This window comes from Panthera tigris, chromosome F2, assembly GCF_018350195.1.
Source record: "Panthera tigris isolate Pti1 chromosome F2, P.tigris_Pti1_mat1.1, whole genome shotgun sequence".
NCBI classification, from domain to species: domain Eukaryota; kingdom Metazoa; phylum Chordata; class Mammalia; order Carnivora; family Felidae; genus Panthera; species Panthera tigris.
This window is the reverse complement of record NC_056676.1, coordinates 70,929,773-71,001,861: the sequence shown is the minus strand read 5'-3', so window position 1 is coordinate 71,001,861 and position 72,089 is coordinate 70,929,773. Positions and strand designations below refer to the sequence as shown.

General features: G+C 42.2%; 1 long non-coding RNA gene across 3 annotated transcripts; it reads right to left on the bottom strand.

Moving 5' to 3' along the window:
• Positions 1 to 30,181: 30,181 nt before the first annotated feature.
• LOC122235129 lies at positions 30,182 to 55,012 on the bottom strand. Of its 3 annotated transcripts, XR_006213264.1 has the most exons (7): positions 54,992 to 55,012; positions 54,404 to 54,458; positions 40,609 to 40,752; positions 40,387 to 40,441; positions 39,554 to 39,639; positions 38,084 to 38,242; positions 30,182 to 30,469 (listed from the first exon to the last, which is right to left on the bottom strand). It is a non-coding gene; the product is annotated as an uncharacterized LOC122235129 (long non-coding RNA). The 3 variants fall into 3 exon arrangements; XR_006213262.1 differs by lacking the exon at positions 54,992 to 55,012 and having other exon boundaries at positions 54,404 to 54,515; XR_006213263.1 differs by lacking the exons at positions 30,182 to 30,469; positions 54,992 to 55,012 and adding an exon at positions 34,323 to 34,607 and having other exon boundaries at positions 54,404 to 54,515.
• Positions 55,013 to 72,089: the final 17,077 nt, after the last annotated feature.

Below are 72,089 nucleotides of genomic sequence, written 5' to 3'. Positions count from 1 at the left end.
ACATATGAGGAGTAAGTGAAAATGGAAAATAACTCGTCATTTAGAAATGTGAATTCATTGAATTCCTGAATTAAAAAAATTTTATTATGTTCTCAGATTTATAGGAAGTCTGCTATAGGGAAACGTGCTGGGACAATAATAGTTGTATTTATTTGTTACCGTGTTCAGACCTTCTGGGTTAACATACCCATGTGTCTTAGCTCAGACTGCTGTAACAAAACACCACACACGGGGTGGGGTGGGGCCTCCACAATGAATACTTGGTTCTCACAGTTCAGAAGCCTGGGAAGTCCATGATCAAGGTGCTGGCAGAAATGGTACCTATGATTCCCTTTTCTGGGTTGCTAATTGTTGCATTCTTCCTGTTCCCTCGCCTGGTTCAGAGAGAGAGAGAGAGAGAGAGAGAGAGAGGGAGAGAGAGAGAAACCAGTGCCACGTGGGAGATGAGAGTGAGCAGGAGAGAGCACTCGGATGTGTCTTCCTTTTCTTTTGAGGACACTCATCCCATTTTGAGGGCCCCACCCTCATGACCTCATCTAAGCCCAATTCCCTCCCAAGGATCCCACCTCCAAATACCATCACAGTGGGGGGTATGGCTTCAAGGAATGAATTTTGGAAGGGCAGAAACATTCAGTGCATCATTTCATGGAATAGGTGAGGGAACTGAGGACAACTAGGTGAAAGGGCACAAAGGAAGCATCTGTTAGAGACAAACCTGAGCACCTCATTGCCTTACTCCTAGGTAGAGCGAGATGTGTCTCCCAAAATGGTAGACATTGAGAAGACCGTCAAAGAAAGATCCTGTCTTGAAAAGGGGAAATAATGGATTTGGAATGGCAAGGAACCGTACGAAGGGTTTTTCAGGCCTCTAACTGGAGGATGCTTTAAAGCAGGAATGGCCAGTGTGCATCATGGCAAGCTGTCATCTGTCTCACGCCTCTAATACTCACTGCTAAAACACTCGGCTCTCCAGCTCTGTTTTTTTTTTTTATCTCAGAATCGTTTTTTATCTCATCTCTCTAGTTGTTATTAAGTAACAGTCAGAGATGGGAGGTGGAATTTTCTTGCAGCTGGGTCCCAGACTGAGTAACAAAGCAGCCTGTCTCAGGATCAGCCCCACCACGGAATTGGAATTATGTATAAATGCTTTTTGATCCGCGTTCTTCCCTCCTAGCTCCTTGGAGGGCAGCTCTGGTCTTGTGCCCTTTGACCTCACGGCTTCCTGACTTTCTGAACATCACCCACTCTCACTTCCAGCTTTGAGGAAGTAAGATGTTCATTCCCTTTGAATGAGTCACTGCTCTTACACCCCTGTGTGCTGGCATAGCCTCTCTGCCTCTCTCTGACCTTCGCTTTCTAGTGGAATACCAATGAACAGTCGGCATATGCAGTAACATAAGTAGATCCCAAAATCACTATGCTGAGCCAAAGAAGCAGGTTACATAGTGTTGAGTCTGTGTCTGCAAAGTTCGGAGAAGTGTGGACCAAACTATAATGAGGAGGAATCACATCCGTGTGTGCCTGGGGGTTGGGGCAGGGGGCTCAGAGAGTGCAGAGGTGGGTGGGGACAGAGGTTCTGTGAAACAGCACGTGGGAACTTTCCGGGGGTGATGGTCATGGCTCTGATCTTGATTGTGGCGATGCTTTCACAGGTGTACACATTTGTCAAAATGTAACAAATTATTTGATCTTTTTGGGTTTTGCTTTTGAGTTTCGTTGTGCAGCATACAAGACCATTTTATCTAGGGCGGTTTTTCCCCATTACTGAGGCAAAGCTATTCCAAATATTTTACCCAATACTCCATGAAATATGAGATTTTCCACTCCGGCTTTTGGGACAAAGAATTGTTCCTGGCTCCATGTCGGCTCTGGGGAATGATTCCTCTCCTCACACCCATGTGCTGATTAGTAAGTACCCAGCTGAAGATTCGGGGAGCCTGCAGATCACTGGGACTCTCTGTCCATGACTCTCTCTCTCCTCCTGTCCTCTGTTTGCCAGACTCCTGCCCTTTTGGTTTTCCCACATTCTCAGCTCCATTGTCTTGATTCGTGAGACCACCAGGCTCCACGGGGCTTCCACTCCCTGTGCCGTGGCTGGAAACGCCAGGCATTGAGCTTAGGGCACTTGTAGGGCTGCCTCATTAACTTGCATTCTCTCACAGATCACTGTCTTTCATCACCTTATGTTCAGTGGCTCAAAAAATGCTGTTTCATATGTGTGTTGGTTTTTTTAGGTGTTTCAGGTGGGAGGGTAAATCTGGTTCCTATTACTCTACCTTGGCCAGAAACATACATCTACTTTTCCTTTGGATTTATAAAATGGTTTGGATCATTTAATGAGGGATTCCATCTGAATTCTGTTTTTACAAATTGCCTTTAAATGGCAATTTCTGGGATACTTTCTCATTGGGATGATATGATAGTGCTCCTTTCTCCTTTCCTGTCCCCATTGCTTAGAGAAGAGGGTCTGGATATTGCACTAAAAATCTCCCTTCCTCTACAATTGTCAGTATAACACAGTATTGTCAAATTGGAGGCCTATAGACTAAATCTAACCTAACAGGGTGTGTGTGTATGTGTGTGTCATGTGTGTGTGTGTGTGTGTGTGTGTGTGTGTGTTTGTCTGAACAGTCCTTAACAATTTGAATTAGTTTTCAACACTAAAGCACTGGAATATTCCCAAGGATATCTGGATTTCTGTCTTCTCTTGAAAAGTCAGAAGACCTGACATCTTTGGCTCATGTTTCCACATAATACCATTTGTCTAAAGCGTATTAGCAGCTGCCCCTTTTGGAAGGGCTACATACTCTCTACTTTGACCCTGGCCTCCGCAGGCCCCTACCTAGCCTCATTTCTGTGACTTGACTGGCCCAGGAAACACAATGATCTGTGGCTCCTAGTGTGGAAGACAGGAGCACGAAATCTGGAGTTCAGGGGCTCCTGGTTCAAGTCCCTACTCTGGCATTTTGGCGGCTCAACTGCAATGCTTTCTCTCTGTGTATGCTCCTGGTATTACAGATGCACTTCTCGCTTCTCCTGAGCCTCTTATATTTATCTTCTCCTCCCTTATAGATTCCAGCTTTGTGGCCCAATACCTTTTGCTTCCTGTCTAGTCTGTACTTTGGCTTCAGATCTCATGACCAGTTGTTCTTTCTTTGATGCATTTCACATCCAGGCTTCCTTTAGAAAGACTTTCTGATGGGTTCAATAAATCGTCATTATCCCTTTTGGGCAAGTGCTTTGTACCAAGAGAACGTAGAAGCCAGAAGCCTTTATAGACGACTATATGTTCATGCGTTATAGTTCATGGGTCAAATGCCTATTCTTGGGTCAATCAACTGTGTTCACAGTATTGTGGATCATATGATCAGCATAAAAGACTGTTAGCTTTCCAGGTACTTAGGGTAGAATAAATTCTCTCCATGAGCACATCTAAATCACTTTATATACTACCTAGGACATAGAAAGGGTTCAAGTGATAGCTTTACAATAAGGATGATAACAAAAGCAATAATAATTACAATAGTAATAGCTACCCTTTGTCAAGCACTTACTATGTTCCAGATACTTTATACAAATTAACTCATTTTATCCCCATAATAACTCCAATAATTATGAACTTTTTTGTTTTCCATTTTAAGGATGAGAAAGCACTCTCACAGAGTGTTAGTGATTTTCCCAAGCTCAAGTCAGGTCAGGAATGAAATTCAACCCCGGAAAGGTCAGATTCCAAAACTTTTTGCAATGAGGCACAGAGGGAAAACCAAGGACCATCAAGATGGGTGTGTTACTGGAAACAGGCCTATGAGTCGGGCTTACCATCTTCATATTGTGGAGGCCTCTCAGGGAAACTTGGGGGGTGGGCTTTGGAGACAGCAGGAAAGGCATTCGGTGGGACCAGAGTGACTCCCAAGTAAGGCAGCAGTTTTGCATCATGGAAACAGCACAGCTTCTGGTACATGGGACAAGGGTCCCAGGCCATTTCCTTGTTGCACAACCTCATGAGAGTCACTTGATCTCCATGAACCACAGATTTCTTTCCTTAAAATAGAGGGAACAACATCCTGCCACAGTGTTACCATGTTCATTTAAGTGGTCTGTGTAAAAGTTTATCAGATAGGGTGTTCAGTAACAATCCGAGCAGGACTGTTTGGGGGGTTAAGATGGAATCAGACATATCTGTTTTGTGGGACATAGTAGACACTCAGTAAATGACAACTTTTCAAGTTCCATGATCCTGTATCTGCAGTTCCTAACCCGAAACGGCTCTGAAATTTAAAGTTTGGTGCCAAGTGAATTTGGGGGCAATTCTGATATGAGGCAATTTTTGAGTTTTATACCAGTTAGAGTTGGTAAGGGGACCTGTGAAATATGTGTGTGTGTGTGTGTGGTGTGTGTGTGTGTGTGTGTGTATGTGTGTGTGTGTGGTGTGTGTGTGTGTGTGTGTGTGTATCGTTCCAGTATAGTGACACACAAACTCAATACACACACACACACACACACACACACACACACACATGCATATATATATGTAATATACACACAAACACATGCACACATCACATCATGCCTCTAAGGCCTGAGAATTTCTGAATTCTGAAACTCTTTGGCCTCAAGTATTTTGGATAAAGGACGGTGGACTGGCATTAGTAGGAACCCACATGTCTTTCCCTTGTTGTTTGAGGAATCTCTGCAGAAACAGCAGCCTGGCTCCTGTAGTGTGTTCCCTTCGACCCCCACGTAAATGCTTGAGGCATGGTTGGGGAATGGTAAAGCCATATTGATTAAATGAATAAATGAAAGAATGTAAGGTTGGTGATGAAGAAAATAAAAACAGAGTCCCAGAAAACAGGGGGAAGAGTGTGCATTGTTTTTTTCCCCTTCCTTTCTTAGGCCTTTTAAAGGATTCTGAGCTGTTTGAGGGGCCCACATCATTAACCGGTAGAGTGGGAGGAAGGGCTGGAAGCCTCCCCAGAATCCTGAAAAGGCCGTTCAAGGAGCCGTGCTGGCAGCCGTGCCGGGCTTCGTGATTCCATCAAGGAACACAATTGCCTTTTTTGGAGGGCTGGCTCAGCCACAGCTGGTGTTACAAGCTTTGCAACCATAATGCAAGGAAAAGCTGGGAAAATCCCACAAAGTGAAATTGTATCTGCTTGTGGTCAAGTTGGGACTCCAAATTTGGACAGTGGAATTTGGTGGGAAAATGGGAAACGCATCAGGGGTTACATAGTGAACCTAAGATTTATCGCTGCAGCAAGTGGCTATTTCCAGAGAGACCAGCTAGTTGCGGTAATGTTTCTGCAAAGGAGGAGAGGGGGGAGGGACCCCTAGCTCACTGCTGATGTGATCAACCTGTTAAAATCTTTGAACAAATGGAAAAATCAAAGTTGTTTCATGATGCCTTTCAGATCACTGCACACCAGGATGGATATGAACATTTAAAAAGCACGAAACCGATTGATTAGAACATAAAATACTAGAGGCGGTTGAAGCTGTTGGACGATTTGCCAAAATTGTATGTTGCCAAGCTCCTGTTTAAAGCTAGTTAAATGTATCCCAATGAAAGGGTTGGTGGCTGGGAATGGCCAGCTCAACCCAGGGTGGCAAGGCCCTCCGAAACCTGACGTGTGGACCAGCTCAGCTCCCCTCCAGCTCTGTGATGTTGGATTCACCAGGTAACCTCTCTGAGCCTCCATGTTTAATCTGTACCATGGGGCCTCTAACGCCTACTCCAGTTCTTTAAGGGCAGATATGATTGTTCATATGAAAGACCTTTGTCAGATGGCATTCAGATGTTGTACCCAACAGGGATCTGGGGAAGCCACTATCACAGTAATCTGCCCTCATGTGAAAAATGTCCTCAACAGGGGCGCCTGGGTGGCTCCATCAGTTAAGCAACCCACTTTGGCTCAGGTCACGATCTCACAGTCTGTGAGTTCGAGCCCCGCGTCGGGCTCTGTGCTGACAGCTCAGAGCCTGCAGCTTGCTTTGGATTCTGTGTCTCCTTCTCTCTCCCTCTGCCCTTCCTCCACTTGCACTCTGTCTCTCAAAAATAAACCAACATTAAGAAAAAAAAAAAAGAAATGTCCTCATTAAACATGCAGTATTAAGCCAGAGGTTGGCAGCTTAGGTACCGGCTGGTTCACAGCATTTAAGAATCGGGATGTATTATATGAAATTCTAGGATTCTGGTTTCCTGGAAGATTGGAAGCTCTAGAAACGCTGGTCATCGTTCCAGGATAACGACACACAAGCTCAATGTCCAGAAGAAAATGGGGAGAATGGAGCAAGGACTTTGGTGAACCCCAGAGTACAGTGCAATGTGTCCGAAGGATCCCAAGCCAGTTGGTTTCATCCTCACCCACTCACATCATCTGCTTAGCCCATGAGAGCATTTGAGAATTTTTAATTATTTTTTAATGTTTATATTTGAGGGGGGGGCAGAAAGAGAGGGAGGCACAGAATCCGAAGCAGGCTCGAGGCTCCGAGCTGTCAGCACAGAGCCCGACACGGGGCTCAAACCCGCAAGCCATGAGATTGTGACCTGAGCTGAAGTCGGACGCTTAACTGACTGAGCCACCCAGGCGTCCCAGCATTTGAGATTTTGTCACTTGCTTTAAAAGCACTTGAAGACCTCAGTTAAGATTCTTTTTTTTTTTTAATTTCTTTTTTAACGTTTATTTATTTTTGAGACAGAATGAATGAGGGAGGGTCAGAGTGAGGGAGACACAGAATCTGAAACAGACTCCAGGCTCTGAGCTGTCAGCACAGAGCCCGACGCGGGGCTCGAACTCACGGACCGTGAGATCATGACCTGAGCCAAAGTTGGACACTTAACCGACTGAGCCACCCAGGCGCCCCTGGACCTCAGTTAAGATTCCAATGATTGTGGAGGAAGTTAAAACATTAAACAATTATGGAACACAAATATCCTAATTGAAATCTGTGGAATAAAAAGACCCTAGTAATTTAGTTAGACTGGTCACAGACACAAGAGGTAATGGAAAGCCTTGATACCACCTGGGGGATAAAATGGGCTGAAGGTGGAGAATTTTTGCAAATTTCAAATTCTAAGCATCAGCTGCCAATTGCTGAGTGGGCAGTGAATAAGCCCGCATTATCTAGGCTTGGGCTCGACAAGAAAACATTCTGTATTATCTTTATACCAGAATCTTATTAAAAATTTGAGGATGGAGCACCTGGGTGGCTCAGTCAGTTAAGTGTCTGACTTTGGCTCAGCTCATGATCTTGCAGTCCGTGGGTTCAAGCCCCGCGTTGGGCTCTGTGCTGACAGCTCAGAGCCTGGAACCTGCTTCGGATTCTGTGTCTCCCTCTCTCGCTGCCCCTCTTCCACTCACGCTCTGTCTCCCTCTCCAAAATAAATAAACGTTAAAAAAACTAAAGAAAATTTGAGGACAGCGTTAATAATACTAACCCCCAGAAGCCTTTCATTTATTGCTACCTACAGACAGACATACCTCTTTCCTCCTGTTACTCAGCTTTTCTGTGTCTTTTCCCAGCTCTTTTTCCTGTAAAAATGCTCTATACTCCAGATGTTCTAAACTATTTTGTCCCATGGATCTTTTTGCTAGTCAGGTAAAGCCTATGAACCTCTTTTGGCAATAATACTTTTAAATGTTTCAAATAATATCTGTTGTAATAATAAACGTGAAAAAATATGATATAGTATATATGTATTGTATTCAATATGCAGTATAAAATTCAGAATATACCAATTATATTTAAATACAATCATCACAATTAAAACAAAGCATTCGTGGTATAGTAATATGTGGGCTTCTTTATGAGCACATAAAATTATAAGACCTAGAAGAAATTTAATAACTACCATAATTTTGAAGTGGTAATGAATATAAAGTGGCATTTCGCGATACTTGCAACAATTGCACTGTGATACGAAAATACCTGTGATTTCCATCGATGACAGTTGCAGTTACTGTTAATAGTTCTGTGGCTTGTTGCTTACATTCAAACTTGAGAGAAATGCTAAATTTCAGTTTGGATGAATGCAAATGAGGATGTCATTATTTTCCCAGACTCCCTAAATTCTATCTCTAGTCTCCTCCCTTCTTTTTTTTTTTTTTTTTTATTGATTTGAGATCCTTTATTTTTATTTTATTTTATTTTATTTTATTTTATTTTATTTTATTTATTTTATTTTATTTATTTTATTTTATTTTATTTTATTTTATTTTTTCAGTATATGAAATTTATTGTCAGATTGGTTTCCATACAACACCCGGTGCTCGTCCCAAAAGGTGCCCTCCTCAATACCCATCACCCACCCTCCCCTTCCTCCCACCCCCCATCAACCCTCAGTTTGTTCTCAGTTTTTAAGAGTCTCTTATGCTTTGGCTCCTCCCTTCTTTCTAAGAGGTAAGACATGGTCTTTAGGGTCAGTGTTTGTGCCAATATCTTCTATCTCTACTCATGTTAGCCATGTGACTAACTGTGCTTTGGTTTTTCTCACGCCTAACCGGGAACAATACCATTATTGATGCTGTCGTTATGATACAGTTGCTCCTTGATGACACCAAGTCTCAGTGGTGTCTGGGCTGGTGTCTGTCCCTCCCTGTGCCTTTTGCCGGCTTCTCTGCATCTGTTTCAGTATGACTTTGCTCTGGGTTGACGACGTGTAGAGGGTTGACAACCCATGGAACTCACATTTGGACAAGGGGCTGAATCATCTGGCTGAGCGTGTGGTAGGGATCCAGCTTTACTTTAATGCATAACTGCTTGGAGCAGCCTAGCTCTCCAACCTTGATAGTTTTAGTCCTAGTGAGTCGGAAGAAGGGCTCATTTTGTAAGAGGCATCCTTGAGCCTGAACTCAGACTCAGAACTTCTGGGCATGCTGTTTGTGCAGATGGTAGAAAACAATTAGCATGACGTTTGCTTTGTTTTGTTCTTTTTAGCATTTTAGGGTCCTTTTCTTTTCTTTTCTTTTCTTTTCTTTTCTTTTCTTTTCTTTCTCCTTCCTTCCTTCCTTCCTTCCTTCCTTCCTTCCTTCCTTCCTTCCTTCCTTCCTCCTTCTCCTTCTCCTTCTCCTTCTCCTTCTCCTTCTCCTTCTCCTTCTCCTTCTCCTTCTCCTTCTCCTTCTCCTTCTCCTTCTCCTTCTCCTTCTCCTTCTCCTTCTCCTCCTTCTTCTGACTAAAGGAGAAAGATAGTGTGTGTTGGTCAGCTCGGGGTGCTATGACAGTACCATGGACTAGTAGATTACACAGACATTTGTTTCTTGCAGTCTGGAGTCTGGGAAGACTGAGAGCAGGCTGCCAGCAGGGTTGGGTTCTGGCAAGAGCTCTTTTTGATTTACAGATGGCTGCTTCTTGCCTTTGTTGTACCCTAATGTGGCTGAGAGACAGATCATCTTTGTGTCTTTTTACAAGGGCATTAATCCCTCTCCCGAGGACTCTACCGCCCAGATATGATCCCACTGGGGATTAGGGCTTCACTTTATGAATTTTGAGAGGGCGCAAACATCCAGTCCGTGGCAAGCTCCCAGGAGACGCAGAAGGGACTCCTCTCCTAAGGCACCCTGTGAGACAATAAGATACAAGCATCTTTGCTCAATGTCCAGTTTTCTCATTCCTGGAAAAGAAGGTAAAAAAAGGCAAGCATTATCAAGAGAGATCGGGCACCATCTGTGTGCTGAGGACATGTGTTTACCCATTTTTACTTATTCCTACTCTCTGAGCTGGGTAGTTTTCATCTCTACTTTGCAGTTAGGAAAATGAGACATGAAATAACCTCTCTGAAACTCTCAGCTGGTAGAGGTAGAAAATGTGAACGGAGTGGGGTAGAGTCTTTATTTTTTTTTAGCCTCGTGATCAACTCATGTGTGCAGTGCAGCTTTCCTCCGGTGCCTTGACCCCTAGCAGTTCCAGGAGCATTTGGAAGCCGCACCCTTGTCGAGGATGTCACCCCTTTGTCCCAGGCACTGGCAGCGGGTGCGATGGGGAGGTCTCCTTAGTCATTTCCACGCTCAGCAGCCTGGATGAGCCTGGTATCTGCAGAGGGTAAAAGAACACAGAGATGTTGAACACAGGGGGCACAGACAGGCTTGTTCAAGAGCAGTTGGGGGTACCTGCTGGAGTCTCTTAGTCCTAACTGGTGACGTTCTGAATGGAACTAAAGTGTGGTATAAGTGAGGAAGGCAGTAGAGAGAGAGAAGACTTCTTGCTGCTCTTACACTCACATCTGTGCCCGGGGACAGGAGAGGCCTGGTACAATTGGGGCTCCATTAATTTAGAGCCCCTACTATGTGTAAGACCCTGTGTAAAGCACATGAAGTACTTGATTTCAACCTTAGGACAACATTGAAAGGGAGGCACGAATAGCTGTTAATTTACAGACAAGGATATCGTGGCTCAGAAAAATCCACTACATGATCTAAGGTTAAGAATTCACTGAGAGCCAGAGAGTGGAAGAAATGTTTATAGTTCTAGGTGCAGAGGGTGGAAGTAGGGAGACAAGCTCTGGAGTTTCTGCTCAGCAGTGCACATTCAGAGCCCTGGTTTAATGCTGCAGTTCCTGAGTGGGGTGTGCTGACCTTATGTGTGGCTGGGGTGCTCCTGTGTGTGTGTGTGAAGGGTTATGGGTGGCTTTTAAATTTCTCTTTATGTTTGCTCTTGGTTGTATTGTCAACATTACATGATTTGCACAGTACATGGCTTCTCCTGTATGGATTTTGGATTTGTTAAGCCCCCATAATCACGTGAGCCAATTCATTAAAAGTCACTCTCTGTCATCTATCTATCTATCTATCTATCTATCTCTCATCTCCTATCTATTTATCTAATCCATCAACTATCTAGCATATATATCCTATTGGTTGTACTTCTCTAGAGAACTCTAGAGCACATATATATAGATACAAACACACGACACACATAGATACACACGTGTGTGTGGATATGTGTGTTACTAAAATGATATGAAGACAAAGTGGAAGAAGGAGATGGAGAGTGAGTGATACTTTAGATAGGGAGACTAGGAGAGGACTTTCAGATGGAGGGGCATTTGAGCAGAGGTCTGGAGGAAATAAGAATAAGCCCTGTGAAGACGCAGGGGACAGGGTAGCAAGCACAAACCTCCGAGTGGTGTGTGTGCATGGCACGTCCAGGGGACATCAGCACGGCCAGGGTGGCTGGGGCAGCTTGGGCAAGGCACCAGTGATTGGTGATGGGCGATGTGGTCACAGGAGCAGATTGCCGAATGGTTTTGCTTCTGTTCTGAGTAGGTGGGAAACCACGGGAGAGATCTGCACAAAGTGGAGACACGATCTGATCTCTTCTGGCTGCTGTGTGAAGAACAGACATGAGGGAAGAAATATGGAGGCGACACAATGAGATAGGACTAACCCAGCTGAGAGGTGATGGTTGCTTGGACTAGAACAGGTTTTCTCAACAGGAAAATCACCCATAAGCCATCACCTTGAGGTAGTGTTGTCCAGTGAATTAGATACATTATTTATTTCCAATTAATTTGTAATAATTTTTTACTTGAAATTGTAATTTAAATGAGTCTATTTTCAGATGTTTATAACAATATTATCAAAAACATTTGACCTATCTTTCCCAGTTTTCTCCCTCATTATTCATTTCATTTTCCCAGTCTTTCTGTTTTTTTTTTTTTTCCTGTACATTTTCCTTTTCCCTACCCTCATACCCTGTCTCTCCACCCTTGGCCCTCAGTAGCTCCATCCGTGGCCCTCAACAATCCTGCACAACTTCAGTTTGACTGAGAGCAATGAAGAGAAAATATGAATGGGCTTAGGAAATAAGTCTTCCACTTTCATAAAAGGAAAAAAGAAAAAAGTAACACCGCTGCCAGGTCACCCAGAACAAGTTCCAATTCCCAAGAGCCAGGGACGAATTTTCAAAGTAAAAAATCAATGGCTATGAAATTACACATTAGTCCGAGGGAGAGTTCTCTGTCTGTTTTCCCGGGGAACATCCATCTTGCTATAGTAATAGTGGCACAGACAATTTGCTGCAGTGAAGTTTATCTATAAGTGTTTTAATTAAAGTTCTGACAGCCAATTGAAGCCTTTTTTATTTTTTGGATGTATCGTATCAATCTTTTTCTGTCTGTGAAGGACCGTGCCTGGGGAGTTTAATCTATTAGGGAGGTGTAAGTTAATGTCCTGGATGCATTAACCCATCAGAAAGGAAGGGATATCCACGGTTTTCTTTTTCTTTTCAGCTGCAAGCTCCAAAAACACCTCACTTAATAAACGTGTGTTGAAGTTGGTGAATGTGGTAGAGAAGGGGGTGAGATCTGACTTAGTTGTTGGCCTGGATCTGTCTGTTGGCTTTGTCTCTCACAAGCTAGGTGCCCTTGGGCAGGACACGGACACTGGCAAGTTTCACTCTTCCCCTTTTTAAATGGGGACAATCCATACTGAGCTTATAGGGCTGTTTTGCATTTAGCGCCTCTGTCTCTGCCTTCTTTTATTGTCATTTCCAGGTTACACAACTCATGAACTAACTGTTCCTTGGGGCCAGAATACCTCTTCAGCAGCCCTACTAGAACCATCTGAAATAAAGGCCAAAACATATACCTTAATGACATAACCAAGAGTTTGTCAGGAGTTTTTCATGAGCCATAACTTCAATATTATGAGATGCGCTTCTGACTTTGAAATCTCTTGGATAACCTATCTGTCCATTTAGTGTGCTCGGCGTCAACCCTTGGCCTTTTCCTTTTTCCAAGTGGAAACATGAGGCTGAAATGCGTAGTGAATGCTGGTTGAGCTTTCCACTGTTCTCCTCTGCTAAACTTTTGACACCAGTGGTTTTCACCTTTGTCTCCACCAGTGGTTCTCTCCAATCCCTTCTGTGTCTGGCTTCTGTGTCTAGAGCAGTGAAATTTTCACTTTCTACCTTCTGAGAAGGCACAGACCACGTGGCGCTGTTGTCCTCTGAGCAAACAAGCTACTATAAGAACCAACAAGGGGGTGAGAAATGACCCTACCTAGCTAGTGGAAGGGTAGCTTCCTGTCTCCATTGGGTCTTATATGTTTCTCTCTGTACAGTTGCCTTTTCTGTGATCCAAGAAGATGGCATGAAATCATGAATGTGAGTTGGCCCCATTAACTGTGAAGCACTGGGTGCTTCTAAGACTATAAAATTATTATTCACTTGTCTGCTTCATGGTGCCCTTCTTGACAGGTGAAGAAGCGTGGGGCGGTAGCAAAGGTTTAGGCTGGTCTAATGGCAGCAGGGAGAGTTGAAATCAAGATAAATAAATTAGATACTTAAGGCAAGGATGGAGTTCTTATTATAGAACAGATTTTATGTTAGGATATGGAGAAAAACTGATCTTAGTACCTGTCCTTGAGGTGATCCACGTTTAGAAGGGGAGACTGACACAGCACACTTAATGAAAATACAATATGAAAAGGACTGTCCAAAGTGAGTAACAGTGCCCAGGAGATCCGAGGGCAGAGAAATGGACTTTGCTCTAATGAGAGGCAGTACATCCTAAGGCTTCCCAGAGGCGATACCAGAACACAAAGATCCGTGGAGTGGGACCGGTCTCTTTGGCCCACCACAGTGTTCCTTGCACTGGAAATAGTGCTTGACACATAGTAAGCACTCAAAATTTTTTTTGTGGAATGACTTATTTTGAATTGGGAATTGGAAAAAGAATACAGAGATAACTAACTTGGGGTGAGGGGAGTAAATTAGGACAGGCATTTCTGTGTAGTGCCTCAGACTTTTCTAGTACCTTCTAAGTGGGGGCTCTTCCTCCCCAGAGCAATTGCTTCCCTGGGCAGGTCTATCCTTACTTCAAGGGGTGGGGTTCTATCCAAGGATGAGGCCAACTCTGCTGTTCTCAATCAGTTTCAAATACTTGATCTCATTACTTAGCTTTTTGGAATTGAATTCTGACAAGGATTCAAGGAAATAGGATGAGTTAACTAACTACCTTTCCAGTGTCACCAAGGACATTACCCTGGCAGCAGCAAAAAAGCCCACATTCCTTGTGGTTATTATAATTCAAACTCTTGCAAGCAAATGATTATACAACCAAAGATAGAGAGCTAAGCTGATGGTCAGGGCCCCAAATACAGATTTTGATTGAGCACTGGCTATATTTTTGGCTGTTGATATTAAAAGCAGAATTCAATTCAACCCTTAATAAATATTTGTTGAATAAATGAATATTGCTAATCTGTTGCCCTACAGTTTCAGGTATTTTTAAAAATGAGAATGGAATGGTGAATGACAGTGTATTATCACTGGACTCTGAAGTGTGTGCCAAGGAGCAGTGACTGTGGAGAAAACAGCACAAGATTGGTACCTAAAGAGTTGACTTGAAGTCCAAAATCTCCCATGTATGACTTTGGGTTGAACACTTCTGCTTGAGGAACCTAGATTATCTCTGTCTGCATAGGAATTCCTTTAGGCTCTGAGATTCCATGATTCCATCATCATCAGTGTCAAAGGCAATGAAATTTTTTGTTCTTAAGGGATGGAGGCATTCACATTTGTGAATCCTTCATGGTGTTAGAAGCAAAGAAACACAAATAATTAGATCTGGTCTGAGGATTTCATTTTTATGCAGAGGAAAGTTCAGACATAGGACTTGACTTGCCCAGAGTCATGGAGTAGTTTTGGATGCAGGCCTAGAACTCAGGGTTTCTGATTCCCATTCCAAGATTATCTTAGGTTTTCACCATAACAATAATCAATAATAGTGGCGTTGTGTTGGAGAAGGTCAGACTGAGGTACATGGAGGTCAATGGCTTGTCTAAATGATGTATTGGTCTCTGTGACCTTGAATAAATTGGTTGTGGGTTGTGGAGATCTATTGGCTTGGTTTTCCCATAGTAATTTTACTGCTCGTTCTGAGATCAGCTCACCTTGCATGTTGGACGTGTGCCTATGGTGTCCAGAGGACAGGAAATAAGCAAACCACAGACTGAACTGGGTCGCCAGCAACATGTGTGTGGTAGCCAATGTGTATACCATTGCCAGATCTGATGCTGGCCACTCCTACCCCCAAATCCCCTAATGGTGACCTTAGGAAAATCTGTGACATATAATGTGTAAAAGAAAGAAATAGCAAAGTAAGTCAAACAATATTTTCCTCCTGGGGTTTAGATATAGTTGACCTGAGATAGTTTGCTTGTCTTATGATTGAGATAACTGAGCACATCTTGAGGTCTATCTGAGAGCATCCCACTTAGAAGGGTTTAGAGAACTCACTCAAGGTCATCTTTGGTTTTGTTGATGCCTATTGTGGGATATGGGGGGGTTCTTGAACATTTTCAAAACCGATTGTGTTTGTGTGTTGCCTGTGAACCATATAGAGTTTAGATCACTTAATATAGTGAGTATAGATGGGAACAAGGAAGTGGTTTTATGAGATAAAGATCTTCAAAAATATTATTCAGTGCGTCTGCATATACATCAGTTGAGAGAGAGCCAGAGGACCTGGGTTTTCAATCAAAGATTGGGCTTGACTTTATTCCACTTAATTCAACAAGCGAGGGACTCAGTTAACATACAGTGGGGATAAGGAGGAATATGGAGTGAGAAATTAAGTCTAATGACCAATGACACTTTGGAAAAACTTCTTGGAAAAGGTAAATTAAACTAAGCTTTTCCTCCTCCTGTTTTATTGAGATTTAATCGACACACAGCACTCTATAAATTTATTGTGTACAGCATAATGACGTGACTTACATATATTGTGAATTGATTACCATAGTGAGTTTAGTTAATATCCACCCTCCATAGATTAAGCAGAAAAGTAAGAGAAAATAATGTTTCTTTCCTTTGTGATGGAAACTCTTAGGATTTACTCAATTAACTTTCACAGATACCACAGAGCAGTGTTCAGTACTCACCATGTTGTACATTACATTCCTAGTACTTATTTATTTTCTAACTTAGAGTTTGTACCTTTGACCACCTTCATCTGATTCCCCTCCCCTACCTCTGGTAACCACCTATGTGATCTTTTTTCTATGAGTTTGAGGTTTTTTTGTTTTGTTTTGTTTTCAAGATTCTGCTTATAAGTGAGATCATACAGTATTTGCCTTACTCTGTCTGATTTATTTCACTTGATACAATGGCCTCAGGTTCCATGTGTGTTTTAGCAAATGGCAGGATTTCCTTCTGTTTTGTGGCTGAATGATACTCTGGGGTGTGTGTGTGTGTGTGTGTGTGTGTGTGTGTGTGTGTACACAACTTCTTTATCTGTTCATTCATTATTGGACACTTAGGTCATTTCCATGTACCGGCTATTGTAAATAATGCTGTTATGAACACGGAGGTGCAGATATCTCTTTGACATAGTAATTTTGCTTCCCTCGCATATATTCCCAAAAGTGGAATTGTTGGATCATATTGTAGTTCTATTTTTAATTTTTTGAGGGACTTCTATACTGTTTTCCATAGTAGCTTCACCAGTTTACAGTCGTATCAACAGTGCACAATAGACTAGTTTCTAGTAATGGTTAAGTATATAGGCTAGGAGTTAAAGGCTTGGATTGACCTTGAAAACATTACTGACCTCAGTTTTCTTGTCCATAAAGTGGGAATCATGGTGGTATCTACGCTTAGGACAGTAATGCTTAATTAACTATTCTGTTATGTGCATAGCCCAGCGCTTTATGTAGACCAAGTACGCAATAACTGTTAGCCCTCATCAGTTCTGTCATTTTGTCTGGCACAGTGGCTTTCAGAATGGCAGCCTCACATGACAGACTATGTTCGGGTTGGTAAGTATATGCTGAATTTTAAGCTACGTCTCTCAGCTCCAAATCCACAATTCCATATTCTGCTTTGTGATGCTAGGGCTTATAGTTGGCAAACTGCATTTCTCCCACGTTGCCAGCTGCCTGTTAGTTTCTCCAGAGGCCCTTGAGAAACCAGAAGGCCGGAGAAGGGACTAGGGACTTGTTCTTTCTGTTGCTGCTGTTCCCATCAGTGCAGTTAGACCATAGCCTCTCACCCCCTTCTTCCTATATTTTTGCAGTTTCACTGTGCTCCTCAGAGGAAGCCTGGAAGCCTCCTTCCTTTTAGGACTGAAATTCAGTTCTGTAGGGCCATTTCTACAAGCTCCCAAAGGGCCAGAGAAGCAGCCAGGCAGTACCCCCGCCCCAGAGGGTCTGGGTCCCCACTCCTTGCACCCACTTCTGTGAGCTTCTGGCTTCTGAGAGCCCCACCTTCTTTCTGCAGTCAGCCTAATGCAGCTGCCTGTGCCATATGTTCATCGTGTGATCATTCCCATTTTTTGATTTGTCGGTCCTCCTGTGACTTTTTAATCAATTCTCCATATTCATTTTCCCTGTGAACATGACAGTGTGGTTCTGTTTTCCCAACTGGACCTGACTGATTCTGGTTAGCTGTGTACACCCAGAAGTGCCTTTAAATTCTCCCATGTCACAGGCTATGGTGTCCTGCTGTTTTCTCGTCCTGGTCCACGAGCTCAGGCTCTGCTGTCCTTCCTTCCTTTCTTCCTTTTTTTTATTTTTCCCGCTGCTGAGCCTTTTTCAAAGTTGATGATATAAGGCTATTTTAACCCCTTCAGATGGTTGTGAAGGGTATTTCTTAATGCCGGATCAGACTGTCAGCTTGGTCAGAGATAGATAAAGTCCCAGTTCCTTGGGTGTGTCGTTCCCCATGATGGCCACTGCTCTGCACACGTCCTTGTGTCTAGGGCAAGCAGCCCTAGTGCTGGACACAGGAAACAAGCCCCTGAGGTGACTCACTTGTCTGACTTTCTTTTCCTTTCTTTCCTCCTCCTGGAAAACAGTATGGTGAACAGGCTAATAGCCTGCGACACTGGGCAACTCACTTAGTCTCTTTATAGATCTGGATAATAGTACCTTTCTTCATCTGCCTTTCTCTCTTCATCTACCCTTCTTCATCAGATCCTACAATAAGATCTTTCCCAAGAGGATAAAGTAACATTTGTAAGTGTCCAAACAGTGCCACATGCTAAGTGATTAATAGTTATTAATAGGGTGCTATTCTTACCCTACTGCAGAAACCCGGCCCGGAGGACAGAAACAGAACCCCAGGTGGGCCAGACTGACTTTATGGATGCTTTACCAGATCCATCCTCTCTCCTCCTTGGCATCCTCTAGACTTTCTCCTATTGGTCTTGTTTCCTCTTGGGAACAAGAGAATTCTTTTTTTTTTTTTTTTAATATGAAATTTGTTGCCAAATTAGTTTCCATACAACACCCAGTGCTCATCCCAACAGGTGCCCTCCTCAGTGAGGGAGGGGAAAGTGGGTGATGGGCACTGAGAAGAGCATTCTGGTTAAGAGTATGAGTTTGGAAGTCTGGCATCCTCAGGAATAAATCCTGGCGTTACGAGAAATAATCAAAATCTGAATAACTGTTATGGATGCTGGCCCTAACCATGGGCAGCATCCTGGAGACACCACTGATGTGCCAGGTTAACTGTTCAATTTCCATGGCGTACCTGGCCTGGAGGGCCAGGCATCCGCATTCTGACTTAGCAAGCTACATGTGTGTGAATCTTTTGGGCTTAACATGGACGAAACGCTCAGGGGCTTGGAGCAGTTGCTGTTTGTATTCTAGCCACCAGCACAGAGGTACCCCAGTATTCTAACCACGAGCATGGAGGTACCCCAGTATTCTAACCACGAGCATGGAGGTACCCCAGTATTCTAACCACGAGCATGGAGGTACCCCAGTATTCTAACCACCAGCACGGAGGCACCCCAGTATTCTAACACCAGCATGGAGGTACCCCGCTATTCTAACCACCAGTATGGAAGTACCCCAATATTCTAATAACCAGTAAGGCTTTCTCTGTGGATACCTCCTGGTGGTAAGTCCTGACTGTGCCACCTTCTCATTCTGTGATCTTAGAGGTCACTTACCCTTTCCAAGCCTCAATTTACATAGTATTTGGCATTACGTGGGTTAGCATATGTAAGTGTCCAGTGATAATATTATACTAATGATACCTGTTGCTATTAATATATGTTCTTCTGTCCCTTACCACCAGTTTGTTTCAGCTTGAGTGTAAATCCTGTGTTTCCATTGACATTTTGCTTCAAGGCATCCTGATTTTTACCCTAAGCAGGGAAAATATTACTCACCAGTGATGGCAGTGGATTGCTCCGAAATAGAAGCTTATGCTCAGCTTATCAGATTTGGGTTTAATTCCTCCCTCAAGATTATTAACACGCACTGGTATTGAGATCCTTTTTCCCTTCCAGGGTGCCCTGGCAGAGGCTTTGCAAGGTTCAAGCCAGGTCTGCATAATACTCTCCGATAAATCTCTGGCTTTGTCACACTGCGGAGCTGCTAATAAAGAGAGCAGGCAGGCAGTGTAGCAGGGCTTTCTTTGGTCAGAGAGCCCTAATAGTGTGTCAGGATTATATAATTCACCTTCCAAGAGAATCCAAAAGAGAGATAAATTGTTTGGTTGGGAGAAATTAACCGCGGATTGATCCTATCTGTTTTAATTTAGCGCAGGATGGCTTAGACTACTCGAAGGAGCAGATGGGCTATTGATCTGACAATAGGATAATCAGAGCATCAAAGCTGGGGGGTGGGGAGAGATTTGGAGCCCTTGGGGCTTTGCCAGGGTGGCCTTCTTGGAACAAAAGTTATCCCTTAATGGAGTAAGTGCCTTTGCCTGCTAACAGCTCTTATTAGGGGAAGTACTCCCGAGGCCCAGACCTGGCATCTGCACGGAGCTGTCATGTAAAGAGGCCACGTCTTATGCCAGGTTTGCTGGCAGAGAGAAGCAGCTTGGCAGTGGAAGGGGGAGAGCTGGAAGGGGGAGAAGCTGTGGGGGAGGGGATGTGTGGGGTGGGTCCTGTGCTCAGGGCGGGCACTGTAGGAAGATGGGGATGTGGAGCGGAGAGCTGGAAATAGAATCAGCTGGTGGAACTCACCGGGTGGGGGAATCTCTCTTTTTCTGTCTCCCTTTTCTTTTAAAGACATTTCTGTGCTTCTTCCTTCGGTCTGTTTCATTTCTGACTCCTCTCTAGCTTCGGGCCCCTCCACCCTTGCGGCTGCAACAACCCCGTGATCGGGTCATTAACCCTGGGTATCTAACCCTGTAGAGACTGTGCTTTCCCCCTGGAGCCAGGCCACCGGTGTGTCCCGAAGCCGAGTGGCTTGGGCTGGGTCAGGGGCCCCCGGAGGAGTGGGGTCACACTGTCCCATTGTCTTGAAATTTTGCGGCTGAGATTTCTCCTTCAGCTCACAGAGAGAGAGTTAGGAGCCTGCTGCTTCAGGAAGCTCGCACATGGGTCAGGCAGAGTTTCTGGGGTGCCACGGTGACCTCTGTGTCAGGATGCCCTGACACATGAGCCAGCTGAAGCCCCAGCCAAAGGCCTGAGGACCAAAGGGCAAATGGAGACATAGGGGCTAGGGAAAGGGCAGATGATTCAGAAAGTGACACTTGAAGTAGAATTTTGCAGGCTCCCTGTGCCTGTCTGATAAGACTCCGGGTTCCCTTACTCCACGGGCTTTTTTCCAGGGGTGGGAATGGTAGCAGGCTGCAGAGGGCTGCGCTTCACTCTGGGTGGTCATCCCTCCAACTTCTAGATTCTGTGGAGTTAGCAGTGACCTCACTGGGCTCATGAAGCTTGCATCCTAGCAGGGGGAGAATGGCAATAAAAACCACATCGTAGGCATTGAATGCCAAGGAGATTTTTTTTTTTTTTTAAGATTCTAATTATGAAAGATTTTAAATCTTCATTTGAGTGTCAAAATGAAACAGTAAAATTAACAAAGGTCACTTACTCTAAATATTTATGTCATTCTTATCCAGGGTTCATTGAAAGGGCAGTTTTATAAAATTCATCTTTTCTGATTTTTAATTCAGTTTTATAGGTGGGAAGACAGAGACATGACTAAGCTTGTATACTGAGTTTGGATGTTTCACATAGCAAAGCCTGCTTTTTTGCTTCCATTTTCTGTTCATTTGAGGGAAAATAGGATTTTTGATGCTTGAAATGATAATGATTTCTTTTTTCCATCTAAGAGAATATCCACTAGAGGAACAGCTAGGTTCTTGCCATAGTGGAAAAATAATAAAGTTATTAATAGCTGAACAAATGCATCTTGCTGGGAAATATTTTGGACTTTCAATGGTCTCACTGAGATGGAATATTCCTTGAACCTAATACCTTTTTTTCCCCCCTTTTGGATTTTTTAACAAAAAGACCAACATGCCTTTCAATTAAAATTGCCAAATCATTTGAAGTTAAGCTATTCAGACCCCAGTGTCACCGAGGCCCTGAGTGCACAGAACACCGAGGCCCACACGTTGGCTGGTGTCTCTTGCTCAGAACCTTGGACTGATTTCCCTCTGCTTTTCTCCTTTTTCAATGTTGATGTGCTCACTGGTGCTCAGGAGTCAACCTGTGGCTGTGAAAACAACAATCCTTACCCAAACCTGGGGAGGGAAAGAAGATAGGTTTTGTATTTTATCTTTCTGATGTGACTGAGTAGCGAAGGGGAACTCAGACCTGACACTTCCAAACTATTTGGTCTGAGGGAAAACACGAGTCAAACCCATTGACAGCTGCAGACCATTGTGTAATGGTTTTATGTTTGATGGAGTGATCTAGGGATAGTTTGGTGCAAGGAAAATAGAGATTTTGGACTCAGTCGATCTGGTTTTAGTTCTGGCCCCAAGCTGGTTAGTGTGTGACTTCAGATGGTGTACTAGTTGGGGTTCTCCAGAGGAACAGAACCAATAAGTTATATTTCCTATTAAGAGAAGTTCCATGGTCTGCCATCTGCAAGGTGGAGGTCCAGGAAATCTGCTGATGTCATTCAGCCCAAGTCTGGAGGCCTGAGAACCATGGGAGCCGGTGGTACAAGTCTCACCCCAAGGGCAGGAGAAGACCAGGGTCCCATTTTAAGTAGTAAAGCAGAAATGGTCAAATTCTCCTTTACCCTGCCTTTTTGTCCTATTCAGGCCTTCACAGGATTCAGTGATAGCTACCCATACTGGGCAGGGCAATCTGCTTTGCTGTATTGATTCAAATGCTCATCTCATCCAGAAACACCTTTACAGACACACCAGATACAATACTTAGCCAGATATTCAGGTGTCCTGGGATCCAGTCAGGTTGACATGTAAAATCAACCATTATAGTTTGCCTTACTTTCTTTGTCTTCAGTTTCCCCAGCTTTAACGAGGAAAGCCACAGCACCTATCTCTTCTGATTGTTAAGCAAAATAATGAATTCACATATTTAAAACATGTAACAGTGTCTAGCACATAGGAAACATGATCTAAGTGCTAGTAATTACGAACTCTGGATCTCAGTTTTCTGATTCATGGAGTGAGGTTAACAGCGATACCTTATGCAGCTCAGGTTGTTTTAATGACCTGAAATAGAGCAGTGTTTTGTAAATGGTAATGTACTAAGCAAATGGAAACTAATTGAGCCCGTGTCATTTTTTTAAGTTTGAACTTTTCTATTTAGGCAGTCTGGTTTTTTTTCCACTACCTTAATCACTATTCAATTAATTAAAAGAAAAATAACCTCCAAATAGATCCTGATCTATTTTAACATTTATTACCAGTGGTTGGCATTGAGAGACTTCAGAAGGATTTTTTATTCAAGATGTTATGCAAAAATCAATACGATGCATTAAAACAATTAGGAAAATATGACAAATAAGCGAAATAGCTCATCATTTATTATAGACCTGAGAGGTATGAAAGGCCTGTTTGGAACACTTAGAGACAGACTTCAGGAATAATTTAATGCAACCCAATCTAATTCATTTGAATTCCTCACAGAGTATCTACCAACTGTCAGGTACTGCACCAGAACAGGAGGGGTTAACGCTGAAGTTTTCTGTCCTCAAGGAATTCTCAGTTAAGGAGGGAGATGTGTCACTTTGGTATAAGGCAGAATATAAAGTGGCCTAAATGTTCTGTGATTTCAGAGAAGAAAAGATCTTCCCTGAAGTGAATGGGAATGGAATTGTAGGTTTTTTTCATTTATTTTTATTTTTTATTAAAATTTTTTTCACATTTATTTTATTTTATTTTTTTAATTTATTTTTTTAATATATGAAATTTACTGTCAAATTGGTTTCCATACAACACCCAGTGCTCATCCCAAAAGGTGCCCTCCTCAATACCCATCACCCACCCTCCCCTCCCTCCCACCCCCCCATCAACCCTCAGTTTGTTCTCAGTTTTTAACAGTCTCTTATGCTTTGGCTCTCTCCCACTCTAACCTCTTTTTTTTTTTTTTCTTCCCCTCCCCCATTGGTGGGAATGCAAATTGGTGCAGCCGCTCTGGAAAGCAGTGTGGAGGTTCCTCAGAAAATTAAAAATAGACCTACCCTATGACCCAGCAATAGCACTGCTAGGAATTTATCCAAGGGATACAGGAGTACTGATGCATAGGGGCACTTGTACCCCAATGTTTCTAGCAGCACTCTCAACAATAGCCAAATTATGGAAAGAGCCTAAATGTCCATCAACTGATGAATGGATAAAGAAATTGTGGTTTATATACACAATGGAATACTACGTGGCAATGAGAAAAAATGAAATATGGCCTTTTGTAGCAACGTGGATGGAACTGGAGAGTGTGATGCTAAGTGAAATAAGCCATACAGAGAAAGACAGATAACATTTATTTATTTTTGAGAGACACAGAGACAGAGGACGAGAAGGGGAGGGACAGACACACACACTTGCGCGTGCGCGCGCGCGCGCACACACACACACACACACACACACACACACACACACACACACACACACACACAATCCAAAGCAGGCTCCAGGCTCTAGGCTCTGAGCTGTCAGCACAGAGCCCAATATGGGGCTCCAGCTGGTGAACTGGGAGAGATCATGACCTGAGCCAAAGTCAGCGCTTAACCAACTGAGCTACCCTGGTGCCCCCAATCATAGTTTTTTTTTTTTTTAAAGTTGGAAGAGAACTTGGAGGTGAACTCACCTAACCTTTCATGCAATTAAAAATCTGTCCATAACATAATTTGTTCATATGTCAGTATATTTGCTTACTCCTCCCATAATTCCTGAGTGCCTGCTGTTCACCACAGATGGAGGAGAGACAAAGGTTCACAGGACATGTGTTAGTTAGGGTTCTCCAGAGAAATAGAACCAAAAGGACATATCAGCATACATATAGAGACATTTATTTTAAGCACTTGGCTCTTGAGATTGTGGAGGCTGGCAAGTCCCAAATCAACAGAGTGAGCTGGCAGGCTAGAGACCCAGGCGAAGGTTTGCAGTCCACGTCCAAGGCAGAATTCTTTCTTGCTTGGTACATCAGTCTCTTTCTCTTAAGGTCTTCAGCTGTGATTGCATGAAGCCTACCCACATTACGGAGGGTAATTTGTTTTCCTCAAAGTCTACTCATTTAAATGTTGTTATGTCTTCTAAAACATACCTTCACAGAAACATCTAGAATAATGTTTGATCATGTATGAGTACTGTGGCCCAGCTAATTTGGCACATAAAATTAATCACCACAGGCATCATTCTTGCCCCTTGAGGGCCTTACAATATTGAATGCGGTATACAAGTAAGAAAATGTACTTCTCTGTGTAACTATTATTAATGATAGAAAGAAATTTCAGGTGCTCTGGAGGCATGTAGGAGGGGGCAGCTAATCTAACCTGAGGGTGGTAAGAAAGAACTTCTCAGAAAGTGGACATGCAGGCTGGGTCCTGAAGATCGAGATGCATGAAGGCTTGGCGAGATTGAGAAGAGCACAACATATGAGAAAACGTAAGATCTGGAAGGGAGAAATGTACATGCACAGGCCACTGTATTCCCAGATTGAAAATTGACAGTTGTTAAAGACAGCCTGGCTATTCTGACAGATATTTATTTATTTATTTATTTATTTATTTATTTATTTATTTATATTAATCATTGAAGTTCTAGGAGCAGCTATGTGGCCTCCCATAAAGTTCAAGTCCTCTGTATTGAATTGCTCTATCTGAAATGTCTTTTCCCCAGTGTCTAAATTTCTACCATCAGAGGTGTCTTCCTTTTGCTACAGTTTTCTTCCAGTATGACTGTCATTTCAAATAATAGGACATCTTTTAATGAATAGGTGCCTGGCACTGTATAAACACTGTATCGAAATCTCACAAAACCCTATCTATTAGATAGTTTCATGTGCATATGAGAAGTGAGAGGGTAGAGAATTTCAGATGGGTTATTACTTGTCTAGAGTTACATGGGTACTAAATGGAAACGTCAGGATTTGAATCTAGGATTTTCTGGCTCTGACAGTTTCAGCTACACCAGTGGGCAACTGGAAAAATGACTGCTGGATCCAGACCATTAACTGAAATGATTGAAACAGGATGTGTACATGTACATATACATGTGTGAGGTGGGGACTTCAGTGAATTGTAGACATCGTGATTTATCCAAAAGGACGGGTGTAACTCAGCTTCAGCCAAACATTCGCCTTGGGGAACACAGACCCTGTGTTCCTACAGCTCCACTTTTAAAGAGAAATTAGGATTCTGTTTTTTTTTTTTTTCTTTTTAAATATCAAATATTTTTTTTTAAGAGCTGGCCCCAACACGTAAAAATACCATGCAGGCCAAACAAAACACCTCTGGTGGCTAGGTGGTTCCCAGGAGTCACCAGTTTTTGATTTTTTTATCTATCCTATTATTCCTCCCAATATGTAAATATTTCTAACACATTATCATTGGAGGACTTCAGAGTGTTTAAATACGTAGTAATAATATTTGTGAAGCCAAATGTAGTCTCGTATGACTTTCCTCGTAACCAAGTGAGGCAGACAGGAAAATGATCTTTCTATCCCTATTGTCCTTGGAGAAACCAGGGTAAAGGGAATTAGCAAACCCGTCCTAGGATACACATGATGGAAAACGGACTGATATCTTCCAGCCTAACACGGTCCGCATTATATTACATAACTTTCTTCAGAATTGTTCAATGGGTATAAGCTGTCGGTTCTGTAAGAAGAGAGCAAGCTCTAGAGACTGGCATCATGTTTGGAATTAGCAGTATTGTGTTGTACGCTTACAATTTTGTTAAGTGAGCAGATCTCATCTTAAGGTTCTTACCATGATTTTAAAAAGTAAAAAAAAAAGTAAAAAGTTAACTAACAAAGTGTGTATAGTGAAAAGGAAAAAGCCAACGGCTTTTGTTTGAGGAAATTAGAGAAACAGAACTACAGAGAGAAATGGTCAAGAAACAGAGCTAAGCTGGGAGGTCAAGTCTTAGCTACTCTCAAACTCCCTATACCTAGAAAGGTACAGGCCATGGAAGGACCAGACACTAGCCCAGGGCTTATCCAGAGTGGGCGTCAGTCCGGATGTCTCATGGAACCTCCCTGCTTACAGTGACATTGGAAGTGAAAGAAACTTTAGGATTATCTAATGATTCGTTCGTTGAATACGCCGTTACCAAGAACCTACCGTGTTCCAAGTGACATGTGGCCTTCCTTCTCTCTCTGCCCTCCCCTCTCACCAGAAGTGAGATCTATAAGCTCTGGTCCTGGAACTTGATAAGTGGAAGGATGATTGATGTATTTAAAAATGTAATCGCTTCTTTCTGTTTGCTCTAATCTGGGACGTGGTTGTCCTTGGGTGGGAGTGACGAGTTAGGGATTAGGCTCTGAAAACAATCTACTCTTCTGCTTGAAGAGACTTTGCTACCTCCAGCAGCTTTTTACTGACTCCTTGACACCAAAATGGGATAGATGAATGTCTAAAAATCTGAATAATATGTGAAGGACAAATAATTCATTGTGTTAGTTGGCATCCACTTACTTCTCTGCCTTGCATAAAATGCAGCATGATATGACACCGCACAGTGTATTAGGATATGACACGATACAAGGCTGTGCTGTTTGAAGAGATTCTGGAACTCTATAGAGGTGAGGGGTTCAGTGAACAAGTTGTATTAGGTGTCTCCCACTTGCCAGCTTCTGTAGTAGACCTTGGGGATAAAGAGGGCACCGAGACTCCTCTCGAGTGGCCCAGTAGAGATGACAGCCCTGTAAAGGGGACTTTTCAGCAGCACAGAGTTAAGTGTTGGTAGGGACACCTAAGGGCTCATGGGAGTACCTGAAGGATCAGGGAAGACCTCTGAAACGGATAACTCTGTATCGTGGAAAGAGCAGTTGTCATCATTTGAAGCCATGGGGGGAAAAGTACAGCCTATGGAGTACTTTAAGGTAAGGTTGGGCCTGTGGACGGTGACACGCTATGGACACAGGACAGGTTGCTGGGCCAGGGCAAGGCAAGGCTGTGGAAGCAAATGAGTAGACACAGGCAGAGGAAAGGAAACAGGCACCTGGGTGAACAGGGAGCCGGTGGGACCGTGGAGTAAGGTGCTCTCAGTCTACAGCTGAGGAACAGAAGAGAAGAAAAGGACGTGAGGGCCAAGTCAAGGGCCACGAGGTCAGGGGCTAGAGACCACATAGAAGGTGTGGAGAACAGAACTCCAGGCAGCCATCTAAAAATTACCCAGCTCCAGCGTCAGCATCTCTAGGATTGGATTCTGAGGAAGCATCCCCTTCTCATGCCTTTCCCCAGAGGATAGGACAGGAGCGAATTCCCTGGCCAAGATCACAGGAGCCTGGGGGGAATGTTTGGCTGGCATAGGCCAGGAGTGGGCAGGAATTAGAGGAAACTTCCTATTGACAAGTTATCTAACGTTCTGATGGGTGATTCTAGGCTGTGTCACCTAGGATGATCTCAGTTGGTTAAATCAATTGAACTTCTAATGTTCACATGGCATAAACTATTCATGGGGTATAATATCCAAGGTCAGTTTTACTCAAACGTTTTTACCCCTAAGTGTCCACAAACAACCCATGTCATTATGGAAGTTGGTCTCCTGGGCTGATGGTGGCTTGGCTTTTTCTCCAGTGATCATGTACATTTACAGATGCAAAGCAAACTGTGGTCCCTCCCCATGTCTCACTGCAGAGGCAAGTTACAGAAAATATACAGAGAAAATGTTACAAATATTAAAAGGTTACTGTACGGAGGGGCAGAAAGTACACAATAAATGCGGTTGCCCTCTGTTTCCACAAAAATTGCATTTAAAAAAAATTTTTTTTAACGTTTTATTTATTTTTGAGACAGAGAGAGACAGAGCATGAACGGGGGAGGGGCAGAGAGAGAGGGAGACACAGAATCAGAAGCAGGCTCCAGGTTCTGAGCCATCAGCCCAGAGCCCGACGCGGGGCTCGAACTCACGGACCGCGAGATCGTGGCCTGAGCTGAAGTCGGACTCCCAACTGACTGAGCCACCCAGGCGCCCCAAAAATTGCATTTTTAAAATGTTCTTGGATATGTTTCTCTGTTTAGTGGTTGAGAGTCACTAAGTTGGGAAGTTATTAAAACAGCCCCAGGTAGTTAGAAAGCCGATCCTAGAAAAACAATATAATTTAAGTACATAACATTAATAGTCACCCAGGAGGCTGGTATTATTACATTTGTGTTATAGATGAGGAAACTGAAGCCCAGAGAGCTTAGCAGAAACAGGGCATCATGGCAAAACTCTAGGGCTTTGAACTTCTTTTTCTTCTTCTTTTTTTAAACTTTGTTTTAACGTTTATTTATTTTTGAGACAGAAAGAGGCAGAGCATGAGCGGGGTGGGGTGGGAAGGGGCAGAGAGAGAGGGAGACACAGAATCTGAAGCAGGCTTCAGGCTCTGAGCTGTCAGCACAGAGGCCGATGCGGGGCTCAAACCCACGAACCGTGAGATCATGACGTGAGTGGAAGTTGGACAGTTAACCAACTGAGCCACTCAGGTGCTCCATAGGGCTTTGCAATTCTACTATCTGATTAAATGTCAGTTCTGCCACTCCCCAGCTAACTGACCCGAGGTAGTTTACTCTCAACTTAGCTTCAGATTTCTTTCCTCATGTCCATAGTCCCCCACCCCCACCCCACCCCTGCTGCCTCCATAAACAACCTGCTGCTTGTCTAGTGTGTCTTATCTCAGTAAATGGAACCACCAGTCACAAGATTGATCAAGTCTGATCCCTGAGTATTATTTTTGTGTCTTCTCTAGAGCTCCCTCATTCTCCGTACCCTCAAGCAATTCCTGCTGCACCAAATACTTTTCAAATCTGTCCACCTCTCTCCTTCCCTATCATATCAATCCATGGTCCATCTTTTCACTTCGGGTCTCCCTGAATCTTCTCCCTGAATCTTCTCCCTGAATCATCCTACTTCAAAACCATTCTCTGCTTGCAGCCAGAGGGAGTTTTTACACCTCGAATCTAATCCTATAACTCCCCTGTTTATCTTTTTGTGGCTTCTATGGCTCTAAAGATAAAATAAAAAAATTTTATATGCTCAACAAAGCTTTGTATCTTACTCTCTCGCCCCATCTCCTACCATGTTTCCTCTTTTCTGTGCTTCAGCAATCCTCGGCTTTGTTTCAGTACCTCACATGGGTCACATACTCTTTCCTATCACGTAATTTTTCACACTTTCTTTTCTCTTCACCTGGAATGCTCTGTCCCACCCCATTTTTCTTTCACCTGGCTAACTTTCGACTCATCCCTGAATCTTTCCTGACTGTGCAGCTGGTTCGGGTACCTCTATTATATGATCACTCAGAACTCTGAACTACTCCCTCTTGGTCCTCCTGACACTTAGAATTTCTTGTTCAGTGTGTGTCTTCCCAAATGGATTGTAAGTCCTAGGCTCAATGCTGTTGGTCCAGTGCCTACCACATAGTAGTTGTTCGGTAAATACTTACTGAGTGAATGCACAGTTAAGTGAGGACATTGTGAAATTAGGTAAAAGAGCAATCTAGGTAGATCCTAGAACACAGTAAACCTTCCATAAAAAGTAGCTCTTCCACAACATCCTTGGATCTCAAAATTTGTCATGTGGAATAGAGAATGGAACCTTGGTCTCCCTGATTCAAAAACCATGCCCTTTCCACAGTAAACTTAAAAGTAGTGCTTGTTGTCTTAGTTTTACAAAGTTAGTAGAGTATAATCCTTTTCTTGTTGAAGGTTTTCCATGAATTAGACTTGCATATTGAGGAAAACAAATGATCTACCTTTAAATAAAATTCAATAAATCGCTTGGCCCAGGTCAAGTTGACCAGACTCCTTTAACAGGCAGGAGGAATTGCCATATTGGCCAAAACCGTGGAAGACACAAGTGAGGGCTATTGGCCGAAGGCGGAGTGGAATCCATGGGGTTAGGGACAAGCGGAACAAAGAGCGGTGATACAATCTCTGAAGCAGATACATGTATAATTTACACAGAGCGGGATGTGTCTGGCTCCCATCGCTTCTAGCAAAACATCTTCTCTGACCTGGCTTACGATCGCTTAATTGCTTCATGAAGTCTGGTTTCTCTCATACTTGACAAATGTGAAATCCACAGACAAACAACGGATCAGTTAACCCAAACTCCACCAGCATAGTAAAGACTTGCGATGTGTCTTAGGAACATGAGCCATCTGAAATGAGAACAATGGGACAATAATGTCTTACATTTGTCCAGCGCTTTTCAGTTTATAAACATCCTGTATATTTATACATGGAAAAAATATCCCGTAATCCTTATAAAAGTCCAGTGAATTAGGACTGTATAGTCTAAGAGTGCTTTTGTGGGTATTCCTGTACCTCATACGGTGAGGTGGGGTGTGTTCAGTCCATGAGGGGATAATGGAGTGATTGTTCATTTGAAAAAGAACATTTAACAAAAGACTGTGAAGGTCCAGCTTCTAGCACTGCTTCTGGCTCTCAAGATCATTTCCCTGAACTTCAGTTTCCTCATCTAAAATGAGGATCATAATAACTTGTCTGACCACCTAATAGGGCTACTTGAGATCTGAGTATGTTAATAGATGGGAAACATTTTATAACTGTAAAGTGATATTTTTGCTATTATTAATGATATAGAAGCTATATAATGTAATGGCAATTCTTACCGTTACTTATTGTCCACGACCAGGAATAATAATATAATCGATAGTGTTGACTAATATTAATTATTAACGAGGCAAGAGAGGAAGCAGAGGCTGGCTTACCCATTCCCAAATGTGCAGCCTCTATAGGATGGTGTTTCTGGCTCCAGGGGGAGCACAGCAGAAAAGCTGGGGCATTTTACCCCAAAAGAGAAAAGTGAGTAGCTAAGGATGTGGCTTCTCTGTGCACCCCATTGGGCTTCCTTACACTGAGGCCTACATACTCACATGGTCCTTGAACTGTGGACCAGGAGAGGTGTCTCCCCACAGGCGTTTGAAGCAGAGAAAAGCAAGGTTTTCGTGATGAGGAGTGGAAGAGGCTAGGCTATGTAGGCCCTATTTCTCCTTCCAAACCTACCATTCTTCTTGGGTAGGGGATGGTGGGAAGAGGGGAGAGTCAGTGAGAGAGTGGAGGGAGGCCAGGAGTATCCCACCAGTGGATGCTCCTTCCAAGGGCAGGAAACCCCAGAAGAGAGGGTTTGCAGTTTCCCTTAACAGTGTTCTTTCAACATTATTGCTCTTTTCTTTACATCACAATAGTCGTGTTTGGAGTTTATTTCAAAGGCAGTGAGAACTCAGGCCACCAGCAACCCATCAACATTTGTCACCCTGCCCTGGACAACAATTGCTTTCGTTCCTTCCCTCCCTTCCTCTTCTCTTTCTTCTCTCCTTTCTTCTTTTCTGATTTCCTTCTTTTATTTTCAAAGCACATTCCCACTAATTTGATCTTGGCAACAGCCCCAGGAGAGAACAATAGTGGTTGATATTATCTTCATTTCATTGGATAAAAAAATGAGACAGAGTTGAGTGATGCACCCAGATCACAGAAGGTGGCCGTGGCCGAGTTGGAACAAGAATATAAGTCTCTGACTCCTGGTCCTTGACTTTGCCAGTAATCCCGCTACTTTTTAAGGTGTAACTCTGGACATTAGAATATACCTTGTCACTAGTAAGGTTTTAAAGTGAGCCCTCATTGGAGAAATTGTGTATACTCAAAAAGACTTGGGTCCCTGTCCCTTTGGTTTGCCTTTAAGGGTGTGATGTATTCCTGGACCACAGGAACATACTCTGAAAGGTTTGATCTCCTCACACAATGAGGTGAGCTGGAGCTGAGAAAGGCTTATGCAGATTTCCATAGCCCACCTCATCCTTACTGGTGGGAATATATTCTTAGAAATGGAGGGGAGAGCCATCTACCATTATGAGAGCAAATATTTAGAGGCACTTACCGTGTTCGAGGGTCTGTTACAAACACATTGCATGCATGATCTCTTTTAATCTTTATACCAGTTGTAAAAATAGATGTACTTAATCATCTTCGTGTTTTAGATGCGAGAATTAAGGCGGAAGATGATTTGTCACATGTCATACAATGAACACTCAATGGAGGTGGGATTTGCATCCAGAAAATCTGGATTCAGGGTTATATTGTGTAACCATATGAGCTCGGCTGCTTCATATGATGTACCTGCACATGTACACATGTGTGTTTGAGTGTTCTCTGGTATGTTTGAATTAAACAAATTTAATGTACTGATAATGTAACTTTACCTCAATCCTATTAATCTTTGTAATCCCAAACCCTAGCCCTGGGATTTTTTAATATCCCTGAAGCTAAATTCTCAATAATGGTTTCCATTGTAGGGCAGAGGTGACCATTGGTGTTTGTAACCCTTTCAGGTTTCCTCTCTCTGTGCCTGCCCATACGATGTATACACGAAATACTTGCTAGATGAATTTATGACACGTTTTTCTGCTATCATTTTTGCAGTCTTTTCAACATGTACATGGATATATTTCTTAGAAACTATCTTTGCTTGTAAAAAGCTTGATTAGAAGGAAATTTGTCTCCCTTGGAACAGTCATTTTACTGATCTCTGAAATTATGGTTGTATTAGTACTACTCCACGCACCAGGGTATTTAGGAATATAGAAGTGGAATTGTTAATGTCTTCGAAAGAGTCAATAAACATCTGGTCATTTCAAATTTCTGGGTCTCAAATTATTTTCTCTACTATAAAATAAGGAAGATTGCATGGCGGTTAACTTACCAGCATTTAGATTTCATGATCTTACTCAGATCTTTTAGGCATTTCCAAAAACCCTGATACATGGCATTGAAAATCATAGCTATCTGGATATCAGGCTGGCTTTCCTGATTTTGTATACATTATTAATGAAGTTGCTAAGGGGAGCATTTAGGGTGACTCATGCCTGGATGCTCTTCCCTAGGAACCTAGTTGTCATACTACAAGACCTAGATTTGACATCACCTCTTCTGGAAGGCCTCTCCCAGCCCTAACCATCAATTCTCCAGGTTGAGTAGGTCCCTTATCACCTCAGGTCTCATTGTACCCTGAACATCTCTCTGTTAGTAGCGTATATCTTTGATTAGTAATTGTTTAGCCTATCTTTTTCGTTGGTCTGTGATCACCTGGGAAGGGGGTTGCTAAGCTCACCGCTTTTGCTTCCTAGTAAAGAAGCCAAGGAGAATATAACAGAGCCAAGAGAGGGAAAGAAGTGTGTACCAACAGTATCATTTGAACATGTGGATCGAGCTGTGTCTGAACCTGGATATTTCTAGAATTTTTGTTTCAACCTGAGCCAAAACAACCCTTGCCTTTCCCCTCATTCTATATTTGGTTGGATTCTTGTCACTTGCAACTTAAAGATTCATAGTTTCTGTTGACTGATAAACACTGTAATTGAACCATTGCAAAAGAGTTCTAGGAAAGAGGTTGGTGCACAGGGTGTCATCAGAGCTCAGCAGAGGTGCTCTTACAGCTACAGTCTGGTTGCCCAAAGTATTGTCCATAGATCAGCAGCATCAGCATCATCTAGGACTTTGCTGGAAATGCAGAACCCCTACCTTAGACCCCCTGAATGAGAATGTGCATATTAACAAGATCCCCAGGTAATGTTTTTGCACATTCAAGTTTGAGAAGAGTTGCTATGAAGGATATGGGGAGGGATATACTTAGGGACATTTTCCCATAAAGATGACATTTGAGATGAATTTTGAAAGATGCTTAGGACCCAGACATACAGAGCTGTGCTGAAACAAACTGGCATGGCAGCAACTTTGAACGTAAGGTGAACAGGGAATGGTGGAAAAGGAGTCTGAGTACACGGACCAGATGTGGTATGTAGTGAGTCACAGGAGGCCCTTTACAATAGCAAGACGTTATTTTGAGGGGTCTTCAGGGCAACTTGATGACTTTAGTGACTGGAAATCCATGGTAGAGAGAGGAATTCACTATATGGCTCTATTAACAGCCATCACTCTGAGGAATGATTCACTTCCTGGATTATCCATCACTACGGTTAGAAAGCCTGACAAATTACCATTGATCTACCAAACACATACTGCCCATATTACATCCTCAATAGTCAGATTCCTTCTTTTCCAGGATTGCTGGGGTTTGCCTTTTAATGGCTAGTCTTGAATCGATTCAAGACAGGGGATTCATGGCAAATCTCATGCCTTCCCCTGAGGACCACTTCCGATTGTGTTCTATTAACAACAGTCAGGTGCTATGTTTCCCTGAGTCATCCTCACTGTCTCCCAAGGGTATGGTTTGGCCGAAGATGGCTCTTCTTAAGTTTCTTTGTGCACATTTCTTGGAGTCTGTGGCAAGATGGGAGAAGATTGAAATTAGAATAAACCCATGGATAAAATGTGAAGCAAGATGAGATTACATTAAATTTATGACATGCCGGGGCAAGCTCATTTTGCTTCGTGAATAATGGTTAATCACTGTTCGAATCAGAGACTATTTACTAGCTGGTTCTCATAAATCAGGGTTGGGGAGTAGAAATATTTATCATGAGCTGATGTCATGTGACTTTAATATAGCCAAATATTTTAATAAGATTGAAGATTCTTAGACACGAATGTTTTAAATGATGGCAGATCTCAAGGCATTAAGAGAGGAACCTAAAGCTTTTTGAAGTCAAGCACTGCCCTTTAAAAATTGAACTTTAATGATGTCTATGCTCTCTGGTCCCTCCTGGTCCCTCCTGCCTCCTCCGCCCTCAGCCGTTGAGATGTGGCCAGATTTATGGTACCTGGGTCATTTTCCTGACTACTTTTTTTCCATTTTATACAAGCTATTAAATGTAATTTATGAGAGTGAGAAATGCATTCTAAATGTGAACACTTTTACAACTATTGGGGTAAGTCAAATGGAGGAGGTTGCTTGGTGCAGGGAAGAAGCACTGGCTGGTGAGCCTAGAGTCATCAGATTGAATCTCAGTCCTAGAACTTGCTGTAGGACTTTGAGCAAGTCATTGCTCATTTTTGGTCTTCATCCATAAAATGAATGGATTGGGTTATCTAACTCACCCTCTGCTCCTGCCCAGAATAGTCCATCTCAAGGGCCATGACTAGGTACCTATCACCAGTGTATATACAAAATATATACAACTTTGGCGGTGGAGGGGGGGAGCTTGGCTGTGAAAGGGAAGAGTGATGATGGCTCCTTACTAGAAGGGCATGTAGGGCTGGAATAGGTTTCTTAAACATGGGCTGGATCAAGTGTATTCAAATGCTGATGGGAAAGGCTCGGGCAGAATGAAATTTTACGTAGAAAATTTCTTCTGAGAAGGAGGGAGGGGATGGGGCTCCAGAGTGTAAGAGGGGGTAATGGCTTGCATAAGAGAAATTACTCATCTGTGATAGCAGCAGGAGAGATGGCGAAGATGGGTTTTATAGATTTGTAGCCCGGAAGTTGAGAGTGTTCCGGTAGCTTTTGTTTTCTCTGAAAAACTGGATACCAGGTCATTTGCTGATAGTGAAATGGGACAAAGGGTAGAGTGTGGAGTTCTAAAGAAAATGGAAGTTTTGAGATAATTGTGAAAAGTCCAAACAAGTGTGAACAAGAGAAACCTGTCAATACTTCCAAGGTCCAGTTGGGGTGATGATCATGAATTTATAATTGTGGATTATTTCAATATATTCTCTACGTTTGGCAATTTACACCTGCCCCTCAAAACCACCCCTACCCCCCCGGAGGGTGACCTGTATGGCCATATCCACCACCTCTTGTGTCTTTCAGGATGTTTTGTCCGGGGAAAGCACTAGCGGGAGACTAGAGGAAAGGAGGAGAGGAAGGTTGTGATGCTTATTCCGCTCCTTTTTTATAGAGGTTGCCAGAGTCTAGATGTGTCTCTCCACCGAAGGCCATAGATGCTGCTGAGTAGGCTTGTCTCTGGGTTTGGTCAGCTGCTCCTTCTTTATCCCCTGTCAGGTCTTGGAGTGATCACTTCACCCTGCCTGTTGCTCGTCCTGGTCCTGCAAGATCCTTTGTGAGTTTCCCAGTACACTGCTTGCTGCTCTATAAACAGTGCTCTTATTAAAATTTTCCTGAATTACCCAGTTTGAGCTTGCTCTGTGTTTCTTGCCGGCACCTTGACTGAAATATCCTGATACCTCTTTCTCTCCACCAATGCTGCCCATGCGTAGACACAAAAAAGTTCAAGCATCGGGTTTTTGTAGTGAAGTATGAAAAAGGGACAGATGAAGAGAGAGGGAATTTGAAATACTTTTGTCCAGAAGTTATTGAAATATGATAGGTCATATGAACTACTTAGGGAAGGAAGGGAACTAACTGCTCCTGCTTTTGGGCAGTGAGGTCAGTTTATAGTCAGTTTCAATGTTGGAAAATAAGAGTAATTTGAAGAGGTGATGAGGCAGCTGGAGGAAAAGATGAGTTAAGAGTGGTGGAGTCAGTAACCTCAGACATAGAACATTGTCAAGTGGTGAGAACCTGGGAGTTAGTAGCAGAGGTCAGTATGGCACAAGGTACCCTGAGATGAAGTTCAAGTTGTTGAGCAGCCAGGTTATTGGATAACTCATCTGGATGGTCACTGACGTCAGAAATGACAAGGCAGGAATTGAGTTTTAGGGAAACACTGTGGGTCAGATGCCAAGTTTTTTAGTAAATAAGATGGAATAACTGGGGGTACAGTAGAAGACAAAAGCTAGTAGAGAATAGTGGTCAAACAGATATCTTGGGCCTTCAAAGAACAGGGTTTTTAGAAAAGTGACAGGTAGCCCTAAGGGGGATAGACCATAGTATACTGCTTCATGACTGTGTTGAAGCCAACGGCTGTTGTAAGAACTGTAAAGGAAGTTTTGTCCTTTGGGGAGAGTCAGGTTTGTGTTCAGGAAAGAAATTGGAGTGGATGATGTGAGAAGGAGTGTACATTGTAAAGAGGCTGGGCCTGGAAATAGTGGCCAGGGTTGGAATTCTAAGGTATTATTTGACTTGGAACTTTTACATTATGAAACCTAGTATGAAAGGCAACACAGAGTTATTCTTGGTGGCTTATTTGTGGAGGGTGGGCATTAGGCATAATGGATGGACGTTATGTTTACCAGGCTTGAGAAACTCTCCTTAGTCTCAATATCTAGGGCTGTGTGAATGTGGGGGTCATGTGTCTTTCTTCCGGTTGGTGGTATTTCACCTTCTGGTGTTAAAATCCTTTCAGCTTACCTGCCTTGGGATAATGTATCCATGCATCTGTTTGTTTGTTCAATTACTTCTTAAACCAGGTGAGAATCAGCAGGTTATAAATTCATTAGATAGAAGTTATGGGAAGTTTGCCTTTGATTCAACTGAACAATGTTACTTAGTAAATTTCTCCCACTCTGTTCTAGCCATGTTGGTTTTCTTTCTGTTACTGGACTGTGCAAGTTTGCACTTTCTGGGTTCTTCCCATTTTATGTTCTTTCTCTCTTCCTTCCAATCTGTATGAATGTTCTTCCCTCCAAAGCTGTGACTGACTCACTCCTTTACTTTAAATGATATTTTGCTCAGTGTCACCTCCTCAGAGAGACTTTCCTTGACTGCCTGTTGAAGCTCCCTTGTTGTACTCCCTTCTCTTAAAATACTTTTTTTCTTTTTTATTGTATAACTGTTGGCTTGGCTTTTTGTCTTTCCCACCCACGAATATAAGCTCTATGAGGGTAGGAACTTTGTTTTATGTATTTTGTTACCCATAATGCCTTTGATAGTCCTGATGTGCAGTAAGTGCTCAATAAATGTTTGTTTGAGTGCTGAATTAATGAACAATTTGGAATACAATGAGGTACTAACTTACCTTATCTAGGCAGTAAAGCCTTTGCTTGATTATATGATGGATCTGTCAAGGTGACTTCGCATTGGGTGAGAGGTTTGAGAAGAACATCTCTTAGTTTCCTTTCCACTCCAGTATCTCCTCTGTCCATTATTATGGTTATCTCTTGCACACTGGAAACAACTGTATGAATTGAAAAGGACAGTAAATTGGTAAGTAAAAAAAAAAAAATTAACCAAGAAAAGAAACAGAGATCTTCTCATCAAACCTCTCATCAAGTACAAAAGCCATGATTTGCTTTGGCCAGTGGTACCATCAAGTGTGAGATACGTGAGGTGCTTAAACCTTGTGGCCTTCCCTATATCGCTGTTGTCGGGAACATTGTGACTACAGCCTCTGCCAATAGTAAGCTATGTGTTAGGTATGTCAGTGAGGTTATCAAAATCAAAAACAGACAAACCCCAGAGAAAAATAAGTCTGCCAGTCTGGAAACATGTTTTTCTTTTTTGTTTGTTTTTATAAAAAAAAAATTAAGCTACTTAGAATAAACTAAAACACTTTAAAATGAACTAGCAAGACAAGACCCTGGAGTCCATATTATTATTTTTTTAATTGAGGTATAGTTGACACACAGTGTTACATTAGTTTCAGGTGTACAACATAGTAATTGGACAACTCTATTAAGTTATGCTGTGCTCACAAGTGTGGCCGGCACCTGTCCCAATGCAGCACTATCATAATACCATTGACTATATTCTCTACCCTATACGTTTGCATCCCTTTGACTTACTCATTCCATAAATGGAAGCCTGACCGCCTTCTCCCCTTCACCCATTTTACCCATCCCCCACATTTTCCCCTCTGACAGCCACCAGTTTGTTCTCAGTAATTTCGGGTCTGTTTTTGCTTTGTTTGTTTGTTTGATGGAGTCCATATTATTAATGATCATCAATAGCAAAATGTTGTAATAAAGTAAAGCTGTGAGATTATTCATAAAGGAGAAGATAATTACCACTTATTGAGCAGCTCTTTGAGTCTGCTCAGCAAAATGAAATAACCTACCCATGTGCAAACAACTTTTTATTTTTTTAATTTTTATTATTTTAATTTTAATTTTTTAAGGTCACAGAACTAGGGTTTTATCCCCAGAATTCTTCCATCTGGACAGTCTGGGCTGTTTTCTCTCTCCACGATGCCTGCTACACATAATATTATAACGAGGAAGACATTCTTTCTCCCTGTTCTACTCTTTTCTTTCCCCGATATCTTTCCCCGAGATAGATAAGACATCTACCTGATTCTGAGTCTGACTTCGTTACTTCTACCTGTGGGAAAGTTATTTAAACCACCAAAACCCTCTTTTTACTCAGCTTGGAAAGGCAGGTTAGTCGTTATCTGTATCAGAGGTCCTTTACTTGGCTTCTGTGAGAGAGTGACGTGTGTGAGGAATAGTTGTGTGCTCCTGCACCCCCGTAGAATGACGAACTGGCTTACCACAGGCTTCAGATCTTTCATCCATCACTATCAACTCCCTGTGCCTCAAATTCTTGATTCGCTCAATGATGCAATACTGCACACTCCTCGTATGGTGGTTGGTTGAGCAAATGAGATAAAGAACATAAAGAGATTATAATAACACCTGGCATGAAATGAGCCCTCGACATATGTGGCCCATTGTCTTGACCCTCTTTCTCCTCCTCTGCCTCTTCCTCCTCCTCTGTCTCATTAGATATGGTCACTGTCATTATTGGATTGCAGTGTATATTCACGAGCATATATATCCATATTATGTTTAAGCTTCATGAGACTTTAGAAATAATGTAATAATTTCTCTCATTTTACAGAGAGAGAAACTAAAAATTAGCTTGCCTCAGGTCACACACCTGGTATATGGCTAGACACTGAGGTTTTTGAATTACTATATTTTCAACTATACGTATGTATGAAAATTCAGTGGGAAGGTTAGATTTTGAGGTATACTCAGCAAATGAGGTTTCTGTTCATGACTGGTTGGCAGTGCAAATGACAAGTACCATAATGGTTACATGCCCCTGTTGAAACTAGAACATAGGGCACTAGGCTTAGAAAAGGCCACATGTCAACGGCTTCCTATTTTTCTCCATTCCAAGATAAAGTCTTTCAAGTTATATATCACCCTGGAAAGGCCATCTGTCTAAAATTGCTTAGGCTTGGGAAAGAGGTTTTTAGGTCAGATGTATTACTCTTATTCCACTTGAACTTTATTTTATTTTTTCTCTTCTTGCGATCTGAAACTCAATGATCTTTGTCACAATTCGTGATCCCAAGAAAGTCTGAAAAATACTTACGATATAATAACCAAGAAGCAGATTCTCTAAATGGAGAACTTCTATATTTATAGCTCTGGAAAACACACAAAAGGGAAAGCCGGAGTAATCTTCAGTAGAGATGCGGACAGAGAGGATGTCTATATATGCTCTTGGAGAGTTGACTTCCTTGCTCTGAGAACTGCCCGTTCCCCATCCCACCGTAAAAGGGTGGTCTATGGTAGCCCGTTATGTACTGCAAACCTGCTCTTGCAGCCCAAGATGACTGGATCGGTGTAGATGCTTGACTTGGGATGGCCTGCCATTCTCCCTTGGAAGCTGGCACTCTCTTGGGAGTCAAGATGCCAGTCGGTTCCTGCTGGCTGCTTTACATAAAGTTATCTTCTTCTTTGAGAAAAAGACAGTAAGCAGGAGAAGGAGAAGCATATTATGTGTTAAGTCACTGTAATTCTGAGGTTGTTCATTGCTGCAGTGTTTTCTCACGAGTACAGATAGAAGAAAAATGTACCATCAAGTAAATTTATACCTTATAACCCAACAATTCCATTTCTGTATGTACATCCAAGGGCAAACCTTAGATATTTGCAAAAGGAATTTGAATGAGATAAAAAAGAAGAAAACTTAATGTGCATGAATGGAAGAATGAATACGTAAATTGTGATAAAAATGGATCACTATGCAGCAGTTACATGAAATAGAGGTCTATCCATCAACATGGATAAGTATCAGAAATCTAATATTGAGTGGGAAAAAGTTATCAAGATACACCTAAAATTTAAATTTACTTCAAAATATAAAGAACAAATATAGCATAATATTAAATGATAAAAATCAAGAGATGGATCCATGGTGCCATTTATAACATTTTACACCTTAATGAGTAAACGAGATAAAGCCATCCTGCCCATAATTCAGGACTGAAGGACACCATTACTAAGTTTGGGTCAATGGTTATCCACTCTGTTTGTTTTAGTCATAGATTTAAAACATTTCCAGTAGTGGAGAGTTTGGCTGTGGAGTCAGACAGACTTAGGTTCAAGCTCACACTAATAGTTTTGCATTGAAAACTTCTTTATGTTCTCAGAGTTTTCATTCCTTTATCTCTTTCTCACAAAATGAGTTGAAAATTATATATCTATAAATACAAACACATAATTAAATATTTTAAATTTTATATAAAATCACACAGTGGCTGGTGTACGTGTTCAGTATAATATAAATATAATTTGTATCAAAATTTCCCTCTACATTTATAGTAGAGGTATTTTCTCATGTTATTAAAAACTCTTCATTAGTAGCATTTTAAATATGGAATCAAACTTATTGAATAAATATTACACAATTTACTTAACTGTCTTAAACACTTTATTTTCAGACATTTACCACTATCAATTACTCCTTAATAAACATGTTTGCACAAGTAGTCTTTCTTACAGTTTATATTATGTCTGTACAAAATAATTACTAGAATTAGAATTAATTGGTCAAATGGCACATTTTCAAGCTTCGGCTACATATTTTCAAATTGCCCATTATAGTTGTGAACATCTTATATCTGTGTGACCCTAAGCCGATTATTAAATATTTTTAGCCCTTAGGTATTTTTTTCTCTATCTTAGAGTGAGGTTTAAAATAGTAGCTATAGATGTGGAGAAACGGGAACCCTCTTGCACTGTTGGTGGGAATGCAAATTGGTGCAGCTGCTCTGGAAAGCAGTGTGGAGGTTCCTCAGAAAATTAAAAATAGACCTACCCTATGACCCAGCAATAGCACTGCTAGGAATTTATCCAAGGGATACAGGAGTACTGATGCAGAGGGGCACTTGTACCCCAGTGTTTATAGCAGCACTCTCAACAATAGCCAAATTATGGAAAGAGCCTAAATGTCCATCAACTGATGAATGGATAAAGAAATTGTGATTTATATACACAGTGGAATACTATGTGGCAATGAGAAAGAATGAAATATGGCCTTTTGTAGCAACGTGGATGGAACTGGAGAGTGTGATGCTAAGTGAAATAAGCCATACAGAGAAAGACAGATACCATATGGTTTCACTCTTATGTGGATCCTGAGAAACTTAACAGAAACCCATGGGGGAGGGGAAGAAAAAAAAAAAAAAGAGGTTAGAGTGGGAGAGAGCCAAAGCATAAGAGACTCTTAAAACTGAGAACAAATTGAGGGTTGATGGGGGGTGGGTGATGGGCATTGAGGAGGGCACCTTTTGGGATGAGCACTGGGTGTTGTATGGAAACCAATTTGACAATAAATTTCATATATTAAAAAAAAATAAATAAAAAAAATAAAAAAATAAAATAGTAGCTATATCATAGCATTGATGTGAGACTAAAATGAGATGGTATATGCAAAGCACTTGGGCACCTCCTAAGATATAGTTAGTACTCAAAAAGTGCTAGCTATTGTATTAATACCTTACTCTGAATAGCAATATATGTCTGTGATACGTCCTTCTAGCTACTTTAATAGGCAAAAAAGATTTGTTTCACTCCTATTTTAACTTGTATTTCTCTGATTACAAAAGAATTAAAAAAACTTTTATTATATTGGCCAGCTGCAGTTATTTTATATAAAATATTACGACCTTTTATTTGTGTCTATTTCACTATTGAGGCTCCAGTATTTTCTTATTGATTTCTACCTGTTTTTTATATAGTGAGGCTATTAATACTTTGTTAGTCATATTAATATGAATCTCCCCAGCATAGAGTGTGGAATGTTTTTCCTGAGGAATAACTTACAGGAAATAGAATTATAAACAAATTTTAGTTTTCAAGGGCAGTTACATTCTAATTTCCAAAGGGTAGGTCAATGTTTTTAGGCCCTTGATGGACTCCTTTCTTCCCATCTGCATGTCTCTCAGTAAGTTTGTCCCTTCTGTGATCTTGTGTCATTAATTGGTCTTTCATTAATGGACTGTGTTGTCATATCTCTGAAAAATAAGAGAAGACCCTTCCTTATTACATTACAGTTCATTTTTTTTAATGTTTATTTATTTTTGAGGAGGAGAGCATGAGCAGGGGAGGTGCAGAGAGAGAGAGGGACAGAAGATACGAAGCGGGCTCCATGCTGATAGCAGCAAGCCCAATGTGGGGCTCGAACTCACGAACTGTGAGATCATGACCTGGGCCAAAGCTGGACGCTCAATCTACTGAGCCACCCAGGTGCCCCTCATTGCATTTGAAACCTAAGGGCTTCCTCTGAGTTCCTTCTCAGTTACTGTTTCTGCGCCTCCCCCTATCCCAGAAGGATGTGTCTCATCCTACAAATGTGGCTGATACCCAGGACACTTGTTCTAGGGTCAGTACTTTTGTTCTGAGGGCCGGTAGGGGTGAGTACCTGCCGGTCAGTGTACACACTGCTGATGTAATTCATGAGGCTCGGGTGTGAGGTGAGATGAGTACTGAGACCCTAGTGTGATGGTGCCTAGAGATGGACGTGTGGTTCTGGAACTGCACTTGTACACGATTGCTGCTGTGACAGAGTCACACAAAATTAGTAGCTCGGAACCACACGGATTTATTATCTTACGCTTCTGGAGGTCAGAGGTCTGAAACAGGTTTCACTGGGCAAAAAGCGAGGTGTTGACAAAATTGCGTTCCCCCTGGAGGCTCTGGGGGAGAATCTGTTTCCTTGTCTTTCCAGCCTCCAGAGGCCGCCTGCGTGCTGTGCTTCGTGGCCCTTTGATGTGTGATCCAAAGGCAGCAGTAGAGCGTCTCCGAATGACCTGTGCTTCTGTCGTGTGTCTTCCCTTCTCTGATGCGACCGCCTCCCTCTTCCACCCCTGTGATTACTCTTCTAAGGTTCACCCGGCTGATTCAGGAGGCTCTCCCCCTCCCAAATTCCTTCACTTCATCACATTGGCAAAGTCTCTTTTGCTCCATCCTGGGGCAGAATTCCTCTTTGGGTACGTAGGAAACAAAACCAAGCTATTTGCTCTTGAAAGACAGTGATGGGACAGGATAGGATAATGGTTGCAGACATCCCCCTTCTGAAAGGGAGAAACAAGGAAAGCACCACTCCCAAGCAATTGCACACTTCAGCCCGGCAAACCCCGTGGGTTCAAGGCCTAGGGATAATCCTCCGTGGCTTGTGGCTTGCCCTCTGGGCTCACCATTGTCCCCGTGGCACCCTCCTTCCATTTCCATGAAGGTGGTATGTGTTGCCACTGAACAGTTCCATAAGCCTGGTAGAATTTTTGGCATCTGACAGCCCTTCATTTTCCAGTTGTCCACACCTTTCTGCCACATGCGTGTACAGGGTTTCCTGGTAGAGCAGGTGGAATCTGCATTCCCAGGCAATCGACTAGTCTCAGCCATGAATTTGCTTTGGTCAGTGGAACGTGGGTGAGTGCGAGGCTTCAGATACATTGGTGTGGTTTGTCCCGGACTCTTCTACCTGAGCTGTGAGACCAACATGCTTCCAGTTCAAGGAGAATGAGGAAACACATGGAAGACTCACATGAACCAAACCCAGAGCCTCAATTGGCCCAACCAATCCCATCTACATCTACCTGGATGAGTCCACCTACAGATCCACGAGTGAGAAATCAAGCCCATCAAGAAATGTGAGAAAACGGAGATGTTAACATAATGGCAAACTAACAAGTTAACCTCCTGCAGTTTCAGGGATTCTGACAGAAAACCTGAGGCTCCTGGGTCAGAGACAGAAGATTTAATTACTCACAGCAATAGCAATAATCAGAGTATCAGCATTTTTCCGTGTCAGTTCCATATACCCCAGTTCCCACAGAGTGCTGCACGGAGGGCCAGGTAATGCCTACGTATAGAGTGGATTGTGCTACAGGACGGGATCCTTGAGGGCAAGGGACTCAAATTTTTTATATTAGGCAGTGAACATGTCTAACTATGTGCTCTGAAGGCAGATATTATCTATGTTTTGCTAGACAGTAAGCATGTCCACCCTTTACTCCTGAGGGAGACGCTGTCTCTATATCCAAGTGTATTCTAACTTGAGAAGAAATTCTGGAAAAAGGGCAGTCGCTACCTTTGCTTGCAGGAAAAGCTGAAAGACAAAAGACCCATATTGAATTGTCTCTCAATAAGCCTGGATGTTGTGCTTTCTTCTGTGTTTTGGAGCTGTTTGTTATTCAGCATTATTGTATGAATAGCTGGCAAATATACTGTGACTTTGTGGGTTTTCATGTGAGACCCTGAATCTGAGGTGGGACAAATCCATGTCAATGGGCATGATGTGTGCTTTGAACAAAATTAAGAGTTATCACTGAAAATGGACTATATTACACAGCAAGAAATTACTTTAATAAATTTTGAATATGCATGATATATCTTAATGCTGCCTGGTGCCATCGTGTATTATTCTTCATTTTCATTTTACGTAAATAATGCTGAAGTAGTGGTAACTCATTGAAAGGAATACTGAGAAGATTTAATTATCTGCTAAGAAAATTACGTTCTCTACTAATACTTTGTTTCAGACACCTCTCATGCCCTACCTTAAACCTTTCACTAACACTGTGGTAGGATACCGTTCTTTTCATGCTGTAGGTGGCAAAATGGAGGCTCAAAGGGAATCGCCCAAGGCGCAGTTTGCATAAGGGGCCAGATTAGGGAAGAGACCATTCTTGATTCTCAAGTTTGTGCTTTTACTTTTTTTTAAATTTTGTGTTAACATTTATCTATTTCTGAGAGACAGAGATAGAGCATGAGCAAAGGATGGGGAGAGAGGGAGGAAGACACAGAATCCAAAGCAGGCTCTGAGCTGTCAATACAGAGCCTGAGGTGGGGTTCGAACCCACGAGCCGTGAGGTCATGACCTGAGCCGAAGTCAGATGCTTAACCAACTGAGCCACCCAGGGGCCCCGGTGCTTTTTCTATTAGAGCACATTTCTGTGCTCAACATAGGTATGTCTCCCATCTCTCTAAGATACCTAATGCTCAATTTAAGGAGGTTGGTTAGTAAGGGGCACAATCAAAACTAGAGCTAAAATCTTCTGATTCTAAATATGACATTGTTTTATTGTATTACATGAAAATAACCTGTGCACAAGGGAGGGATTTAACTTGCATAATCTACTTTATCATGAGCACCGAAGAGTTAAAAAAGAGACATCGCATTTTCTGCGCCAAAAATGGTGCTAATTGGTAGGCAATTTATTTGTAAAATTTCCCGAGCACATTGGAGAAATACAAACTTCCATAAGAATCAGTTGGCGAGGACTTTAATTTGGTTGATATCTGGTAGAACTTGAAGATAAGGATCTTGATGCAAAATAGTGATAAGCCACCCTAAACTCCATTGGAATACGTCAAATCTAATACCCAGAGATTGATCAGCAGAAAATAAGGGAAGAAAAATTTGGCTCAACTTTGGATGAAGATAGATCTTTTATTCTGACCTAATTAATGTTCATGCCAGTTCTCTGTTAGTAAAATAATATCAGTTTGTCTCACATATGGCCTGGAGTATATCATTTACAGGTATGTTTAGATTAAAAGCTAGTAAATGGCACATATTTCTCATTTCAGAGAGAATGTGTTCATGCATGATACAACCTTTTGCTGGCTTATAAAGTCACAGGTTAAAATTTTCCTCTGGGTATTGAAATATGATCATCATCACCACCACCACCACATTTTTATCCTATCGGAGTTGGCTAGGAACTGTGAAGAATGCTTTCCTTGCATTGTCTCATTTACTTTTATCTATCTGGTGAGGGCCCATGATTGTCTTTATTTATCAACTGGAATGGAAAAGCTACGTAAATTTCCAAGGTCACCCAGGTAACACATGGCAGAATCAGGAGTCAGACCTTCGTCGAGCTAACTCTAGGGCCCCTTTTTGTCTGTTTGCAAAGTAGATAGATAGCAGTGTACTAATCTAGGCCTTGATGATTAGACAGTTATTACTTTGCAGTTATGCACTGACGCGTGACTCAATATTTTTGTGAGGTGGGCTCATCTCCACCTTGAGCACCCCTCCAATTCCACAGTGTCTTCCTGTTGCCCCTGAAGCGCATCAAGCTTGGCTCCTGCCTCAGGGGCTTTGCACTTCATGTTCTTTACACTAAACCTGTCTGCCCCGTTATGTGGGTGTGCTGTTTGTACCACCTCCGTCGAAAGGCCTGCCCTGGGCTCCCCCTTCATTGTTTACCTTTTTGCTCTGGCTCATTTTCTTTCCAGCACTTATCAATAGTTGGTGGTATTATATATTTAACTATGCATTTCTCGGGGCGCCTGGGTGGCTCAGTCGGTTAAGCGTCTGACTTCGGCTCAGGTCATGATCTCGCGGTCCGTGAGTTCGAGCCCCGCGTCGGGCTCTGTGCTGACAGCTCAGAGCCTGGAGCCTGTTTCAGATTCTGTGTCTCCCTCTCTCTCTGCCCCTCCCCTGTTCATGCTCTGTCTCTCTCTGTCTCAAAAATAAATAAACATTAACAAAAAAATTAACTATGCATTTCTTGTCTTTTCTTGCTAGAAATGAACTTCCATGCGCACAGGGTTCTGGGCCTCCTTGTGTGCTTTGCTTCCCTAGTGCTCTAGAATCCATCTGCCTCAATAAAAGATTCTGAACTGACATTTGTTGAGTGAATGGATAATGGAAGCTTTTTTTTCATTTTTTGAAGTGTTTTCTATCGTGATTAGAATCGTTGTGTTGATAGGTGTGGACAATATATGGGTCTTAACATATTCACACAATCGCATTCCAGAGTTTGTACTGGCTTGAATTTCCACCAGCGATGTAGGAAACTACCACTTCCACACTTCCAGCCCTCTCCAGGAAGGAAATGCTAGGTATTATAATCAGTTTTGGGGAAGGGTTTGGAGTGAAGTTGAGATGGTAGAATAAATCCTGTGCCGGTTTAAAGCCTGAACCTTGGAGTGGTGGGGGCTGGGATTCAAGCCCTGCCCGCCCTGACCTGGAACTCTCTGGGCCTCCAGTTTTGCATCTGGAAAGAGAGACTAGTAACCCAGTGTCTACTTGACGGATTATAGTGTGGAATAAATGCAGTAATGTGTGTTGTTCACAGTAAAGCGTCAGGTTCCTGGTAAGGCTACAATTTAGTAAGCACTCACTCACCCCACCCACCCCAAAGAAATGCCTGGGCAATTTCTCTGGGCCCAGCCAGTTCCTAACAGGGTCCCAGATAGGAAGACACTGTAATCTCTCTCTGTTGCAGAACTGGCAGGAAGGGCAGGGGGCCAGTGGTGTAACTGTCCTGGTCACTCCTTGTAATGGGGGAAGAACATCGGGATGGTGACAAATCAATGGGAAACAAGAAGTCAGTGAGGCCTGACATCTAAAAAAGGCATCAAGAATGGGACAGAGGGAGGAAATGGGGTGTCCGCTGTGGTGCTGACTTGGTAGTCTTTTAATAGAACTATATTCCAGGAAAGAGCTTCTCGAGTAAGGAAGTTCACCGAGCCTGTGCCCGACAACATGTCAGCAGCAGGTTGTGAAAATAACTTTCTCTGGCTGGTTGTGACAGCTCGTAGGGACGTATCTCTTTTGTCAGTTTTATAAGACTGAATTTCTCCGAGAAATGACAACCTTGGCTAATATTTGTTAAAAACTTACTACAGGCCAGATGATTATTGTACATTTTAAATGCATTCATTGAAGATATACTTACCATGCATCTGTTATGTCCCAGGCATTGTTCTGAGTGCTGGGAACAGAGCAGTGAAAAAAAAGACAAGACAGTGTCCTATCATCATAGAGCCTACCTCTGAGAGCATACAGCCTGCACCAGGTACAAAGTTGAAAATAAAATATAAAAATAATACTTCTGTGATCACAGAGATCTTTCTATATTAGGACATGTCTATGAAAACCATGCTATGTAAAACTACATAGGATTCCACTCTATCTATGTATTGTAATTTATTTAATGACTAATGAAAAAAATGGGTCATGGGGTGCCTGGGTGGCTCAGTCACTTAAGCATCTGACTTGATTTCAGCTCAGGTCATGATCTCACAGTTTGTGGGATTGAGCCCCATGCTATCAGCACGGAGCCTGCTTGGGATTCTCTCTTCCTCTCTCTGCCCTTCCCCCCTCATGCTCTAGAGCTTTTTCTGTCTCAAAATAAACAAACATTTAAAGAAAAAAGAAAAAAATAGATTGTTTTTAGTCTTTTCTTACTACTAACAATAATGCAGTCAGCATCCTCAAATGATATTTAATAGCACTCTGTTTTGGACATTTATTATTGCATAACAAAATATCCCTCCTTTTCCATAAGAAATGTCCTGTGTTTGCTGTGGCATAGTTTAAAAGGTTCTGGAAGCCTGTTTTCTTCTTCTTTTTTTTAAATAATTTTTTTGATGTGTATTTATTTTTGAGACAGAGACAGACCGTGAACAGGGGAGGGGCAGAGAGAGAGGGAGATACAGAATCTGAAACAGGCTCTAGGCTCTGAGCTGCCAGCACAGAGCCTGACGCGGGGCTCGAACCCACGAACCGTGAGATCGTGACCTGAACTGAAGTCGGACGCCTAACCGACTCAGCCACCCAGGTGCCCCAAGCCTGTTTTCTTCTTGAACGATTTCTGTCCCATTCGGTCCCAGGAGGGGCAACTCTTTATAAAGGTATTTTATTTTATTGTTTAGGAATCATACCCATATATGTTTGAGATAGGCCCCTCCTATTTTGTTTATGGGTCAGTGTTCTTAAGATTCTTAGAAGCCTCTTCCTCTCATTAAGAGTGTCTGTGAGGCACCACTTTAAACTTTGGCCCATCAAAAGTTTTGTCATATAAATCTTGACAATTTTGTTAATTTTTTAATTTTTAAAATTTTATTTTTTGAATTTATATCCAAATTAGTTAGCATATAGTGCAACAATGATTTCAGGATAGATTCCTTACTGCCCCTTACCCATTTAGCCCATCCCTCCTCCCACAACCCCTCCAGTAACCCTCTGTTTATTTTCCATATTTAAGAGTCTCTTATGTTTTGTCTCCTCCCTGTTTTTATATTAGTTTTGCTTCCCTTCCCTTATGTTCATCTGTTTTGTCTCTTAAAGTCCTCATATAAGTGAAGTTATATGATTTTTGTCTTTCTCTGACTGACTAATTTCACTTAGCATAATACCCTCCAGTTCCATCCATGTAGTTGCAAATGGCAAGATTTCATTCTTTTTGATTGCCGGGTAATACTCCATTGTATATATATACCACAACTTCTTTATCCATTCATCCATCGATGGACATTTGGGCTCTTTCCATACTTTGGCTATGTTGATAGTGCTGCTATAAACATGGGGGTGCATGTGTCCCTTCAAAACAGCATACCTGTATCCCTTGGATAAATACCCAGTAGTGCAATTGCTGGGTCATAGGGTAGTCCTGGTTTTAATTTTTTGAGGAACCTCCATACTGTTTTCCAGAGTGGCTGCACCAACTTGCATTCCCATCAGCAGTGCAAAAGAGATCCTCTTTCTCCACATCCTTGCCGACATTTTTACCATATTCTAAGTGAGATTCTCTCACGCTATATTTTTTCACTGGCAGTTGTTTGTGCATAGAAAGCTTTTGGTGAGCATACTGTATTTTCCTACTGACTCTAATACTAGTTCAGTTTTCCAGGTACATAGTCATAATACATATAAATAATGCTTATCTTGCCCTTCTTTTAATTTGGGCCTTTATTTAAAAATTTTTAAGGCTTATTTATTTTGATAGAGACAGACAGAGAGAGGATGTGAACAGGGAAGGGGCAATGAGAGAGAGGGAGAGAGAGAATCCCAAGCAGGCTCCGTGCTGTCTGTAGAGCCCGACGCGGGGCTCAATCTCATGAACTGCGAGATCGTGATCTGAGTCAGACACTTGAGTGACTGAGCCACCCAGACACCCCTAGTTTCAGCTTTTAATTTCCTCCTTTCCCAAGCCAGTCCTGTTGAGTGGTATCGGGGCAGAGCAGACCTAGCAGCAGTGGGGTCCGGTAGCACCAAAAGGACTTAACTGCAGAGACAGATGTAATGTAAGAGTGAGGATCCTTGTAAAACTGGAGGACATGGGATTTCTGCCGCTTCCAGCACCATCCGTTTGGGGAGACAAAACACGCATGCCTGACCAGATCACTAAAAACCTTAGAAAGCTGTGCTTGAATGGGTCAAACAGTACAGGACTTCTGAGCAGAATGACATCACTGTGGGCCAAGGGGGCCAAAAGATGGGGAGGGGGCTGATTTTGAGTTGGGAAACTCAAAGCACTTTGGCCAGTCATAGAACCGAGGGCTCTTTCATTTGTGCCCCCTGCTACCCATTGTGCATACTGGGTCGCACACCATATTGAAATCATTTGTGCAGTCATCATCTGCTCCCTGGGGGGTGGGAATTCTGTTTCCTTTCTCTCCAACTCCCTGGTTGCTAACAGAATATTTGGAAAAGTGTAGGCTCTTGGCAAATGCTTGCTAATAAGTTACTAAATTTCTAAATGTGTAAGTGAATATATGCACAGATAAAGTCATGTATATTTGTTGGGATATTGAATGAATGAACAAGTAAGAGTCATGACTCCACAGGGTTTCTCAAACCCCAAAACGGAAGGACCAGATGAGGCTAAGATCTTACTTCTCCTTCCCTGGGTTCAGAGTTGAGGCATCCACTGGTTAAAATGAGCTGGCTTAGTTCCTCTGTTAGACTTCCTTTCTCCTTTCGGGATTGATGGTATGGTAGAGAAATGATTTAGCAAGAATGTCTCCTTTACATTTTGTTCAGGATCTGCTTGTTCTTCTGGAGACTGAATCAAGCACTGATTTTTTTTTTTAAAGGACCATAAGTGGGTTTTTGCAGATCTATTCACTAACAATACTGTCTAAAACTGTTGATCCTCTAACATCAACTTTATTCGAGAATGGAGCATTAATTAACCATGGGTTGATGAGTCCGAAGAGATTCCTTCTCCTTCTATTCGAAGATCATTACATAATGATTTTATTGGCTAATTGATTATTTGACTATCTCTGGATAGTTTATGCACACACACTTACAAACATAATTTGTCATTTATTTTTCCACCAGCGAGACGAAATCATTGAGCCTCTTCAGTGCCTTGTAGATTCAGCCCCCCAAACCAGAGATGGCTAATCCACCTTCTATCTTGTATTCCAAATGCAACCAAATGCTAATGGCTGTGTTATGCTGTGGATTGCTGTTTTGAAAGATACTGAGGTCGTATCTGGGATCAATGCAAAACAGTTCTGCTGTGGTTGTGAAAGAGGGAAGTGTGGCTTATATACTCTGATGGTTTGCCTTTTATAGTCTAACACTTGAGAACAGGAAATGTTTCCCAACTCAAAATCACCCCCTCCCAATCTTTTGGCCCCCTTGGCCCACAGTGATGTCATTCTGCTCAGAAGTCCTGTACTGTCTGACCCATTCATCCAGTCACAGCTTTCTAAGGTTTTTTAGTGATCTGGTCAGGCATGCGTGTTTTGTCTCCCCAAATGGATGGTGTTGGAAGTGGACTTCCAGTGGTCATCTTATTAAATGGACTTAAAATGACTCAGAATCCTCGCTTTGCCATCAAATGCTGAATTCGCCGGAGCAGGTCATTTAACCTAAGACCTAGTTTATACCTCTGCAAAAAAAGATCTCACTTAACTGTGAAGATTAAATGAGATCATAATGCAGGTGTTTAGCCCAGTTAGGCTCTCAAAGGATGTTGTTACTGTCACCCCAGAGAAAATAGAGTGACCTTCAGCCTTGCAGGAGTTGATTGCAACATGTTTGAATACAGTTGAAAACAAAGAGGAAACATCGCCTAAGAGGGTGCTTTTGCTAATGGTCTCTGATTGTTCTGGTTCCTTATTATGGGGCCATTGGGAAAGTGGCATGTGATGTTGGGTAGTTTGTTTCCACTGGTACAACTGTCCCAATGGAAAGGGCAATGTATCAGGGTATTTTAACTGAGTTCGATTAAGCTTTCAATACCCTAACTCTTCTACATGTGATTCCATGGCAAGCTGTCTGCTGACTATAATTTCTGCTCTTATACAGGGAGAAAATAGTCTTATGACACGAGTGTTCTGGTCACCATGACAATTATTTGTAACTGTAATTTACTAAATTGGCAAAGGTAGGACAGGCTGGTCATGAAAAGGTGATTATTATGGTTTCCACAATGGCAATTTCTCATTCCAAATTAATCAGTTGTCATTCTAGAAGTCTCACAAGCAAGGTTAACGCACAGCTCTGAGTGATGGAGCCTTTAAAAAAAATAAATAAACCTACAAAGATGTGGACCAGACTCTGAGCCATGGTGAATTTGCTAAGATCCTGAGTGCAACACTGTGAGGTATTATGTAGGGTAGACTGTTGCCTTTTCCCTCAGTGTATCCAACGTAGCCATTGGCAAAGTTTACTGAGATTCTTTCCTTGGAACGTCTATAGGTCAGGATTCCATGAGGTCATGGACTATGAATTTTCTGTCTCTGTACATTTATTTTCTCTCTCTGGAATATGTTCCTTCTTCCTTCTCCCATAATGGGAGGGTATGAGAATCAAAACTGATAATGGATTCAGTGTTTCCAGGATACTTTGGGAATACAGTGGTGAATAAGATGGACAGATCCTTGCTTTTATATCCTATATTCTTTATGTTTTTTAGAATGTTCTACAAATATAGCTCTTATTAGACCATATCTCTCATGATTCAGTTCAAGTGTTGGATCTCTCATACTATCTGTGACTCTCCGAGGAATATAAAAATCCTTTGTGTACTTTCACAAAACCTCAGGTTCTCTTCAGACAGAACAAGTGGGCTTCATATTTTGATTATCCATCTACATGTCTGTCTTCTCCATCACCTTCTAATTTCATTAAAGGCAAGAGCTCTGCCTGGTTCTTATTAAACCACTGGCATCCAGCACAGAACCTGGAAACATAGTAGATGCAATCACATGTTTGCAGTACAATTTAAGGGCGAGATGCCAATCCTATTATGGTCAGTGACCCAACTGTTTCCAAATCGTGCCAACCAATCACCATTTCACCCCCAGAATTCTCCCTAAGGAACAAACAGAAATTGAAGTCTTACTGCAGGTAGCTGGATAAGTGCTCCGTTGCCCTCAGCAGAGGTCCTCTGGCCAAAGCTGGAATGAAGTAGGAGGCCTAGAATTGAGGCCGGTGTGGCACCTCTTGGTCCTGCTCTTCCCTGCCTACCTCCCCTCACACACTAAGTTCACGTATGGAACCTAGAACATTCCTTTGTGTCCAAAGGGAAGAGGCTAGGCCCCAAGAAGATCCCTGAGTTCAAATACCTACCTGAACAGATGGGATGAATGGAAGAGAGACAAAAGAAAAACTAACCAACCACGAGTGGCTGGCTGTGTCTTAGATCTGAGATGGGAAGCCTGAAAGAAACGTGGCCCCTGAGTCCTTGTAATGTCAGTGGTCATACCACATAACTACAACTGCTCACCAGTTAGTGGCTCTGATGTTCACTGGTTAGGTTAGCCACACTCTCTTGCTAGTGCTAGATCCCTCTAAATGGACCACTTGAGATCCTCTCAGCTTTTCCGGTTTCAGGATATTTGGTCACTAATGTAACCAAGCCACACTTGTGGCAACCAGTTCTGTGTGGGTACCTACTGGCATCACAGGACACAACCCAACAGAGCCTCACCTTGTGTCCAACCTGCATTCCTCTTGCCTCCTGCCTCTGGATTCCTTTTTGAACCTGAGATTCTATGGAACACAGAGCTCTGGAGGATAAGTGCTTTCTCCAGCCACTCACTGTGCTGGGATGTACTTGTTCATATAGCCTCTCTTAGCACAGTCCCAGAAGATCCATGGTTTGGGCTTGACACCCACTGGTGGTCAGCTCAATAATGGTTTATCGGCTCACCCTCCTTTCCTGCCTTAAAGCTTTGGGGAGCTAGGAAAGGAGCAAGTCTGGTTTGGGAAGAGAAGGCTAGATTATCCTCCCCCCTAGACTTGGTTAATTAGTGATGACTCCAGTGTTTAATGGGGTTCCCAGACTTGTCTGCACATTAGAATCATCTGGCAGTCTTTAAAAAGTTCTAAAGCCCAGGTCACTCCCGGATCATTTCAATTACAATCTATGGCAGTGAGACCCAGGTGGTGATACTTTCGGACGCTCTTCAGTGATTCCAATGTGTAGACAAGCCAGAGAACCACTGAGCTAAATGATAACAGTAGTAAACCAAAGATAACCCACTGCAAATTTTAATTGGAACATTATTGTTCAAAAATTATGGACAGAGTATAAGTTCACCACCTTTGTATATGATTAAGGAGGAATATATTGACCCCTGAGTTAAGAAAACTCTTTGGAAAGGTGAAAAGAAACATATGTGACCTTAGAAGTCCTTGAGCCACTGCAAAATAATGTCTGCCATCAGGCACCTTCTCAGGGTGACCTTTGGCATGGATAAAGAAAGGGCTGATTGAGAAATCTAAGTGCCTTAGGATGTCTTTGGCTTTCTCTAACATTTGGAAATGCCCATTTTCAACTCATCTCCTATACTTGGCATTCAGGAAAGAAACCTTCATTAAAAATCAGTTGATAAGATCTCTTGGCCAGGTCACCTGCTTTCAAGTCTCCATGGCAGCTGGCTGTGCTAAAGAAGACATTTTAAAGTTGCATGTCTAAGAAAAAGAGCAGGTGAGGTGGGGAGTAAAATAGAGAGTTTGAAGATGACATTTTATGTTTGTGGACAAGTAGGGCTGGAAGGAAAAAAGGTCATTTTATCCACCTTGCCGCCTTTATGGTACTCTGAACCTAACTATAATTTATGTAATGATTAATGCAAAGAATCCATACTATTCAGAGATAGCAGACTTACCTAGTTATTGAGCTTGGAAATCAGCATGGGAAAGAAAAGAATTTGGGCTTTGCAGTTATTAAAAGCAGGGCTCAAATGTATATTTCCCCGCCTGCTTATTAGTCTTGTAACTTTGTGCAAAATTATTTAGATTTTTTTGGGAACCTGTTTCATCATTAAAAAAATGGCAAATTACTAATATACAATAGGATTATCTAGAAGTCTACTTGAAATAGTGGGGATAGATCAGCCCAACATGTAGTCAACGAGGCAATAATCCGCCCCCTTCTCTCTCTTTGTCCCTCTTTTCCCTGCTCTTATGCCTCATAACAGTGATTTGACGAATTTGCAAAGTTGTCATTGGACAGTATGATCTTTGCATGATTAAATACGAAATTATGTCTGTTTTTTAATGTTGCTTAAAATAATTTCTCATCTTTATAATTGGTATGTGCGGTAGGGTGTAGTGAAAAGAGCACAGTACCTGGCACAAATATTTTTGAATAAATTAGTGAACAAGTATTGGAACTTAAGAGCCATGAGATCAAGTTCAATGACTAATATAAGCTCTGAGACACTGAGCAAGTCATTGCTTCTGTCCAGACCTCATTTTCCTCATCTGAAAGACAAAAGAGTTAGAGAAAATGATCTCTGTGTTGCATTCAGCTCTAAAATTCTGAGATTTAATTAATATGTGAGCACCGTGTTCCCTCTGACTGCACCTTGTTCATCAGTCAGACATGGCACTCAGCATGTTGTATCACACCTAGGTGTTTGCTCCCAGATTGGCCGTGTCCCAGCTTCAACATGGGAGGCAGTTAGAGTAGAGGTTTGCAGCTCAGGCTTTGGAGACAGCCTGCTTTGACATAATGTCAGATCCTTCACTTCCTTGTGGTGTGACCTTAAGCAAGTTTCTCAACTTTCTCGGGTTTCTCATCTCTTCAGTGGGGTTCATGATGATATTAGTCTTTGCCTTAAACACTTACTAGGATAATGGACTGGGTCAATCCTTATGAAGCATGTGGCATGCTCCGTAAGTATTAACTCTCAGTCCTGCGTTTTATGGTTCAGTCTCCAGCACTTAGCCCAATGTCTGGTGAATACTAAACGGTAGATGAATATGAATGAAGCGTTTAAAAATATGCCTCTAGAGTGTGTGCCGTATGTAAAGTATGTGATTTCTGATAAGAAAGAGTTGATCAGATAATCAGGACTCAAGATTTTCTGGCAATGCTGAAAACTCATGAGTTCGGAAGCCATGTTGGAAGCCAAGAGATTTTCATCTGACAGCTTGTCATGTTACTGTTTGGAATGAGTTAGTATATAAGAAAAAGGCTTGAAATTCTGACGCCTGGCCCTTCCACCTGTGTCCGTTATCTTTATGAGGCTCGTCTTGAGAAGAGTCTAAGTATAGGGAGGGAAAGAGCATGTTTTCATTAGGACAGAACTGTAGGGGCATCTCTTTCCTGAATGGGATGCTGTATTTCTTCTCCTCTTTCTTAATCCATTTCTCCCAGTTCGTTTGGCTACCGGCTGCTCCACAGCTTATTCAGATCACTGGTGTCAACTTCCAGTCTAAATATGGATGTTCATGAACGTGTGCAGTTTGGAGGGGTTTAAAAAGTCTCTTAAAGAATAGCTTTATAGAGATATACTTCACATACCATATAATTCACATATTTAAAGTATATAACTCAGTGATTTTTAGTACATTCACAGAGTTGTACAGCCATCAACACAATCAATTTTTAGGGTGTTTTCCACCCCCAAAAGAACCCCCACGCTATTAGCAGTCACTCCCTATCCTGTGCAACAGCTTGGTAACATTCTTATCTCATTCTTCTGTGAAGTGCTCCAGGAATGTAAACCATCAGTAAGTTATTCAATATTTATTGAAACCACTATGAGTGAGATGCTCTTCCAGGCTGTAGTGATAGGGAGACGGTCAAGAGAGACAAGCAAGCAATCCCAGCTCTCAGGGACCTTATGTTCTGTACTGAGGTCTGCAGATGGGCCCACATTAAAAACAAAGCAGAACTGGGGCGCCTGGGTGGCTCAGTCGGTTGAGCGTCCGACTTCAGCTCAGGTCATGATCTCATTGCTCGTGAGTTCGGACCCCGCATCAGGCTCTGTGCTGACAGCTTAGAGCCTGGAGCCTGCTTCGGATTCTGTGTCTCCTCCTCTCTCTCTGCCCCTCCTCCATTCACTGTCTCTCTCAAAAATAAATAAACAGTAAAAACAACAACAAAAACAAAGCAGAACAAAACCCATGTTAGTAACAGAAGGGAGAAGGAAGGCATGTGTGTTACATTCCTACTACGTGCCTTGCTCTCTACCGGGCCGTTCTCCCAGTAAGTGCTGAACAGGCATCCGTGTGACTTCAAAGCCTGTATTCTGTAAAGGAGAGCGTGATAGATAAAAATTCAGCTGAAAAACTGAAAGCTATATGTTTCTCTTTGCCCAGCTGTGCAAATCTCCGGATTTGCTGCTGACTCCCAAGCCAGCTGCCTCCTAAACATTACTTCCTGTTGTTTTGAACAAAAATGTAAAGTAAACAACCCCAAGACCTTTGGTCATCAGTCACCAATGTGAAGACTTCTCTGCCCTGGATACAGTCAGCTCAACCAATGGCATCTTTGCTAGTGGAATTATGGGGGGTGGGTGTGCAGGGAGGACAGTCAAAGGGTAATTAAAGTGACTTACATTTCTCTTTTTCTCTGCCATAATCCTGAGGATTTGAATTCTCCAACAAATCAAATTCAGTTTGAGTTTTAACCCTCTCACATGAAAAGCCAGGTTTAAAAATAGCTGTTCATGCTCCAATGATTGTAAACAAACACTGAAGTATAGAGTCGACCGAAGGGCAACAGACATTACATATCCCTGCAGGAATGTGGAATTTAATATAAACGGAGTAACTTTCGTACATATGTGCTGTGTCTTCACTCTGTATTGCCAGCAGAGTTCTTTGGATGGGGGAAAGAATCATCATAAAATGTTAAGGCTGAAAAGGGCCTCAGAAATGCTGTAGACTCACTGCTTCATTTTAGAAATGGGGGAATGGAGACTGAGCGAAGGCTGTGGCTGCATCTCTAGTTAGTGGCTGAGACGAGAGGAAAATCTAGTTCTCCAGGATCTCCGGCGATATTAAAGAGAGATGGAAAAACACATTGATGCGCACGGGAGCTTTTTTCCTGATTAATTGAGATGCCACATAGGATAGTTCGGGGCAATGGGTGTGGGATCGAGGGACCTGAACTTAAATCTCAGTTCTGCCATTTACCATATGGTGAGTTTGAACAAATTGGTTAACTTCTCTAAGCGTTAATTTACTTTTCTGGCAGGAAAAAAAAAAGCATGATATCTTGTGTATTGAGTTGTTGGAATGGCTAAATGGGATGTGTAAGTAAATCTTTTAGCTCCTATTTGATGTTAAGTAAACGTCTACTTCCTTCCCATCCTACTCTTTCTTTTCCCTTCATCCAGGATGTTTTACACACCTTTTCCCATGTCTTTGCGTCGTTAAGTAGATCCATTGCTACTTTCTGAGAACAGTAATGTCTCCTTCTACAATGTGGACCAGGAGTGCTCTTAAATCATAACTGTAGTTGCTCCCATTTGTTGGATATCTACTGTATTCCAGGCTCTTTACACATTATTTCTGACCTTCATAACATCATTGAAGATGAGTCATTATATTTTCCACCTTATGGATGAATAAAATGATGTTCGGAGAGGATAACCAAGAAACTCAAGATCTCGTAGCTTGAAGTCAGGTCCTCTGAGCCCCTATTCATCTCTGTACTGATGCAGTCGCACTAAGGCTGTGATTACAAACTTGTTTATTTCTTTAATGTTCACCATAAAATCCTGGGGAAAGCTTAAGAATAGGAAAAAGTATCAGTTTTGGAATCCAAGTGCAGGATTTAAACCCCACCTGTGCCATGTGAGAGCTCTATGGCATTGGGAATGTTGCTTAAGTTTCCTTTGCTCTGTATTCCTCACTTGCAGTGGATTGATAATAATTATATCAACAGGAAAGACCAAAAAAAAAAAAAAAACCCTGTAGGGATGATTGACTGAAAGATGATGTATACAGCATTCTTAGCCCAGGGTTGGAAATAACTATCACTCATTTGCACTTTCACCTTGCCCTCTGTGCACTTGGCCTATGGAGATTAGATGATTGTTCTTACAAGGACTGCATTGAAGAGAAGCACTTTAAATTCTCCCTTGCATTACAGTCTTGATTTGACCACCACCTGCTCCTGTTATAAATACAGCTAAGTACAGCTAAGATGTTGACATTGGAGGAGGTAATTTGAGGGATTGATTCACGCTTCTTTTCTCAAGGTTTTCTAGGCAATTGTCTTTTTAAAAACCCAAGCCACCTTTAAAAAATAAAATCCAGGTCACCTGCTTCATGTCCTTCAGATTCCTGGGGGATTGATTTGACAGAGCAGTGGGGGAGATACCATGTGGACACTTGGGGAGTGGGTGGGGGTGCTGCAGAGGACATCATTTGCTTTGTTACCCAAACCTCTTCTTTGAAGACCACCTTCCTCTGGTAGGTTAATCTCAGAGTTGAGGGCCATAAAGTAACCACAGAAGAGAGACTGTTTCCCCCAATGAATCATTTGAGTCCTTTGATTCATCATTTTTTTTCTTTGTTTTCCCTGGCTGCTAGGGATATCAGAACTAAGTATTGCACATAGCTATTGTATGTTCCTTAACGAACTCTCTGGATACAGTTGTTTCTTTGCTCTCTGTCCCTCTCCCTCTCCCTCTCCCTCTCCCTCTCCCTCTCCCTCTCCCTCTCCCTCTCCCTCTCCCTCTCCCTCTCCCTCTCCCTCTCCCTCTCCCTCCCCCTCCCTCCCTCTCTTTCTCTCTCTCTCTCTCTCTCTCTCTCTGTCTCTCTCTCTGTCTCTCTCTCTCTCTCTCTCTCTCTCTGTGTGTGTATGTGTGTGTGTGTGTGGCCTTATTTGAAAATTTTCAGCCTGAGTGCCTTTATGGTAAGCTGCCTCAAACAACTCTTTGCCAGATGTATAGAAATAAATATGGAATAGACAGACAGACTGGGATACTTAATTTGAGGAGAGAAAGGGTAAAAATATGAAGATAGAAAACAATAACTATCATGAAAGAAGCACTGATATAATTAAAATAAAAAGTAAATAATGTCACAGGCTTTTCTGTAAGTGCTTGTTAAGGGGAGAGTATTATAATTATCGTGGCTACTGTTAAGCATAGTAACATATGCATATACTCTGCCCTGTTAACTTACTCTGGGTGAAACTTGTTCATAAAATATTAGCCCCTTTTCTGTTATCTAGCATCTCTAAGGGTAGGGGCAAGAAAGAGCTGGGATCAGGGGAGCCCTCTGAGGTCAGAGATGGGGCTTCTGATCACAGATGTGTCAGTGCCTGACACACGTAGATGCTCAGAAAATATTTGTTGAATGAATAATAATGATGTCTACCTTGTATAGTCATTATATAGCAGACATTGTCCTCATAGATTTATAACAATTAACATGTTTAACCTTCACAATCATCTTGTAAGTAAAGGATGCATACTAATTAATTTATTCATTACTGCCTTTTACAGATGAAGAAACTGAGGCACAGAGAGGTTAAGTACTTGATGCTAGTATGTGGCAGTGTCCACACCCTCAGCCCAGGGTAGAATGAAGGAACAAAGGAATAAATGAATGAAGACATAAAGAATTTATTTCCCCTATGAGGCCAGGTATAAATTGATTGAGAATCTGAAGGGACCTTGATCAGCCGGAGCAACACGAGTTATAAATACTTAATATAAAACGGTCCTCAGAGGATAGCAAGGGGACCCAGTGATAGGAAGTCCTGTAGGCAGAGGTGGTCCTGAAGGTATCAGAAGAAAACAAACAAAACTGACGTGTCAAATTTCATTCAACATCTTTCTCATCAGCCTGGGTTTTTATGGATCTGCTCTACATGCAGCGATTTTTACGTAGAGGTTTCTTCAGTGTAATACCTACCGGTCGGTTTTTTAACTCCATTCTTTATTTTTGATTTTTTTACATTTATTTATTTTTGAAAGACAGAGTGAGACAGAGTGCAAGTGGAGGAGGGGCAGAGAGAGAAGGAGACACAGAATCTGAAGCAGGCTCCCGGCTCTGAGCAAGAGTTCAGCACAGAGCCCAATGCGGGGCTCGAACCCATGAACCTTGAGATCATGACCTGAGCCTAAGTCAGACACTAAACCGACTGAGCCACCCAGGCGCCCCCCCATCAACTCCATTCTTTAATTATGTTGTCCACTGTACTATCTCTGTGACACTAGGGAATTTTGGGGGAAGCTGAAATTCATTTGAAAAGATATGAATCTTGTATAATTCATGTATTCAGGGGCCCATAAAAAAACATTAAAATTTAAGAGCCTGGTATAAAAATGAGTGTAATTGCACCTGGTTTGAGATTCCCTTCCATTCTGCGACTCCATTTTAATTTTACTACCACTTAACTTTGCGGTATTTAATTGGAGTGCTGAATACTGATCACTGCAGCATGTGGGTACAGTGGAACGTCCCCCTTTATAAACGGCGCACGGCCTCAGTGGCATCTCTTTTGGTGTACGGGGAACAGTGTCGTTTAGAGAAGGAAGGGTAATTCAGATTCTTGCGGTCCTCATGGTGGTGTGGGGGACACTGTTTGTAGTGAACAAATGGAATTCTTTGCCATGCTGCGGGAACTCCCATCACAGTCACCTTGCCTCAGTGCCTGTGTCGTCTGTAACCCAGCAGAACATATTGTGTAGAAACATTGCCTACCCTCGGATCCCCAAACCATCTGGCAAATCTTTTGTCTGTTGCTTTTACAAATGGCAGGGTGGCTCAGGAGTAAATTGTCATGAGGGAAAGCAGCCGACAACAAACACTGCACGCTCCCAGATCGTTTGCTGCGTTAAGTGAGACAACACGTGTGTGGCTGGCGTGCAGCGGGGAGTGGCGTTTGTCGTGGCGTGGACGGTGAGGCGTCTTTGAATCTCAATAAATATTAAGCACAAAGATGAACAGTGTCTCGCTGAACCGTGCAGACCTTCCCTGTAACAATACGTGTTCAAAGTTCCGTGGCAATTTCGATTTGTAGCGAGGTGACAGGGTTAAAACCTCAGCTCTATTGACCTTTAATTTATAAGGGGTCCAGGTGCCATTTTCCCCTAGCCGTGTCTTTATGACACTACAAAGAGAGTCACGTATGAAATCAGAGGATTTCCTCAACATCAAGTCATGAAACTAAATTTCTTCGCAATGGATTTCCTTAAAGTGAGCCTGGATTCCTTCAGGTACCTAACCGTTTTCAGGGAGGTGAGCCCTTTTGCCATTTTTTCCAGGGAAGGGCACCAGGATGTGGTGCGAATAGGGTGCTCAGAGAAGGTGAGCCTGGGGGCGTGTTCCTCCTCCCCCCACCTGACTCGGGCAATCTGTTCACCCTGCAGTTCCTCTCCTGGTGCCAAAGGAAGGCAACCGCAACCACCGTCAGGCAGAAGGAAAGCTTCCCTGGCGCAGTCTGTTACTAACCGATGAAGGTTAAAATAAAGTATGTACGACTTTCAGAGAGGGGCTGCCGTGGAAAATTCTATAGGGCACAAATTCTGGAGTCGGCAGCAAGAAAGTCTGAATTTGGGGTTTCTTTGAGTATTAGTGTGGTCCTTGAGCAAGTCTGTCGGCACATCTCAGGCTCCTTTCACTGTGACCCAAATTGCAGGTGACGTTTCCTATGCTGCATGGTGGTAGTGAGACGCAAGGGTCTAACTCACGGGCGGTAGATCCCATCTGGTGTCCCGCAGAGCTCTGCAGTATGGGGTGGGCCGCTTGTGACTTGGGGCTGCCGGTGCTTCCTACCTGCGTCCCTTTCTGCTCTGCTGACGGGAGCTGCCTTGTCTGGAAATGTCTGGGGTGCTATTCTCTCTTGCTGGGTTTGGAGAGAGTGAGCAGGAGCCTCCAGCTAATGAGGAACTGATTTGCGTGTCCAAAACACTTCTTGCTTCAAGATGGGAGAAGTCTGTGATGTCATTCATACTTCAGACTACGCCGTGGGATCAGGCAGAGGCCGTAGCTCACATCTTTGCCTGACTTTTCCCTCTGTATGTCCTCAGAGAACTCCCCCAATTCGTTAGCACCTTAAAGATACTCATCTCACCCTTTCCTAGGGAAACTGACTGAGATAGCTTATAAGTCTCTGCCGCAAAGGTCATTAGTTCCTCCTTTGTTCTGCCCCTTTCTCCCAGCAACTGTTTCTGACAACTAGATTTGTTTTGCCTGGGAAAATTACTGTGAAATAATAGAAAGTAAAAAAAAAAAATCTTTTTGTTTTCATTTATTGTTATTTTTTATTATTTTATTTATTTATTTTTACTTTTTTTAAAAGGTTTACTTATTTTTGAGAGAGAGAGAGAGAGAGAGAGTGTGTGTGCACAAATGGGGGAGGGGCAGAGAGAGAGGGAGACACAGAATCTGAAGCAGGATCCAGGCTCTGAGCTGTCAGCACAGAACCCAACGTGGGGTTCGAAGTCACAAACTGTGAGATCATGACCTGAGCCAAAGTCAGACGCTTGACCAACTGAGCCACCCTGGTGCCCCCCAAAAATTCTTAAGTAAATAAAATGTACTTTAAAAAAGTAAAAAGTCAGGCAACAAATTCTGTCAAGTTGTTTACCCTACAAATAAGAAAAGATTTATGTCCAATAATAAAGAACTATACGAAAAAGAGAAGACCAATAAAAGAGCAGTGGAGAATATGGTCCATTGATTTGCAGAAGAGGAAACTGGAGTAGCCCATACAGACATGAAAAAAATTACTCTCATTAGGGAAAAATGAGATTTCAAACCCATTCCGTAGGTAAAGTTAAAATATCTGATAGGATTAGTACTGACAAACATGTGAAACAAACAAACTCAGACTTGCTGGTGAGAATGTTTATGAGCGTTGCCATTTTGGATTGCAATTTCTCAGTCTCTTGTAAGCTTGAAGATACATGTATTTTATAATTCAGCAATTATACTTTTAAGGACTCACTACTCATAAATGTCACACATATACAAGAATGTTCCTGGTGACATCATTTGTTAGAGCAAAAGCAAACACACTGACCAAACTTGGAAACAACCTTAATATTCATTGTCAGGAGAATGAATAAAGCATTTGTAGCACATTTATGGAATGAATCCCAGAGAGCTCTAAAAATAGATGAACCAGAATGACATATGTCAACATGGAAAACCCGGGAGTAAAATGTTGATCAAAGAAACAAGTTGCAGAAGAGGGTGATCAGTATGATGCCATTAACTACTTTTAACTGGAAAAAGTTGTACATATTTTATTTCCGAATATGTACAAATGTCGTAACGGTATACAAATACAGACTTGAGGATAGACACTAACCTTACAAGGTATTAACCTGGAACGAGGAAGGCTCATCAGCTTGGAGTTGGGAGACACATGGATCTCAACTGTGTGTGCCATGTTTTTGTTCTTTATGTGGTGTGACAATTCTGAAGCAAATACAGGAAAATGTCCATATATACTATGTCTGGGCTATAAGACTCCAAGTGTTTTCATTATGCTTTTTCTGTCTGAAATATTGTATTAAAAAATAGAATGCAGCTTCCTCGGTCTGTTTGAGAATTGTGGACTTCTAATAATGCACTGATCCTTTAATGTGCTTGCTCCCTTCCTACCCCTAACTTCGGGCTTGGCTCCCTGAAGTCCCCCACCTGTCCATAGTCTCTTCAAATCTTAGGAGCCCTGGCCTACGCCCTGCCGCTTCCAGGCAGCTTTCTGGATGACCACAGGCTGCTTTTATCACATCCCTTTACGAAAGCCGCATTACGCCTACTTGACCAATGATATGACTATGATAAATTGTATGTTTGCCTGTGCGTTGTCCTCTTTAGTGCTTCCAGTGTTTAAATATTGTCTGATGCGTTTTCTAGCCTGGAGATGTCTGTACTTTCTCCTATGCTTCTCATAAAATGATCTCATAAATACCTCCCTACATTTATCATAAATTACGTCTAGCAGAAATTTCGCTCAAGAAATTAATTTTAGTAATTATAATTAGTTAATTCAGCATTTTTGAGTGTCATTTATGTGTGAGTCATTGCAAATATGCAAAGAAACAGAAGTAGGGTTCTTCCCGGAGACCTCACAGCATGGCTGAATTAAATTGTAGCGTATGTGTGTGTTTCTTTTTATATTCATTCAGCTGTGCAATCAACAAATAATTATTAAACATCAACTCTGAAACCAGGAGTAGAATAAAAAACAAGGTGAGCATATTTCTCCCCTATCTATGATCGATGCTGCCTTGAACTAAAAATAGAGACCCAGGTTTGACAAAAGACTTCTAGGCTGTGTCGAGTACAAGAGGCCATTTGGGATTTTAGCTTGTAAACGGAATTAATGTGCTTTTCAGAACATGTGAATGACATGAAGCATTGCCATTTGTCATGACACTGCCCCAGGAAATCTGGGAACTGTGGTTGTGGTAATCCTATCGATTAGCTGGGTCCGATTTCCTCTCCTGTTTACTTACTGGTGAGCATTTGATTTCAGTGACTCTGTCATTTAGTAACACCATGGAATAATCAGTATTGATAAACTTTTCATTAATGACATATTTTTCTTTCTAGTTATGGCCCCTGAAACTACAGCATGAATGAATTCTTGCCTTTTTTATAGCCTCCATACATGTACAACTGACCCTTCAAAGAAGCATGACAACGACTGGACAAGTTTTACTATCTCTATGTGACCAGAGAGGAAAGTGAGTGAGGAGAGTGTTGATGACTTGGGCAAGGCCACACAGAGTTACGGAAGGGCGAAGCGGGAGCTTCTGACTCTTAGACAAGAACTCTTTGCTCCCAATGGTGTTAATCTCTACTTATCAGAAATCCCAGAAAACATGGGGTCTACAGCAAGAATTTTCAACCTCAGCACTTTGGACATTTTGGCCCAAGTAGTTCTTTGTTGCAGTGTGTGGGGGGTGGGTTCAGCAGAATTCCTGGCCTTTATCCAGTAGGTGCCGGTACTACCCCCCCACTTCGTGACAACCAGAATGTCTCCAGACAGGGCCGAATGTCCCCTGGAGAGCGAAGTCTCCTCTTGGTTGAGAACCAGTGCCTCTGAGCATTCCTAAACAGCTTATTTGTGTTTAGTTTATTTGTGTTGAAATGCCCAAGCAAAGTACTGAGTGCTCACCAAACCTGAGCACAGAGAAAGATTTCACATCCCAGCCTCGCTGAAGTGGATTAGGATCGTGTAACCAGTCCTGAGCATAAGTGGTGTCCACTGCTTCTGGCCTGGTCACTAGCCCCCTGAGTGATTCCATTTCGGTCTCTTTCCATTCAGCAGCAGACATATTTTAAAGACTGACGAGCCAAGAGAAGGGAGAGTCTTGGGTTCCTGGGTCTCTGGAAGGTACAGAGCACTGGCCACATACCATGGGGTTGTGGCTTGAATGAGACCGAGACCTTCATCTGTGATAAAGTCACCCAAACCTGGGGGTTGTATGTTATGGAAATTAGCATACCCTGAGTATTAGAATGACATTTGTTTTTAATTGTTTATATTTTAATGTCTCAATTTTAATTTTCATCCTAGTAATGCATATATATAATAGAGGTCAAATATTAATAATTTGGGCAATTACCTTCTGCTCCATAATACTTTCTGGTGGTTGAGGAATGAACACTGCTACTCTTTTCCACAACCTCCCTTTTCCTACTTAACATATGTTTTCTCCAGTGATCACTATGCAAATATTGTTCACTGCTAAGCCAGGTACTGCAGAATAACCTTGTCTCCTTCTTTATATGACTTTGTACTATTTCCCTAGTCCATAACTCTTTGGATCTGTGGTATTTCCCTACATTGCCTTGGTTTTCCTATGGTCTTACTAAGATATGTATATCTTGAGATGTGTATATTTTTTTCAGAAGGCCAGAACATCTCTGCTACAGGCCTACTATTGAGCTCAATCAGATTTTTTTTAATTTAAATAAAAAAAAATTTTTTTGAAAGAGAGTGAGCAGGGGAGGGGCAGAGGGAGAGAGACAGAGACAGAGAGAGAGAGAGAGAGAATCCTAAACAGGCTCTATGCTCAGCATGGAGCCCAACATTGGACTGGATCTCACAACCCCAGGATCATGACCTGAGCTGAAATCAAGAATCAGATGCTCGGGGCACCTGGGTGGCTCAGTCGGTTAAGCGGCCGACTTCGGCTCAGGTCATGATCTCACGGTCCGTGAGTTCAAGCCCTGCATCAGGCTCTGTGCTGACAGCTCAGAGCCTGGAGCCTGTTTCAGATTCTGTGTCTCCCTCTCTCTGACCCTCCCCTGTTCATGCTCTGTCTCTCCCTGTCTCAAAAATAAATAAAAACGTTAAAAAAAAAAAAGAATCAGATGCTCAACTGACTGAGCCACCCAGACACCCCTCAAACAATCAGTTTCTTAAAAATTTTCTCAAGACTTCTCCCCCAGAGCCTTCTGCCTTTGCAGTAGAATTATGATTTCTTTTTAGGCTACACAGCCACCTTCCTTAGGTTTTTCTTTATTCTTCTCCCATGTGGGATCTCCTGTTTCTTTCTTCCCTTGCAGTCATGTGTAGTTTAACTAGAGTGCATCCTCAAATAACTGTCTAGAAATAGATGTATGGAGAGTAAATTTCTTGAGACCTTGCATATGTGACAATGTCTTTACTCTTCTCTCATAGTTGACTAAGAGTTTGAATGTCTGCATTCTAGATGTTAAACAGAATATTGATCCTTCATCTACTATGTTCTGTTTTATAGTATAGCTATAGGGAAATTCAATGGTGTTCTGACTCCTGATCTTCTGTGATTTGCCTTTTTCCACGGGATTCTCGTATTTTTCAGTTTCAGGGAGTTTTCTTGTGTTTCCAAGAATTTCCTGCGCAGTTTTCTCTTCTTTCTCTCTAGAACTCATTTGCATGGAGCGTTGAGCTTTCTCACAGAGCCTCTATTTAAAAAAAAAAAAAATCTTTCCATTCCCTATTCTTTGTCCTTTTGTCCTGTGAATTCATTTGGTTTTATTTTACGGCTCTTCTGCTGAATTATTTATTTTGATGGTGATGTTTTTAATTTCTAAGAGTCCTTCATTGTTTTCTGAGTGTTCCTTTTCAGTGGCAGGCTGTTCTTGTTTTGAGGAGCCAGTATATATTCTGTGCTTTCTCTCTAGATATTCTATTAAAGTCTCACAGGTCAGTATTTAGACTTTCATTTGACTTAAAATCATGTTAACCAGCCCTGGCTACCTCTGATGACCCTGAATCCAGAGTGATCATTTGTGGTTCAGTTATAAACCTCTGGTCTTCCTGGGCATGAGAAAGGGGTTCCGTAGGTCCTGCCTCTCTCTTTTCTGTCTTCCTGCCAGCATCCAGCTACTCCAGCCTTCCGTCATTCCTGGTACTTCTAAATGCTGAAACTCAGGAATTCTGCAGGCCAAACCAGGTCACTTCCTGGTGGTGTTTTCATCTATAGACATTTTGGTTGTAACTTTCTCTAATCTGCTGAGTCCGATACTAGCTCTGTACCTACTTTCACTTTTCCAGAATGGAGCCGAAATTGCTGATATGCTGTTGTTGCCTCTTTTGATCGATTTGTCTTGTTTTCTTGTCATTCCTTTGCTTTCATCCTGGCTGGGTTTTATGTAGAATATAAGTGATAAATGTCTGCGGTCTGTTCACCATTTTTCACCAGGAACCTCCCTCAGGAAAGTAACTTCTTTGATTTACTTTGTAGTGTAAAGGAGATCATAAAAAAGGATTTTTGATGGTTAGGATATGCTTTAGATTCTTTAAGTCCTCCTGAAATGCTGAGTTTTTCCCCTTAATCAGCTTTGAGGAGACAACTGGCGTGTCCAAATCATCTTGAGTAAACAAGACTTTCACACTGCAGACTCTGCAGCCTGGCCAGCTTCATGGACGTGTGGCCTGTGTAGTCATTCACTGCTCTGTTCCCAGAAGGGTCCTGCACATGGTTTAACGCTCTGCAATCCCTGTCTTGAAATTCCTAATGTTTTTTGGAGAAGGGACCACATTTTTAATTTACCCTAGACCCTGCAAATTATGAAACTGATCCCTTCCCTGAAGTATAAATACCCTGATGTCTAAATATGCCTCGTAATGCCATACAGTCTCAGAGTTATCAGCTCAAACTATTTATTTATTTATTTATCCATTCATTCATTCATTCATTCATTAATTCATTTTAAAGTTTATATATTTATTTTGAGAGAGAGAGAGCAAGCACAAGCATGGGCGGGGGGGGAGAGAGAGAGAGAGAGAGAGAGAGAGAAAGAGAAAGAAAGAAAGAAAGAAAGAAAGAAAGAAAGAAAGAAAGAAAGAAAGAAAGAAAATAAGAAAATAAGAAAATAAGAAAATAAGAAAATTCCCAGCGGGCTCCGTGCTGTCAGTGTCAAGCTTGACACGGGGCTCGATCCCACGAACCGTGAGATCATGACCTGAGAGCAAGAGCCAGATGCTCAACCGACTGAGCCACACAGGTGCCCCTCAAGCTCCTTTTATAAATTCCCTGCCAGTAGCCAGGCAGCTGATGTTGGCTCATTACCAAGGCTGGGTACTCCTGCCTTCTCAGCAGTTCCTTTTCTCTCCGGACTTCTCCGACAGAAAGTCATTTCTTACCCTGAAATGAAATATGTATCCTTCATTTTATCTGTGCTCCTTCCATGTGTTTTAGGAATGATTTGGTAATTTATATATGTGATAAAACAGATACGCATATATTTTTATTATAAAAGAAATACACATTGTTAAAATATTGGAAGATGCTGAAAAGCAGGAAACATAATCACCACCAATCTCTATTGAGAAATAATCATTATTAGCTTGTTGCCATGAGTATTTCTTTTCTGTCTTTTTCTATGCATATATGGTTATAATAAAAATGATAAGGATACTGGCTGGTTTATTTAGTGCTTGTAATGGACTAGGAACTATACTAAGTGTTTTAAATGGATTATTGTACTCAGTAGATAGATATAATTAAAGATATGGATATATATGACACGCATACATGTTAAAATTACAATTTTTGCTTTTTTTTTTTTGCTTTGTTCCACTTAATATTCTATCATGAGCACTTGTCCTTGCAGAAATAAGAAAATTTAAAAGAAACATAGTTACTTCGTCAACAGATGATGAATAAGGGTCATCTTACTCCTTTTGCGGAGTGCCAAGACCTGTGACCTTGGGTGAATTGCTCTCCCCCTTAAAGCGTCAGTGTCTTTCTTTGTAAAATGCATATAATGTCCATGCTGCCTGCCTTACAGGCTAGGAGGGGCAACAAAAATAGCAATAATAAATTGCTGTCACTGAGAAGACTTACACATATTTTGTCGCTTATTATGATTGTTTTCTCAATCCAGCAAAGTGGGCAAAGTCTTGTTTTCCAAATGGGGAAACTGAGGCTTAAAGCTATGATATGGCCTGCCTCGGGCTGCACGAGAGCAGGTGGTCAGCTGGGTGCCCGTACCCTGTTTGCTGCACTGTGTTGTGTGAACCCTGTGGGAGTCCCCCTTCAGAGGGATATGGTGGATTAGCAGCAAACGTTTGCTCCTCTCATTTTGTAGGATCAACTTTCCCAAGTTTTCATCTTTCTTGTTCATGGTCTTTAGTTCTGTTGTATATGTCACCTGCTACAAGAACTCTGGAGCCCCCCCTCCCCCATTTAAGTGGTCTCCATGAAGAAACGAACACATTAGAATCTGCCTGTAACCGTGCGGGCCTTCCAGCTCTTAAAAGGCTGAGAGGAAGGGAGAGAATAAATTTCCACTTTTGTCTGGGCTTCACTTACTCATCTCTTGCCAGAGCCACAGTTGCTTGACATCTTCAAGATCCATCATGAAATATGACT